The 67431-nt window shown below is 37.9% G+C and overlaps 9 protein-coding genes and 3 long non-coding RNA genes across 28 annotated transcripts in view; 7 read left to right on the top strand and 5 right to left on the bottom strand.

Annotated features, from left to right (window-relative positions):
• The window catches only part of LOC112295645 (histone H3.3), a 1838-nt gene extending 517 nt beyond the window's left edge, over positions 1-1321 (top strand). For all 3 annotated transcript variants that reach the window (XM_024547492.3, XM_090244164.1, XM_024547491.3), the window contains exons 2-5: positions 326-404; positions 560-636; positions 779-869; positions 1051-1321. In XM_024547492.3, the coding sequence (XP_024403260.1) occupies positions 333-404; positions 560-636; positions 779-869; positions 1051-1221 (411 nt within the window). In that variant the 5' untranslated portion in view covers positions 326-332 and the 3' untranslated portion in view covers positions 1222-1321. The remainder of the gene's footprint in view (positions 1-325; positions 405-559; positions 637-778; positions 870-1050) is intronic.
• Positions 1322-2595: 1274 nt separating this feature from the next.
• Positions 2596-5303, bottom strand: LOC141046473 (uncharacterized). Of its 2 annotated transcripts, none has more exons than XR_012219486.2 (3): positions 5115-5303; positions 3484-4737; positions 2596-3341 (listed from the first exon to the last, which is right to left on the bottom strand). It is a non-coding gene; the product is annotated as an uncharacterized LOC141046473 (long non-coding RNA). The 2 variants fall into 2 exon arrangements; XR_012219489.2 differs by lacking the exon at positions 5115-5303 and adding an exon at positions 4889-5066.
• On the top strand, positions 2631-3219 carry LOC141046472 (uncharacterized). Its single transcript, XM_073540533.1, has 2 exons — positions 2631-2890; positions 3093-3219. The coding sequence occupies exons 1-2, from the start codon at positions 2631-2633 to the stop codon at positions 3217-3219; spliced, it is 387 nt and encodes a 128-aa protein (XP_073396634.1).
• Positions 4527-6024, top strand: LOC112295643 (F-box protein SKIP24). Of its 4 annotated transcripts, none has more exons than XM_073540529.2 (4): positions 4527-4795; positions 5298-5352; positions 5556-5626; positions 5809-6024. In XM_073540529.2, the coding sequence occupies exons 1-3, from the start codon at positions 4527-4529 to the stop codon at positions 5604-5606; spliced, it is 375 nt and encodes a 124-aa protein (XP_073396630.1). In that variant the 3' UTR covers positions 5607-5626; positions 5809-6024. The 4 variants fall into 4 exon arrangements, with proteins under 4 accessions (XP_073396630.1, XP_073396628.1, XP_073396629.1 ...); XM_073540527.1 differs by having other exon boundaries at positions 5472-5626; XM_073540528.2 differs by having other exon boundaries at positions 5556-5824.
• Positions 6025-8624: 2600 nt separating this feature from the next.
• Positions 8625-9728, bottom strand: LOC149987464 (uncharacterized). Its single transcript, XR_016498163.1, has 2 exons — positions 9071-9728; positions 8625-8864 (listed from the first exon to the last, which is right to left on the bottom strand). It is a non-coding gene; the product is annotated as an uncharacterized LOC149987464 (long non-coding RNA).
• Positions 9729-10268: 540 nt separating this feature from the next.
• On the top strand, positions 10269-13036 carry LOC112295641 (F-box protein SKIP24). 4 transcript variants are annotated; one of them, XM_024547486.3, is made up of 6 exons: positions 10269-10723; positions 11193-11366; positions 11555-11717; positions 11956-12075; positions 12432-12555; positions 12755-13036. In XM_024547486.3, the coding sequence occupies exons 1-5, from the start codon at positions 10431-10433 to the stop codon at positions 12513-12515; spliced, it is 834 nt and encodes a 277-aa protein (XP_024403254.1). In that variant the 5' UTR covers positions 10269-10430; the 3' UTR covers positions 12516-12555; positions 12755-13036. The 4 variants fall into 4 exon arrangements, with proteins under 4 accessions (XP_024403254.1, XP_024403251.1, XP_024403253.1 ...); XM_024547483.3 differs by having other exon boundaries at positions 10270-10723; positions 11956-12106; XM_024547485.3 differs by having other exon boundaries at positions 10270-10723; positions 12432-13036.
• Positions 13037-13803: 767 nt separating this feature from the next.
• Positions 13804-15188, top strand: LOC112295642 (large ribosomal subunit protein eL19y). The gene is made up of 2 exons (XM_024547487.3): positions 13804-14135; positions 14756-15188. Exons 1-2 carry the CDS (start codon positions 13860-13862, stop codon positions 15104-15106), a joined length of 627 nt encoding a protein of 208 aa, XP_024403255.1. The 5' UTR covers positions 13804-13859; the 3' UTR covers positions 15107-15188.
• A 3763-nt stretch (positions 15189-18951) lies between these two features.
• Positions 18952-23734, top strand: LOC112295426 (putative inactive receptor kinase At2g26730). 2 transcript variants are annotated; one of them, XM_024547002.3, is made up of 5 exons: positions 18952-19820; positions 20829-21489; positions 21677-22518; positions 22641-22939; positions 23050-23734. In XM_024547002.3, the coding sequence occupies exons 2-5, from the start codon at positions 20957-20959 to the stop codon at positions 23482-23484; spliced, it is 2109 nt and encodes a 702-aa protein (XP_024402770.1). In that variant the 5' UTR covers positions 18952-19820; positions 20829-20956; the 3' UTR covers positions 23485-23734. The 2 variants fall into 2 exon arrangements, with proteins under 2 accessions (XP_024402770.1, XP_073396892.1); XM_073540791.2 differs by having other exon boundaries at positions 18953-19631.
• An 8070-nt stretch (positions 23735-31804) lies between these two features.
• LOC112295427 (putative inactive receptor kinase At2g26730) lies at positions 31805-36023 on the top strand. 6 transcript variants are annotated; one of them, XM_024547007.3, is made up of 6 exons: positions 31805-31958; positions 32164-32341; positions 32789-33470; positions 33656-34488; positions 34624-34922; positions 35038-36023. In XM_024547007.3, the coding sequence occupies exons 3-6, from the start codon at positions 32998-33000 to the stop codon at positions 35416-35418; spliced, it is 1986 nt and encodes a 661-aa protein (XP_024402775.1). In that variant the 5' UTR covers positions 31805-31958; positions 32164-32341; positions 32789-32997; the 3' UTR covers positions 35419-36023. The 6 variants fall into 6 exon arrangements, 5 of the variants coding, with proteins under 5 accessions (XP_024402775.1, XP_024402771.1, XP_024402772.1 ...); XR_002973643.3 differs by having other exon boundaries at positions 31915-32341; positions 35038-35483; positions 35605-36023; XM_024547004.3 differs by adding an exon at positions 32477-32544 and having other exon boundaries at positions 31916-32341.
• A 1860-nt stretch (positions 36024-37883) lies between these two features.
• On the bottom strand, positions 37884-39356 carry LOC112295010 (uncharacterized). Its single transcript, XM_024546092.3, has one exon. It carries the CDS (start codon positions 39354-39356, stop codon positions 37884-37886), a length of 1473 nt encoding a protein of 490 aa, XP_024401860.1.
• A 3608-nt stretch (positions 39357-42964) lies between these two features.
• On the bottom strand, positions 42965-45525 carry LOC149987463 (uncharacterized). Its single transcript, XR_016498359.1, has 3 exons — positions 45168-45525; positions 44818-44884; positions 42965-44594 (listed from the first exon to the last, which is right to left on the bottom strand). It is a non-coding gene; the product is annotated as an uncharacterized LOC149987463 (long non-coding RNA).
• A 9748-nt stretch (positions 45526-55273) lies between these two features.
• Positions 55274-61423, bottom strand: LOC112295247 (U-box domain-containing protein 44). 2 transcript variants are annotated; one of them, XM_090244162.1, is made up of 7 exons: positions 60626-61423; positions 59616-60134; positions 58312-59379; positions 57890-58187; positions 57484-57707; positions 55911-57290; positions 55274-55711 (listed from the first exon to the last, which is right to left on the bottom strand). In XM_090244162.1, the coding sequence occupies exons 2-6, from the start codon at positions 59784-59786 to the stop codon at positions 56016-56018; spliced, it is 3036 nt and encodes a 1011-aa protein (XP_090100288.1). In that variant the 5' UTR covers positions 59787-60134; positions 60626-61423; the 3' UTR covers positions 55274-55711; positions 55911-56015. The 2 variants fall into 2 exon arrangements, with proteins under 2 accessions (XP_090100288.1, XP_090100289.1); XM_090244163.1 differs by having other exon boundaries at positions 60548-61421.
• Between the last annotated feature and the right edge of the window lie 6008 nt (positions 61424-67431).

The following is a 67431-nucleotide window of genomic DNA, read 5'->3' as shown; positions in this document are numbered from 1 at the left end:
CTGGCGATTGTGCGTGTGTGACTTTTTAGTTCCTATTTTCACGTTTTGGTTTTAAGACATTGTTTTCCCTCCGGTGACTCGAGCCACATGTTAATCGACTCATCAGCTCAAGCTTCCTATGGCTAAGGCAACAGTATGGCTACAGTATTTTGCCTCTTTCATATTATTTTCGGGCTTGCCGTCAGTCCAACTTTTGGTGACGTGGCTTGGAGATCTTGTTAGTATTTCTTGAGAGTAAATGTCTCAGGAACCGGGGCTGGAATCATTTGTAGAGTTTGAATCTTTTCGCTAATTCGCAAACTGAACCGCGCTGTATTGGTTGCAGTTTCACAATGGCACGTACCAAGCAGACAGCCCGTAAATCTACCGGAGGTAAAGCTCCCAGGAAGCAGCTGGCCACCAAGGTAACAAGGCGTACGCTATTTTTGCTGTGTCGCTGCCATCACGTAACTTTGTACAGCATAAATGCTAAATGATAGCTTTGAGAGATGGCCAAGGTATGCTGTGATTGCGAACGTGCACAGATGACATATGTTTGAATTGGGTTCACATAATTCAGGCTGCGAGGAAATCCGCCCCGACCACCGGAGGTGTGAAGAAGCCGCACCGTTATCGTCCAGGAACAGTCGCTCTTCGGTAAGCAGTCTGGTTTGGCATTCATTAGTTGCAATGCATGCATGTGTCCGAACATTTTTCATGGCTCTTGTTTGATGTTATGAGTATGAATTTGAACAGTTTTTACGGTTCTTGCTTACTAACTTCACTTGTGGATGTACAGAGAAATCCGTAAGTACCAAAAGAGCACGGAGCTATTGATCCGTAAGTTGCCGTTTCAGAGATTGGTTCGCGAGATCGCTCAAGACTTTAAGGTACGGTCCTGCTTCATGGGCGACAAGTTTGACTTTCTGAGCGAAATCCTGTTTGTTGCTGGACATTGTGCACACCTTTTATTTAACAGGGGAAGGCATTCAGTTTTAACCAGATCGTTGCACCGGGAATAGGTATTAGAGTGATTGTTGACTGAGAAGCTTGCGTTTGTGTGTTTTGCAGACCGATCTGCGTTTCCAGAGCCACGCTGTCCTAGCCCTTCAGGAGGCAGCAGAGGCCTACCTGGTTGGTTTGTTTGAGGATACCAACTTGTGTGCCATCCATGCAAAGCGGGTGACAATTATGCCCAAAGACATCCAACTGGCCAGGAGAATCAGGGGAGAGAGGGCGTAGGCTGTGAAATCCCTGTGTAGATTTTATGCAAATATGAAACCAAAAAAGTACCAAAAAAAATAAAATAAAATCAATTTGGGGTTCTTTTGAACCCACCAAAGTGCGCTTGTTCGGTTGTTGGGTGTGGTGTTGGTTTGTCAAGGTTTAGGTCGCGTGTGTCAGTGCCGCACTTATTGCTTAGATGTGTAGGAACACATTGTTTGTAGGTTGCGATAGGTCAATGTCCTGTTCCTGTGATGACGTCGACAGGGAATGAACTGGGGAGAAAGTGTGGTCTGTGGTACCTCGCAACCGATTTTGAGAGGAATAGGTGGTGGTCTTCAAGGTCTTTAGGTTTCTACTTTATCTTCGAGTTTTATCTCCATTGTCGCTCTGTTGATTTTGCCATTGTAGGTTAACACCGCAACGATTTCATTCTACCTCAGGCTATTCTACTTTAGGCCATGTTAAAGGAAGTTTCTATTGGGTGTGGAGAAGCTGGAATGGATCGTGTATATATATATATATATATATATATATCCGATATATATACAGATATGTATATGATTATATATATATGTATATATATATATATATATATATATATGGTCAGGATGTTTTTTCTCTGCTGATTCGGACTAGGGAGTTGTGGGAATCGCATGTGATCGTGGCATTCACGGCGTACGATGTATTGATAAGGTCATTTCCTTGGATTATTAGATGCCGTGTTGGCCGGTGGCAGCTAGGTGTACACTGGCTCACACAAACTGGTTGCTACAGGAATTGTCACGAGTATAGTTTGCAGTTAGGTGTGCACTTGAAGCCTCTCTATTTCCGTTAGCATTTCAATGCATTCCAGCCCCAACTCCCAACTCCCAACTCCCACGATCTCTGCTTGTTTGTGCACATTGGTACTGAATTATGAACGGACTTTTGCTTGCTACCAAGTCCTGAAATGACCACAATTATTTCATTCCATGTTTCTCTACTACGAGTCGATGAAGGGGATTGAATATTTCCTCATTATATATTATATGCGATTTTAGGATATCTCTCACGTTTGATGACTCTAGTGGTTGGTAATTATTGTAAATACGTACTATCATGCTCTTACTTGCTCAACATTTAATGAGCGTTATTCACATTTACCCTTTTCCAGCCGAAGCGTTTGGTCTCGCCAACAATAGATCCCTTCATTTGCTCCAAGTGACCAAATTGATGGAGTAGAAGCTCAGCCGTTAGAAATTTGAGCTCTGAGACTACTCGGTATTTGTATACTTCTCGGCTCTTCAATCTGTCCCACTCGAAGGGCGTAAAGATCAATCAAGCGCTGTAACGTCTTCAAATAATTTAAAGTAACAGGTAATCAGCGTTCCGTAACAAAAGACAAAAATTCTCTTCATGCAGTTTAAATTTAAATTTACTTGACGATGTACTATTCATATCTTAGAATGTTGCAGTGTCGTATCACACCTAAGTATAATACTTCTGCTGTACTCCAATTTGCCCTTCGACCAGTCAGCATGGGAACATTACCGTCACACATTGCCGCTATCCAATCCAGGGGTAAACTGCAAGGAATGGCAAGGAAGACTCGCAGGATGGTAATCTCAGGCGAAAGATTCATGCTCAGATGCGTCAACGCATCCTATTTGCAATCGCCAACGATGAATCACGTTGATCCGGACAGGTTCGATGGATGTAAGATAGGCGTCTTCAACGCACTGCATATATCAGTACAGATTGTCGTCGCGTGCGACAATATCGTTTTCCTTCAATCAATCGCTCTTTATACTTCAACTTATCGATTTCTGTCTATGAGATCCGCGACACATCTCGCTGAATTGCAATGCTGTCTTGTCTCTCTTTTTTCTGTTATGTGTTGTTTGCAGTCGCGAGTGGTTGTGGTTTTCCTCGTTTCCTGTGGCGTTGAGGCGAGTTGATCAGTTGAGGGGTTTGAGTTCAGACACAGACATCCTTGTGGGGCAATTGGTGGCGTTCTCGCCGAGCAAGAGCTGATTTCTGTAAGTAAGAAATGTTGGACGGAGTTTGAATTAGTTGTCCGTTGTTGGACTTCTTGACATGGCTTGATTTGAGTATTTAATCTTGTGTTTGTATTTGCGCCTTCATGAATTCATAGCCTGCTCATATCAATATTTTAATTCCTTAGTCGAAGCTCCCTCTCTGAGTTAGATCAATAGTTTATTATTTATTTATTTATTTATTTATTTATTTATTTCAGTTATGGATGAGAGGTCTTTGAAACTAATGCAAGATGTTTGCCTTCAACGTAGTGAGATATCTGTATTCCTGTAATCAATTTGTCTCGCCGCTCGCGTCACAGTGAAGCTCTTGAATCGAGCTCCTCAAGTGAACACACTGACCTTGCAGGTTTGACGGATAGCCTAAATTGAGCTTTCCAGTCCTCAACATGGTGCACCAGGGGAAAGCGCTTCGGCGTATTACCAGCATGAAAGAGCGAGTCTAGAACTCTTTGCAGGATAATCGTAATCAACTTCTCAACCTACTGCAGGGCAATGTTGACGACATAAAGAGCAGCGCCTTTGGGAAACTTATCAATAATTGCCATTTAAAGTTTCCAAGAGCTGCCTTTGGGTTCAACGTCCCTATTTAGCGCTTGAAGCACGGGGTTTACCTCTCATGTAACGTGAGATCAAAATACTTCACGACAGCTCTGTTCCTAATGTTGGAAGAAGAGTTCGCATGTACAGGAAGCCATAGTTTCGGCCCCTTGGGTTGGATTGGCTGTCCGTCCGAGGCCTGGAATCTGGGAGTGTGTGCGCGTCAAATGGGCACGGCGTGGAGTTTCTGAATCGTCATTTGTCACCCGAGCTTTTTCATTCTCCGGAGAGCATGGAGCCTTCGTTTCAGTTCCTTCGAGTTCATACCTACCGAGGAAAGGTACTGAGTGAGTATAATCAATTGTTCTGCGTGAAATGTTTCAGTTTAAGCAGCCGTTCATAATTACTATTGTTTGACAAGGTGAGTGTGAAGAGGTTATTGTATCTGGTTGTCAGCACAGATTTTGATGCTGAACAATCGGATTGCAAGCTTTTCAAGGTTTCGTCCACAACTGATGAAAGCTGAAGAGTTTCTGTTGAGAATTCCAGACACATTAGAAAAGTTTTAGGCGGGAATTCCCATGGTGTTAATTCCCGCATTGAGTCATACGTTTGGGACATGCAAATCAAGCTTTGAAATTTTTGCTTTCTTTACTCCGAGTCACGATGGTTTTTGTTGTTTAAAAGGAGGGAGTGGCTGGATTTTAATGCTCTTCGGAACTTCCCAGGTGTTGCAAGTTCAGTATGGGGTGTTTACCGGATGAGCTTTGGACGAAGATTTTAGGTCTAGGAATAGAGAAAGAAGTTCTGGATTACAGGGATTTGTGTTCTTTGGCGTTTGTGTGTCGTCGCATCAAACAAATTTCTTATTTTGACCGCATGTGGCGCTCTTTGTGGGAGCGAGATCAAGTAAAGCTCAGTGTCGGGTCTTCGTCGCGGAACTTGGTTGTGGAACCTGGCATGGCACGGAAGGAAAATGATGCAAAAGCTTTTAGAGATTTGTATAGAATTCGGTAAGTTTCTCCACCCAATTGCTTTGATGGTCGGGTGTTTCAGAAGAAATTGAGGTCGGAATGAACGACGTTTCAGCGGCTGGAGTTACTTACCCCAGAACTAAATCAATCCCTTTCTTATATTTTGTTTATTTTTCTATATTTTTGTTGTTTTATTTGTATTTGGCACTAGTGATGTGTTGAGAGCATTCTTATCAAGTGAGGTAGCAACAGAATTTGTACAAAACGCAGGGAGTCATACACGATATTTCTATCCCAACTGCAAGTTCTGTTGTTGTTTCAACATGGTAGTATGATTTTGTTTAGAGAACCTACGTACCTAATTGTCATCTCGATGTTAGAAAAACGTGTATCGTCAAAAAGATGGTTGGTGCAGTTTCTTTGGCCAAAGCATGATAGTATAGTACATGCAATGTTCAAAGAATGAAGAAATGTTCGAGGCCTACACTACGTGGCATCTGTTATGTTTTACTCATCTAGTGAACACACACTGTCTTTTCAGGTTCGAGGAAGTGAGGGCTGCCAAAAGGACTGCCAAAAGGCGCAACGTGCTAAGGGTAAAATACTGGTTGAAAAACGCATACACTCCACATGTGATGAAAACTCGTAGAATTCTCATCGAAGATGATATTTGAATCAGGGTCTGTTAGATCTGTGTAGGTGTGTCTCTTTGCAGGTATACGTGGAAACTATATGCCGAACGTGTAATGAGACTCTCCGGGGTTTACGAGTTATGAAAGATTGTTTCCAAATTGCACAGGCAGGAAGCCGGAAGATATTTGGAGATGTTTTACATTCTCATGTTCCGTAAACTGGTCTGACCTACACGTGGTACGTCTTCAGATTTTAGAGATGTAGAAGTTCCCAGTACAAGGGTTCGATCCAATTTTTGAAAAGATGCTTGCATAAGTATTTGTTCATCAATTTCAGACAGATTGGTTCTGTCGCTTGAATTGGGAAGTATGCCTCTCCAAGTTTAAAAATAACATGCTAAAAATTAAAATCACCACTAGGTGTATTCCGAGTGAAGGATGTAAGACTTCTGAAGCTTTGATAGATCTTTATCAATATCAGTTTTAGTTATTGGTAACCATTTCGGTGGGCATACTCCAATCCAAGATTTATCAGACACAGATCTCAAATGGTGATGAAGAACACTCAAAGCTTGAAGTTATATCAATAAAGTCTTCATGGCTTATGGTCTGAATGATAACATTTCGAATCCAAAACTGGTGGCCATTTTTACAACAGTTTCTCAATAACAACTCTGCTCTTCTTAGTAAAATTGGCAATTTACCAAAGATTCTCAGGCACACACATTCAAATTCTTGGTTATGCTTCACGTAGTCGTATTTAGATTGAATTCGTCTAAATTTACATACATCCTTCTCGAGATCTTTCTTGACTTTAATGAGAACGATTTTTAAAGCGACACATTGATACATGAAATGTAATTCTTAAGATTTTCTAGGAGGCTTTCTAGAAGATTCTTCAATGAGTGAGCTTACAACAACATTTTTAATAATCTTTTCTATTATAATTGGAACACTGAGTATGTGATTAGGATCTGAAATTCGTGGTTAATAAAAGAACAAATATACACTTTCTTTTTTATTAAATGTCAAAATTATAAGAATTACTATAAAACGAAGCATTACCGTTGTGACAGAATGTTTCATTTAAGATTTTTCATAAAAGCCAACTGGTGTTGAACAAGACTCACAATATGTCTTGAGCTGGGAAAAATCATGTGCAAGTCTTTTCAAGAAAAGATGAATCCACTTGTTTCGAAAAGGGATGGAAATTCATATCCTATATCAAGGCAACAAAAACATCACAAACGTTTTAAAAACAAGTTTTTGAAAATATTCTATTCCAGCAATTATAAATGATCCTAAACCAAAAACTTTAAAAATAAACATTTCAGATATTTCAACTATATAATTAAACATTGTTCTTTCAACTATGCACAAAAATACATCACCTGATTATAAGATCTTTGAATATAAATATACTAAATAAAATTGAAACAAAAGAGTTACCATTAAAGTTTAATTTTAACCAAGTTAAATTTTCAGAGGAAGTTGGTTACCAATCAATATGATTCGCTAAGAAGTACTTACCTTGGGGTTGTAAGGCGAATGAAGTTTTGAAGACAGTTGAGAGCATTCATCGTATATCTTTTCTTTGAAATGTTCATCATTTGCACTTGCATGGCATTTGCATTGCATATGTTACTAATTCTACGTGGTGTACAACATCATCTCTGGGAATATGTCATGACGCCACAAGTACGAACTTCAACAGTTTCCGAGACAGTTCCTCGGTATGAAAATCTCCAAAACTTAGCTTCGGAAAGTATCGTGCCAACTTCTTACCTGAGGGTGTAGCAACTGCTGGGATTACATCTCCCGAAATGCCAACGAATGCATCCTCGTGTACTTTTCAGGAGTTGACGCGAACCTTGTGTCCTCAAGAAATGAGAAATATCTTTGTAACCAGTACAAAGGGCTCATTGTGGATGCTATATCCAAGACTTCGAAGTGGCTATTGCTATCGAAAATAACTGATTTAAGAGCTAAAAACTCACGATGATCAGAGTCGAAATTGTCAGGTAACATGTAGAACATAAATCTGATTTGAGAATCAGCCAACAAATTTGGCTCAAGACGAAAAGGTTCAATATCTACATCGCTGAGTACCAGGATAACCTTCAACGATAATGTGTTAAGTTGGAATGTTGGTATAATATCATGAATAGCTGCATATAAATTCGATCCCCCAACGTCTGCAGGATTGTCGGCGATTATGATGTTTGACCACGAAGAAAGACGCTTATGTAACCTGAACGCAATATTTCGAAGCAATACTTCACTTGTTCATAAGTACAATATGCTAAGTCTCAAATCACAAGAACAAACCATCTCATCCCAAAGTATCCAGTTAACTTTAGGATCTGTTACGTTGACTAAGATGAAACTATGATATTGTGCATGTTGCCTGTTTATTAACGAATTTGGCTCCATTGGAATTGAAAGAGAGGATGTCCACAAGATCTCCAGAGACAAGAGCCTCCAGGAACCCACATAATATTTCTTGTCTCACATTCAAGTTGGTGGTGCCCTCAGATTTCACAAAGTTAGACATAGAGCTCCCACAATCTATCAAAATCTTGTTGTTTTATTGGCGGAGCAACCCTGTACCTGCCAACAGGAGGTAAAGATCATTATGTACGAATGACGATATATAATAAATTCATGTGAATATATAACGGCCCGGTCACGTTGGAGTTGCGCGAAGTTCAAAATCACCAGTGAGGCCAAACATAAGAATGAACCAAATTCATGAGTTTGAAGGTAATAAGGACCATACCAAGGCCGAACTCCAAGGTCGAAAACTGGGTATGTGACATGAACATGTGTTGTCTTGGCTAAATTGGCGTGGATGGCGTCGGGAGATTTGGACAAACAATCTCCGCTATCCATCATCATGCTGGTTTGCTTCAAGGCTGGAAATTCAGCCCTTTTCCTGTTAACAAAAGGTAAAGAATCCATGAAAATCAACAGCAATCTTTGATACATTCTGGTGTACCTTTAAGAGCCAAGCACAACAGAATTTCTCAAGGTTAAGATCTTTGTGTGTAGAATCAAAACTCGAGAATTCTAGCTAGTTTCAAATTCGAAATCCTGAACAACCCATTCTCCTACGAAAAGATCTTTAAAACGTAAAAGTATCACAAAACCACAAAGAGGTCATTTCAGACGAATCAACAAAGTGCCGCCGTAACCAACATCATAACGAATTTCTTTCACATGATTCCAGAACCATTTTAATCTGTATGAAGGTGATGAAGAGCAGAAGACGGCGGTGAGTCAGGTAGTGTTCGAGTAAACGTACATGTAACTCTGTTGGCAGTCGAGAATTTTAAATACTGGGTTAGAGCCATTGTTACCCCGTGAACCAAAATGGACTCGTGTAGTGTTACTAGCCGCCAGGAGATTCGATGAATTAAGTGCTCGTTTACTGCACTCAACCCAAGTACACGTCGAGGCGCGAGTTGTATGAAATTCTGCACAAAGTACATTATCCTCATCAGAAAATTGCAAGAGGGATTACGAGATTTTGGTAAAACATTACTACTTCTGTGAAGATAAAGAATTGTTTTTTTCTTTCCACATCTTCCCTTCTTGTGCAGAACCTCTGAAACTACCCATTGGAATAACACTTGTTCAGTACAACCTAAACCAAATAGTATAGGTAACGTAGGGAACGTACCACAGTTGAATATGCCAAGTACATCACGCTCAATGAAGTCCAATTAGTATGCTCCAGGAGGCACGGGATGACTAACCCAGTTCCATAATCACAACTCGAATGTTCAATTACAATTGCGTCACTCTCCGTCTGGTCCACTAGATACGACCCAGAATCGACATGTTCAACTGTGTCACCGTAATCCGCTGGCTGTAGTGCGGATGCATACAACAGCAGTAAAACCCAACTGACCTCCAACCCAGATAAATCACTTGAATTTGAACGCCATCAAAACGGCCCGTTCCACATCTGCATTTCCCCTATTCCATGGCAATTGCCGTCACTACACCCACAGCTTGACACAAATGTGCTCGATCTTGGTTTCTTCCGAGACACACAAGGCAACGGCCTGGGAACTGCGGCATCCACCAACTCCCCGTACTAAGTAAGCCTACAGTGCTTCCTGACCATGGTTTCACCGATTAAACAGCGCAATGTAGACAGCAAGGGCAGCACTTGGGGGGGAAGGGACTGGTAAGACGACCGAGAGTGAGAGAAAGTGAGTAAGATTTATTGATGGGTCGTGATTCACGGGGTAACAAAAGTCTATTCCGATTCTAATTCCACGCATTCCTTCCTTGCTTGCATCGTTGCGAGCTGCGCAGCTCGCCTCGAGAATCCGACACCACATTCCGCGCGTCTATGGTGAGGCTCTTCCCTGCTTCACTGCGATCTGAAAGTAAACGGAAGCCGAAACGCAAAAGTAAAAAGTATCGTATCTTATTCATCCATCCATCTTCCGTGGATGAATTTCCATGGAGCCCGTGATGAATCTAAGGGATCTTCTTATAACTATTAGATGTCAAGATTAGTGTGTCTTGCGATTTTTGTTCATTTTCTTTGCAAACCCGAAAACCTGTAGTGCTTTTTTCTTTTTCTTTTCATCAGATGTATAGCAGTGTTTTAAAAGGAAGTGAAACTTGAATTAGGTGTGAGTTTATAATAGGTATAGATAGAAATGTGTTCCAGCGTCAAAAAACTTCAATGTAACAACTAAATAAAAATAAAACTAACAGGAAAAAAATCTGTCAAATACATATATAAATAAAAACACCAAACTGTACAGGATATGGCCTCGCCCTTCTACGTGTCATGGCCCTTGAAACCGTCATCAAAACACGACAGTTCTGCATGAAACTGTCGTCGTCTACCTCCAGCTGCCACCAACAGGGTTCTCGCAGCAACACATGTGCAAGAGCGTGGACTCAAGCTTTTGGGATATGCAAATGAAGCTTTGAAAATTTTGCATTCTTCTACTCCAAATTACAATTTTTTCGTTGTTTGGAAGGAGGGAGTGGCTGAATTTCAATGGTCTTTGGACATGCCCAGGTGTTGCAAGTTCAGTATGGGGTGTTTACCGGATGAGCTTTGGACGAAGATTTTAGGTCTAGGAATAGAGAAAGAAGTTCTGGATTACAGGGATTTGTGTTCTTTGGCGTTTGTGTGTCGTCGCATCAAAAAAATTTCTTATTTTGACTGCATATGGCGCCCTTTGTGGGAGCGAGATCAAGCAAAGCTCAGTGTCGGGTCTTCGTCGCGGAACTTGGTTGTGGAACCTGGCATGGCACGGAAGGAAAATGATGCAAAAGCTTTTAGAGATTTGTATAGAATTCGGTAAGTTTCTCCACCCAATTGCTTTAATGATCGGGTGTTTCAGCGGCTGGAGTTACTTACCCCAGAACTAAATCAATCCCTTTCTTATATTTTGTTTATTTTTCTATATTTTTGTTGTTTTATTTGTATTTGGCACTAGTGATGTGTTGAGAGCATTCTTATCAAGTGAGGTAGCAACAGAATTTGTACAAAACGCAGGGAGTCATACACGATATTTCTATCCCAACTGCAAGTTCTGTTGTTGTTTCAACATGGTAGTATGATTTTGTTTAGAGAACCTACGTACCTAATTGTCATCTCGATGTTAGAAAAACGTGTATCGTCAAAAAGATGGTTGGTGCAGTTTCTTTGGCCAAAGCATGGTAGTATAGTACATGCAATGTTCAAAGAATGAAGAAATGTTCGAGGCCTACACTACGTGGCATCTGTTATGTTTTACTCATCTAGTGAACACACACTGTCTTTTCAGGTTCGAGAAAGTAAGGGCTGCCATAATGGCTGCACACAGGCGGCGCGTGCTAAGGGTAGAAAGTCAGGTGGCAGTGCTGCAAAAGGAAGCTCAACAATATCAATTGGATATTCAGGTAGAACGCAGGAAGCTTGTCGCGACCGTAGCGGAGCTGAAAAGTTTTGAAGTAGCGAGGTGTGTTGTCATCTTTTCAATTCTTTGGAAGAACACTGATTCTCACTTCGTATGATTCACCTTTGTCCTTGCGGAATGCTGCCTTTTCAGTCACACAGTCTGAGATAGTTGTGTGTATGTTAATCCCAGATACTCTTTGAGCACTGTAGACTGATTGTTTGAACATTTTTCTTCACGATGTAATTCAGACGATCAGCAATAGCCATACAGGTCTGGCAACCACAAGCAGTCCGTGCCCGACAGCAAGAGGTGTTGGAACAGCAAAGTGTTAATGTGGGTGCTAGACAACAATCCTTGCAGATGGAAATCAATGTTTGTCGCGAGCGGGTTCAACAATTTGAAAAAAGCCTGGTAAATACAATTGATAAGACTATTCTACGCTGGTTTATAATTCTTCTCTGGCATGTGTCAACTAGCAAATGTCTAGAAGTTGAGTGCCCTTACGTATGCAAGCACCTTGAGTTAGATTATTCTTGGCCCTTCTGCGTCAACTTTTTTCCAGTACCTTGTCTGGTCTGTAATACACGGAAAGTAAGTTCACCCTGCTCATACACGCTCGCTTCACTCACAAAAGACCTTATCTTGACAGCAAGCGAAGAAATCTGCGATTGAAAAGTGTAAAAAGGAGCTGGATTCTTTGACCTTCAATCCTTCTCGCAAGCTCCATGATAGTTCAAACACTGATGAAAGACCAGGTCGAAAAGCTGCGGTAAAAAGGAAACTTGATGCGTCGTCGTCAAGTACGCTAACTTCACAGTCTGTGTAAAGTTTGTCATTTTCACTGTTGCTACAAATCAATTGGAATGATGAAACAGCACTCCGGAGCCTGATTTATTTTTTTAATTGTAGATACCAACGCGAGGAGCAATGTTGTACTTAGTTCTCAGTATTCATTCAATCGAGCTGTTAATCATTCATTGAATTCGTTGTCAGCACTGGGTCCTCTCACCTGAGAACTTACGCTCCTTACTTGCTTCATGGCATCTGATTGTTTACCTTGATTGCCCTGCTTGACTCCTGTCTGTGTAGTAGTGACAGACCTCTGTGGGTGTCTATAATTTGCAGCCTGTATTGGTGAAGAGAGGACCGGAAAAGGATCGGCGTTACTATTCTACATCCCAACCGCCGGAAGGCCATTTTGCCAGTTAATAATCTAAATTTCTCATTCCGAAACATCCTTTGAAAAGTGGTACGGTTCCGACGTTGATTCAATTAATGTCTGATCTCTCTTTTCTCCTCAAGTTTGGGACGGTGCCAACTACTTTATACTTTTCCCCTCTAAACCTCGACATCCCAACTTCTTAATCGTCTGAACTTGTATTGGATTCACACTACCATTTGTAAATGATGAAGCCTTGTTGCGCTTGTTCGTGGACAAATTGGTGAAGTCTACATGTACATGGGACATCGATGATGCCAAGAACTTTGTTCTTTACCGAGACATTATCAGTGGAGCACCTGGGCAGTTGATGCTTCTTCGCAGTATCAGCGAGATCACTGAAATAAGGTATGCTGCCTTACGAAACTAAGGCTACGCAGGAGGGATGTGTCGCTCGTCACGACATTAACACTGGGCAGTCTGGTTATCTTTATAAAGCCGATTTATTTGTTACAACAGATGTCCACAATCACGATATCTTCATAATTGATGATCATGTGTAAGATCGTCAGCAAGACTTTGCTATGATTTGTATGTTCGCTGGATATGTTGTAGAGTTTTGCCAACACCTTCAGATTGTGTATCTCTCAAATTCGTCACAATTTCGGAGCATGTTTTTGAGCCAACACAGTAATATGCAGAGTATATCTATCACGTATTTGCTCGAACTTAAGAATGGCGACATACCGAAATGTGGTCGCGGATTCCAATAATTAGCGTATGACGGATTTACGCAAGGTCAGCTCGCTAAGTGGATGCTCCTATGTTGGTGCAGCTAAACTTAAACTCGTCTAAGGAAGCATTCAGTGAGCGGTTGCAGTCATTTTTGTGATCCTCATACAAAAGCCCTAATCGCATACCCCAGACCGTTCTCCCACTCGCAGTCGGCCATTAGTTTTTACTAAAGCGACTTTGGGAACAAGGTGATGGTTGCGAACAGAAGAACGGCTTGGAATGGTTGGGTGGCTTTATACTTTCCGTATATTTATATTTATTAACGAAATAATGGTTTAGTATCCACACACTCCCAAGGGCGCACAATAAATTACAAGGCTGTCACACTTTTACAACCCTCCATGGAAATGGCATGGCAATATGGATGAATGAATAAACGGGTGAAAGTCGGATGTGGATTGCGTACAATGGAGGCCAGGACGGGCTGGGCCGGTCCATATCTGACCCGGGGGAAATACCAGGACAGGGAGGGGGACCCGTGATACGAGGGCAGGGAGGCATGAAGACGGGCGCCAGGGCCCCGCAATCGTTCTTTTCTGGAGTTGTAGGGTTTGCTCCCTCGCGAATCTCCGCCACTGCCCTACTTCGATTTCGCAGTCATGGTTTCCCTGAAGCTGCAGAAGCGCTTGGCCGCCAGCGTGCTCAAGTGCGGCGAGCGGAAGGTCTGGCTCGACCCCAATGAGGTCAACGAAATTTCCATGGCCAACAGTCGGCAGAACATCCGCAAGCTGGTGAAGGACGGTTTCGTCATCCGCAAGCCCCAGAAGATTCACTCGCGCGCTCGTGCTCGCCGTGCTCTTGAGGCTAAGCGAAAGGGCCGTCATTCCGGTTACGGAAAGCGCCGGGGTACTAGAGAGGCTCGACTTCCCACTAAGGTACTGTAATGCCGCCGACTATTTTTTATCACAGATTCAGGGTTTAGTGTAGCCAGATTCGTGTAGAATGCGGGTGTACAATGGCGATTACTGTCCCAGCATGCTACGTTTCCTTGCTTGTCGTTTGCTGTGTTTTTGGGTTTTGTAATTTTAGGATCTGAGGTTTTATTAGGGTTTTTCACTTTGGTAATTTAGCTGCCGTGTTTTGACTTTCATCTATTATTGATGAGGACACTAGGTTTTTGGAGGGTGAATCTGAGTTATGGCAGCTAGTAAGCGTTTCAAGGGTTGAAGTAATGTATCTCAAAGTTTGTATTGAACTGAGGTTGAACTTCATGTGTAGCTTGTAGACTTCCTCCCCACCCCTGCTTAGCGACGCATCCAGCGTAACATATTGAAGGGTTTTATGTTCTATTGTGTTCTTTACATCCACAATTTTTTGTGACGTCTCGAACTCTTCGGTCTTATCATTTTAAGATGTCACAACTCTCTCCAGATCTTTTTCAATTGCGATGACGTTGGGTGTATGGATTATTTTCTCCGAATGTCAATTGACTGTTGGTCTGATAGTGCGAAAGGATATAGAATTACAAATGACTGATCGATTGGTGGACTTGTAGGTTTTGTGGTTGCGACGCATGCGGGTGTTGAGGCGTCTCTTGCGCAAGTACCGTGATGCTAAGAAAATTGACAAGCACATGTACCACGACATGTACATGAAAGTCAAGGGCAATGTCTTCAAGAACAAGCGTGTATTGATGGAGAGTATCCACAAATCGAAGGCTGAAAAGGCACGTGAGAAGACTCTCTCTGACCAATTCGAGGCTAGGCGTGCCAAGAACAAGGCTACACGTGAGCGCAAGATCGCTAGGAGGGAGGAGCGACAAGCTCAGGGTATCCCTGCAGCTGCTCCCGCACAAGCTGCTGAGGCTCCAGCGACTGATGCTCCAGTCAAGAAGTCGAAGAAGTAGGTAGTGACTGTTATTTTTGTGTCAATGAAATCCTGTGGTTTGAATCAACATGAAGAGAAGTCACCTTGCTTTAAAGACCGTACTTTCTGCTCCATCTCGGCTGTCATTTGAATTGCTTTTTGCTTAATGTCTGGAACCCTTGGTGCCTCTTGTGTTTCGTCATCTATTTGACAGTAGTGCTGGAACTGTTCTGCGATGTTTCTGGGTTTAATCGCGGGCGGTATTATTTCCGGCTTTTTTTCATGTTTGCACTGTGGTCCATTAAGTTTCTCGTCACATGCGTGCACTGTTATCATTCAGCCCAAAGGACAAGTTTAGTCTCCACTTGTGGCACTTCGGTTTCATAACGTTTTTCTTTTTCTGTTTCTGTTTCTGTGACTTCTGCTTGGAGGGAAATAACTAAACCCTTCTCACACTTCTATGTATGCAGTCTATCGCATGGTCGTTGTTGTATTCAAGAGTTATATTTTTGTGTATTCCTAGAGGGACTTCTATATTCAGTCTCAAGCTTAAGAGCTATAACTATTGAGTAGGCCGAGACACATTTGTAGTGCACAATGCAATGTACAGGCCACAGAGACAGAAGAAAACCTTACATCGGATTGACTTACTCCTATGGGAGTGGGCGGTGCACATCCTAAATTCCAGAGCTGAAGACACCTTTAATGCCAATCATTTTGTAATTCATTCATGTGAAACAATTTGTATTGAATACTACAGGAAGATTTTGAGATAACTGGAATACATTTGTGCATAGTAGTTACAGCATGGGATTGAAATATCTATTAAAATCTGAACGTCTTTCTGTTAGTGATTTTACTTCTCTGACAATTTTACATGCAAGAACTTTGTACTTGTTTGTATTGCTATAGTTAATATTTCTGTCTATCTTCATTTGATACTATTTTCTTACGATATTTCAAATGTATTGAAGTTACTGCAAAGACGACAATAATGCATAATACCGTATACAAAATCATAACATAAACCAATGAAATATTCATGTTTCAGTTCACTTTGGACAACAGTGTAAACCAAAATCAGAGAATATCCATTACATGCTGTGCGTATATTGTAAATAAAAACTCACACTATTATATTGAAAACAAATGTCCGGAACGAGAATGCATTTATTTCCAAATATTTATAATTTCTTCATACTGCAATGGTTTGGCTTTAAACAGTGTATGTCAATCAATTCTTCATGTTCTCCACTTTTATCTGTCCTTTAGTTTCGAATAATATATAGCATTTGCATTCATTTAATTTAACATTTTTTATTCATTCAATGGTCGTTGTCAAAACCAGATTTATAAGTAATGATTTCATTGTCTTTTTAGATTTAGTGAATACATGTTCTTTTAAGGTCATTTTATATTGCATGAAATGAAGGAAAACAATATGTACAAAATTTGTGAGATGAGTGCACTTGAAATGTATTGCACTTTTGCACAGTAGATCACATCAATTTGTGCTTCATACTCTGTAAATAAGGAGCTAAAAAAAACTTAACGTCAGGTCTCTCTATGGAATACGCCTAATCTTTCAGATAATTGTAGAATCTTATGTTTCTCGTTTAATTTATAATTTATAGTTTTTTGTGAGAATATTTTTTCAAAGCTGTTCATTATAAAACAAAATCAATGAAGTCGCTGTAGGTTAGCATTTTGATCACTCATGTATCCAACAAAAATCAATCTGTCTCACCCCACACACATCTTTATTTTATCAAAAAGTGTGCTTATTTATTTAATTAAAATTGTGAGCTGAATTTGGAAATTTGGGTAGAAGTGTGAAAGGAGTGCAACTACACCGTATCTTTGCTGTCCAACACAGTCAATAAATGAAGCCCTAATGCAAACAAGCTCTAAACCCTAAACCACTTGCCAGCCAACTTATGGAGTACAAGAGCAACATTTGTGGCCAAGAAGTAAATGCCACTTGTGGGAACACAGCCAAAACCAAGGCTGAGGAGTAGTTCTCAACCCTTTGAGAACCCTGTTCCCTTCAGCACAGCTGGGTCACAGTGGGAGGTCCTGCCTCTTATTGTTGGAATTGTGAGGAGTGATGCTTTGATTTGTGTAAGCTGGGGCCACTTGTAAACACACTGTTGAAGCCCAACGCATGCATCTACCTCTTTATCATCTTGTTTGACAGCTTTTCTCACTACAAAAAAATCATTATATTAATCATTCTCATGCCATTTAAATGTTTATATATATATATATATATATATAAAGCTTTTCATCACCAACATTACATGATTCCGTAAACAAAAGAAAAGACTTTTTTCAGAATCCCATGTACAACAATTCTTGTAGAGTGAAGGAGCCCTGAATTGCTCTGCTATTGAAGCATTGATTGGGATCTGGTGGTGACCAAGGGTACTGTTCTACAATGCTGATTAAAAGTGAATGTACCCAATTTCATGTACTTGGCCTGATTCAATATTATTAGCAATGAGGTGGATTTATTAGCCCACCAAACCCCGAAATGCCATTCCTTTGTAGACCATTCCTAAACTTCCCTGATTAATAAGTAAACGAGTACGTTAGTAGTAAATGCTTTGGAATACTTGTTTTAAAATGATTGAGTTGATAGAGAGATTTTGCGAGTCACATGATACACACCATAAGCTCTGCTGCTTACACAAGAGAAGTGATTTGGCACTAGTGTAACGATGATGCATATCTATGTGGTAGCTATAATGAATGGGCCTGAACAGTGTTTGATTTGAAACTTTGGTTTCGAGTGCCACAGGTTGAAGTCATGCGAGTATTAAAGAAAGTTTTTGGGGGAAAGTACAAGCATTTTTTTGGGGGGGTAGAAGGACAAAAGTGGGGAATGAAATTTGCAAAAACAAAATAAAAGACTTCACAACCTTAAGGTGTGAAACATTGCCATTAAAATTAGCTTTGTTGCAAAAATAATCTACCATCAAATTTCCAACTATTTCAACTTTTCTACATTAAGAGTGAGACTTCTTGTTTATGCTCCATAAATTTTTATTATTAATGTTCTCTCCCCCCTCCTCCCTCCCCCCCTTCTCCCCCCTTGTTCTTTTGAAGAATGTGAGAACACAAGGTGGGTAAGGAAGTTTAAGAAATTCAAAGCCGTCATGGGTTTCACAAGCCAGAAGGGGGTGGGGATGCTGCAGAGCCAGAGCTGCAGGCAGTACCACCACACTGCTGCTAGGCCTTTTTCAAAGCACAACAAATACTCAGAACATCCCCAAAAAGCAATGAAAGCATCTGTAGTCCTAATCTGTCAGCACAGCTTGGCAGGGCTGCCAGAGCTGGCTACTCCTGCCCCTTCCTCTCTCCCTCCAGTACTGAGCTTTAATTCTTATCATACACACAGCACATCACTGCCCAAAGGGAGCATTATTTACTACATTTCAAGAGCACTTGATTTACCCATGTGGACTCTAACAAAGAAAGTAAAACAAATAACATTAAAAAAAGAAGAAAGAAACCCACACAAGCCTAGTGTAATCAATCTCACATTCTCACTCTTTTCTGAAGCATGTGGTGGTGGATGTGAAGCTTTGATACTCTGGATCCTCACCACTTCCAGCTCCCAAGTAATCCATGGAATTTGCTGCTGCTGAAGTGTGGCTTTGGGGGGTCTAATGCTACAAGTCTTTGGGTCCAGGAGCAAAGAGCATTCAACTGGGGCCAGCTGGAGGAGATCTTCCATAGCTCTCCCACAGCGCCAGCTTCAAAAAGGAGGCAAAAGAAGAAGAAAAAAAGCACACTCTCCGAGTGCGAGGCGCGGAGCCCACAGTTATGCGGCATTGATGACGATGGCGTTGTGGGATGCAGGTAGAAGTTGAAAGCCCAGAGTAGTAAAGTTAGCGAGTGAATGTCCAGCTGCCCAGTGACGAACTCATGGGGGCGATGGGTGGTGATAGTGGTGATGGTTATGAACGAGAGCCGCAGCGATGCTTCTCGTCCGAGTGAGATTTGTTTAGGCCTCGTCGTGTCAGAACGTCTCTACGACGCTGGCTTCATCCTTCCGCTTGGTGACATCCCCTCCTCCTCGCAAGCACGATGGAGCATCGTTTCGCTGGTGGCTTGACTTCTAAGATGGGTCAACTGGAGCTGCTGCTGCCGCTGCTGCAACGGGGGACGCGCTGGACAATGGAGGGGACGACGACGAAGGGGACGAGTCATCGTCTTCCCGCCAGCTACACATGCCTAACCTTACAGTAATTGACGGGCTTGCCAGCTTCATTATTACGACAATCTTCACGGGGGAAGGGGGGGGGGGGGGTACATGCCACTGTTTGGAGCAGCTGGTTTTTGCCGTAAGAGAGGTTGTTTTTTCTGGCTTGCGATTGAGGCTCGTCGCATGTTCCTCTCAAGTTGTCGTCGTCGTCGTCGCGGCTATCTGCGTCGTGGTGAGCCTGCTTCAGCTGGGTTCGCTCGGGGCAGCATGTGCTCCGAGAGAGAGCTGCGGCGTAACTGCTAGTTGGGTGCTCTCCTTTGGTTGTGGTTGGTGTCGCGAGCTATGTTAGTGCCAGGTAAGTGGGGTACAGCTGTGGATCGATAGTTTGCTTCACGGGGTTCAGGGGGGTGTAAGTGCTTGGCTTCGAAGTAGAAGCGTGAGCTGCAGCGGCTGTGGTAAAGCGGTAGTGGTGACTTAAAAAGGAGGAAGTTGCTAGGAGTGACCCACGCATAGAAGTTGAAGCTTCTGCAGCTTCACGCCACAGGTTAGCAATACTTGTGCTTGATCCTTCTTCATGTTCATTTCATACATATTATTGTCAGTGTCTCCTGGGTTTATCCGTTAAGTGCTGCACTTTACTGGCCACACCAGGACATGACATTCTTTTCCGTGTTTACTTGGATCATTGTCTTAATACTACTTGTTGCCCAGTGAAAACGTCGATCACAGTATAGCAGGTTGATTAATAACATTACTGCATTCCTATTAACAGTACAGCCTTTTAACTCCGAGGAGACGCTGAAGCACCCATAGCCCTGGTGTGATAAAGGTCCCCCGGGCCACACATTTGTGTTGTCTTGTGTCTAAGCGAGCGAGTAGTTTCCCTTCTACAGTACAAGTGGTTTTTATTCAAATATCATCGGCATGTTGTACCTTTGTAGTCTATTGCCATGAAAAGTAGGTGCATTACCGGAGCCAGTGTCCTTGTTCAACTGCAGCCGCTTCGTGTCGGAAAAGAGCCTGCTCACTTTTGTAGTCCATGCGGGCTCCACAGTAGAGATGATGTAAGACGGAGTAACTTCAATGTAGATGCGCTCAAGTAAATCCTCAGCGTCATTGTGAGCTTGGTCTCAGTCCTTCCAAGCGTCTGAAATCAATCTCTGTTAAATAGCGGTTAGAAAATGGATTCTTTTTGTGACCTTGTTCAAGGTCAGAGTCGCTGAGGTGGGATGCCATTCCTAAGCTTACGAGGTTTGAAATATAGAGTAGGCTGCGGAAAAAGTTTTCGGCTCACGCTGGGGAGACATGGTGGGGTATGGCACCTGTGTATTTAGGGCGGCGTGTATCTCCACTTGCTAGGGATGGACTGTCGCTCTCCTACCGCTTGGGAAATCGCATTTCCCTTCTAAGGCTTGGGAATTGCGAGGATGCCCTAATGATGTTACTCAGTTCTAAGAATGGCTGTCTCACAGTCAGTGTAATGGAATAGCCAATGTCAGTTTGACACGAAGGGTTTCTGTTTGTTAACGTGAGTGTTTTTATTTTTGCGTAGGGTTCTGTTGAAGCGCAGAAGTGTGATTTGAAGCCTACATTAATCTTCAGGATTATGAAGGATCGAGGCATGGCAGTTCAAATGTGTCGTAATTGCAAGAAGTTGGATTCCTGTAGGTCAAGCATTTCATGACAATCTTGCAGCTCCAACCCTACTCAGCTATCTTGTTAGACCGCTGCCGATCTTTAGAAATGGGGAATAAGAACCATGACGGGAAGTCGAGCATGGCCAAGGTCGCAACCTGTGTCGTGGTGGTCCTATTTTTCGTGTCCGCGGCAGGCCAGGACTTAGCAGCTGACACAAGAGCTCTCATCACCTTCAGAAACGTGTTCGACCCCAGAGGCACCAAATTGAACTGGACTAACACGACCTCAACCTGCCGCTGGAATGGCGTAGTCTGCTCCCGTGACCGAGTTACGCAGATCCGTTTGCCGGGTGATGGGCTCACGGGCATCATACCGCCTGAGAGTTTGAGCTTGCTCTCGGAGCTTCGGGTTGTAAGCCTGCGCAACAATCACCTGACGGGCCCGTTTCCAGGCGAGCTAGGAAATTGCAACCATGTGCACGCACTCTATCTCGGGGGCAACGACTTCTACGGGCCTGTACCAAATCTCACCGGATTCTGGCCGCGACTCACTCATTTGAGCTTGGAATACAATAGGTCTGGTCATGTTAGTTTTTTCTTTTGCATATCTGTTTTTAATTCTGGATTCTCTCGGAACTACAAAATTAGATACCTTATTGCTAATGCAGTGTATGATATCAACTGTTACCTCTCCCCTTCCGCTTCAAGTTTAGAGTATCCACGGAAATAGACTGATCCTGGGATTACTCTTTTGCATTGGCAGGTTCAACGGGACGATACCGGATTCAATTGGCCTCTTCTCGCATCTGTACTTGCTGAACCTCCGTAATAACTCGTTCTCCGGAACCATTCCACCCCTCAACCTAGTGAATTTGACGTTATTCGATGTTGCCTACAACAATCTGTCTGGACCGGTGCCCTCAAGTTTGTCCAGATTCGGAGCGGCTCCTCTGCTAGGCAATCCAGGCTTGTGCGGTTTCCCTCTCGCATCTGCGTGCCCGGTAGTGGTTTCGCCAAGCCCGAGCCCCATCACTGGACCAGAGGCAGGAACAACTGGGAAGCGGAAGCTTTTGTCGTCAGCTGCCATAACAGCCATTATTGTCGGTGGCGTTGCATTGCTGGTGCTCTTCATCATAGGACTCTTCGTGTGTTTTTGGAAGCGACTCACGGGATGGCGGAGTTCGACGAGAACTGAAGGACGAGAAAAAGCCCGTGAGAAGGCACGCGACAAGGGGGCGGAGGAGCGTGGAGAAGAGTACTCCAGCTCGGTTGCAGGGGATTTGGAACGCAACAAGTTAGTTTTCTTCGAAGGGAAAAGGTACTCGTTTGATCTAGAGGACTTGCTGCGTGCGTCTGCAGAGGTGCTCGGCAAGGGCAGCGTGGGGACCGCTTACAAGGCGGTCTTGGAAGACGGGACTATCCTGGCGGTGAAGAGGTTGAAAGATGTGACCACCGGCAGGAAGGACTTTGAAGCACAAGTTGACGTGGTAGGAAAGCTGCAGCACCGAAATCTGGTGCCCCTCCGCGCTTACTACTTCTCCAAGGATGAAAAGCTGCTAGTGTATGACTACATGCCGATGGGCAGCCTTTCTGCTCTTCTACATGGTACACCCTTTGCTACATTGTAACGATTGGACTTTTCTTTTGTCAGTCGTAGGAAGAACGTTATGCATGTCTAAGCACGTTATGCACTGTCTGATATGGCTGCTCTACGACTTGGGTCGCAGGCAACCGAGGTAGCAGTCGTACACCTTTGGATTGGGTGACCAGAGTAAGAATTGCGCTTGGAGCTGCAAGAGGACTTGAGTATCTACACTCTCAAGGAGGATCCAGATTCGTGCATGGGAATATTAAGTCGTCCAACATTCTTCTCAACAGAGAATTGGAAGCTTGCATTTCAGACTTCGGACTGGCGCAATTGTTAAGCTCTGCAGCCGCTGCCTCCAGGATTGTCGGTTACCGAGCGCCTGAGATATCCGAGACTCGCAAAGTGACACAAAAGTCGGACGTCTATAGTTTTGGAGTGGTATGTTTCTGTCGTGTACTCTAATTCCCTTTCATGTTCATGAACCTGGTGTTAGTGGCATGTGAGACTCTGGATTGTGCACTATGCATTCTGATTCTCCGATTTCGCAGCTACTGCTTGAGCTTCTAACTGGGAAGGCACCGACTCAAGTGTCGTTGAACGACGAAGGCATCGACTTACCCAGGTGGGTGCAATCCGTGGTTCGGGAAGAATGGACCGCGGAAGTTTTCGACCTGGAGCTCATGCGCTACCAGAATATCGAAGAAGAAATGGTGGCCATGTTGCAAGTTGCAATGCAATGTGTTGACGCTGTTCCCGATCGACGTCCAAAGATGACCGACGTGCTCTCACTTCTGGAGGATGTGCATCCATTTTCCTCCGACACTGGCGACGAGGCGTCTCGTCAATCTGAGAGCATTTCTGAGGAGAAGTCCAAGAGCAGCGAGAAAGACAAGGACTCGGTGGAAAACACTCCGTCCTACAATCAGACGCCGTCAGCTCCGTCCTCTGACTCCCACAATCCGTCTGAGCACACTGTTTCGTAGAATTGTTTACTAACAATCAATGATTTTCTGCGTTTTCCTTTGGTCATGCCTGTGTCATCGAGACTCTTTGCTGAATTGCTTCTAGTATCCATTCATATGTTGATCAGATAGACATAATGTGGACTTCTGTAGCGATTATGTGATCTGATCAACAAGATTTGAGCCATTTTTCCCCGAGTGTTTGGTATCTTGGGACAATGTGACAAGTTGGTTGAATTAAATCTAAGGTTGTGTTAAATCTCCTATATAATGGTTTGGTTCTCTTTATTGTGTCCATGGATTACCTCATATCTGAACAATTTTTATGTTAATACATCGTGGATGTGCAATAGTCTGCACAACAGAGCAAGTGTGCTAAAATAAATGGCCGTCTCAAATCCCTGGGTAACATCAGGGAACCATCGCTAGATTATGAAAATCATACTCTCCTGCAGTGGCGAACATCATATCAGTAGTAACCCTAAACCATACATCAAAGAATGTGAATAGATGACATCATGGCCGAGCACGCGTCGATGCAGCTAAGGAGTAGATTAGATTATTTTTGTAATGCTGCATGAATTGAGTATTTACAATGACCAAGTGAGTCAATGAGTGATCTCAGTTTCTTTGCAGTTTCAAGGCATGGATTCCATTAATGCTCACACAGTGCTCTCACATATGCTGCATGAAACTTAATGACTACGTCTAAACAATCAACATATGCAAGGGAACGAGTTGCATGTGTGTTTCGCCACACATGTGATAACTAACTCGCAGTAAGTTCAAAACCATCTAGATCGGAAACCCTGTTTGTTTCTTGGCAAATCCAACTCCAACAAATTTCACCCGTTCAGATTCGGAGGTCCAGTCAAGGCAGCCAACCATCTTGTGCGCAAATGAACCGATGGCTGCATCTGTTCAAACCGACAAGTCCTTGATTTTTGAAGAATTGAAGTTCGGAATTTGCAAAGATTGCCATGTGAAGGCATTTTTCGTCCAACAGCTCATGAGTTTAGATGTTTTCGAGCGTCAAGATATGAGGCCAGAGCTATAAACCTGAGCTTTTATAGATTTCGAATCTGTTCATATCAAGCCTGCGAGAAGCTCAATTTCTGTTTCCAAATTAGGGAGGCTTCTAGCCACTGTAATTTGCCGTAAAGCTCTCGCAAAGATTCATGGAACAGGAACGAACCCCACGCTTCGAAGATGTGTCCTGCAGTTTGATTGATTTCTTTTCTCAGTGCATTATTTGAGTTGCTAGCAATGTTACATTGATGACCAATGGTTGGTTTGATCTGCATCAATTTCTGCGTCCATCACTACAATAGACGTTACAAAATTTGGGTCGATGTTAAGATCACCCATTGAGTGTGAAAGTAAGTAGAAGAGAGGCAGTGGATAGGCTGCGATTGCGATGTTGGTTATACATTTCACAGCAAAGTGGTCGAGCTATGGTGCTGTAATTTATTTCTGGAGCAAACTCAACAGAGTCGATCGTGAGCGTTAAAGCCCTTGACAGACAGCTTTGTGCTTTCAGCATGCGTGGCAAAGGGCCTGGCTATTGAGAAAAATCAAACTTCCATGAGTAGTATGAATGTGTATCGTCGGTTATGGAATGAGCTCCTAATGTTCTCAAACCGATTTTCAAGCCTACAACCTGACTTGGTAATCATCTCAAGGTCGTTGAAGTTTGTCCCGGAAAAGTTTTCACAAAGTTGATAGCCCCATGGAAGATAAGGGGAAATATTGCGGAACGTGGTGTTCACATCTGCTGTTCATCTGCTGTTGGTAGCTGCAACATTGGCCATCGAAAAGACACACTCCTGAGAAGTATGAGTAGCTGATCAACATGCTGATGAGTTCGACAGAGATTCCACTGACAATGAAATTAGCTGCAGCGAGTTGTCATTGACTCTGGGTACTCAAGTTGGCACAGTTGGTGCAAGTGAAGACTCAGATTCAGTGAACAAATAGGCAGATATGAACGCAATTGTAGGCTTCAAGGTTGACGTCTCTTTTTGGCTGCCTTTGTGAGGCATAGATTGAAGAACCTCCTGGGAAACAGCAACTTGTTTTCTGCACATGTAGAGTCTCCGGATGATGGACCATTTTGACGCAATCTTGTGAACAAACTTGGCCTTGTCTAGAAATGAATAAGGCATGGGCGGGAGTCGAGCATGGCCGAAATGGCAACTGGCTTGATCGTAATCCTTAGGAATCGTTCTAAGGTTTAAAGTTGTCGATCCCACCGAGAGGGTTGCGTATATTCTTCTTCATTGTCGAATAATTTAGATTTCGACGCAGATGACACAGCATGTCACGTACTAATCGCCATGACCACCTTTTAAAGTTATATCTATGTATTTTAATATAATCTATTGTTTTTTATATAAAGACTACTGGTCCATCATAATACTAATTCTACATATCTATGATTTATACTTATAGTATTTTGCATCAATACCAAATATATTAATTTTAGTAGTATCAATATATGTTTTGCTAATTTTTAGAGAAAATATTTAAATATGTGATCTATTTATAACTTCTACTATCTAAAATATTTAATGCAAAGCTTTAAATCTACTTGTTAAGTTAAAAAAGTTTATCTTATCAAATAATTGTACAAAATCTTTTATAATTGTATCATTAATACTTTACAAAATTTCTTAATAATCACCAATGACTTATTTTTTAAATTCCAAATGGTTATAGTTATAGTTTTAATTTTTTTCATACAATCTATTTCTTATACCAAACTAAAAAAATAATATTAAAACTTTTTTTATATAGAAATATAATTTAATATAATTTAATAATTTTTTTATTAATAAATTATATTTTTCACAAATATGTGTTGAAATGTAATATAAAATATAAGTTATTCTTCTTAAATTTCTTTTTTTGTTTAATTATAAAACAAATGTAATTTTTTATATCCAAATTGTAAAAAAAACTTGTAATATTTCTTAATTTTTTCTATTTTTATTGATATTTGATGTTGATATTATGTTATATTGCAATACACAAAGACTAATGCATAACTATTACAACAACAAGCTTTTGTTTGATGTTTTACACGGACTTTTAAAAAAACTGATGAGAAATGAAAAAAAAAAAAAAAAACAAAACAAAACAAAACAAAACAAAAACAAAAACAAAACAAAAACAAAACAAAAGAAAAGAACAAACAAATAAACTTGATAAATAAATAAATAAGATAAAAGAATTAAAAAATAGTAATATAAAAATAATGAAAACTAGATTTAAGTGAGTTAAAGAAAGTAAAATAGAGAAATAAAATTTAAGATTATATGGACACATTTATAATTATCATAATGAATAATTTGGTCTATTCTATACCTTTTTTTAAACTTTATATTATTTCCAATAATCTATGTTTCTAAAAGATTCTATTTTTATTTTTATTTTTATTTTATTTATTATCAAGAAAAAGACCTCATAGGACTTGTAGGCTATAGCCTTTTAAAAATTAATTTTAGATATAAAGTTTGTTAAAGACAACATTATATTGTGGATGTTGCTAATAGTACTACAATTTGCCATGTATTAAATGCTATCACAAGTTTTGCTATTGCCACCATAATATTCTTTTATTAATTTATTAATTTATTAAATTAGAACTAAAATTACTATCTATATAATTTTTAGCAATATCCTATATTGTTGCAATATCCTATGTTATTGTTGTATGTATTAGTAGCCTTAAACAAGCTACTATCTATAAGTTTTTCAAGGACTATAAAGTTTTTGAAAAAAGAATGTCTAAATTGTAGAATTTTTTAATGATAAGTTCTTAAATTTTAGCATTAAAAAATAAAAAATAAAAATCATTCTATGACCAAATGGCATATTCTATGATATTTTTAGATAATACCTATATTAACTAAGTTTTTAGATTATTTTATATGAAAAAATTAATATCCTATTTTATTCAATTTGATTATATTTAACTATATTTATTTAAATTATAAGTATATATGCATATAACATACATTCTTATTTATCATATAAATTTTTTAATAGAAATATCTAAATTCTCCATTTATTAGTTATTAGAATTAAATTACTTAATTAAATTTCGAATTTTTATATAAATTAATATAAAATATGCAATTTAAATATTCTTTTAAAAAATGGTAATTAAAGTTATATTTATAATTTAATAAATTTAAAACCTTAAACCTACAATGATTCAAATAATTATTTCAATGTTGACATATTTTGGAAAGAATGGTATATTATAGATGAATTGTAGTGAATAATGATATGTGGTTTGTATAGTAAATAAAATACTCTTTTATAGCTACAAAATAAGCCTAGGTTGAAAAGAATCTATAAAGTAATTGTGGAGCTATGACCAATCCAATTTAGATTAATATTAAAACATTTTTTTGAGTGTGGTATCCAATTACATATCAATACTTTATAGGACCTCTTTTGGCCTTGATAATTGCTTTCAACCTCCTAGGCATACTTTCTATTAACTTTTGATACAAAATTGCTTCAATATTATTCCATTTTGTAGCTATTCTTTCCCATCATTTCCAAACTTCATTTGGTTTTAACTTCCAGGTATTGAGCTAGCATTTGAGGTGCTTCCAAAGATGTTCAATGGAATTAAGATCAAGAAAGTGAGCATGCCAATCCATTACTTTAATCACATGATGATGAAACTACCATGCTAGTTTTGAATTCTGTTTGGAGTTGTTATCTTACTAAAAAATCACCTCTTCCTTAAAAATGTTAGATTCTTCAATACTATGAAGCAAGTTTTTTTCAAGAATTTCTACAAATTTCTTAGCATCCATCCTTCCTTCAATCTTTGCTATCCTTTCAACTCCGTTCTATTCCATACCATTATATTTCTACCTCCATGTATAATTGTTTTTTGGATCTTCTTGTCAAGCAAGAATTGACATTTTTGTTTCCACACCCACTTTCTACCATCTTATCCAAATCTCTTGATTTTTGTCTCATTTGATCAAATAACCTTCTTCCAATCCTCCATAGTTCATTTCTTGTATTTCAAAGTAAAATCTAAGTGTTGTTTTTGATAGCAGGTAAATAATAGTTGTTTTTTTTTTTTCTTCACCATGGCTTTTATATTCCATTTCTTGAGAATATTTCAAATGGTTTGAGTTGATACAAGATTATTGATAATATTGTTAAGGTTTTTAGCAACCTCAATAGCATTTTAAACCTTCCTAGTGTTGATTTGACAAATGATTGCCCTTTTGTCTATTACAATTTTGTCTTCTTTGGTCTGCCTAATTTTAGGTTCTTCCTATTAAAAGTGATTCTTTTTTGCTAACCTAGAGATAGTAGCTTTATTATAGCCAAGTTTAAAATCAATTTAGCTATAAGATTTTTGAGAATGAAGAAGAGCAAAGGTGATATTGTTTTAAGGAGAGCGGGAAAAGGTCTCATAGTTGTTTAAGGAATTATGAAGGATACAAGAATTGGATACAAAGAAATATATCAAGATTAAAGACAAAGAATGAAATTGATAGCAAAAGCAGTTCCAAAGACTCCTATTTATATTATAATGAAAGTTACAGAAGTCTATGGTATTTTCTATGGAAGTTTCTAAAAGTCTAAAGAAGCTTCTAGAAGTCTAAAGAGACTTCTAGAAGCCTATGGAACGTTCTAAAAGATTGTATAAGATTCTACAAGTATGTAGAAGGTTTTAGAAATTTGTAGAAGTTTCTAAAAGGTCCTAAAATGCAGTAATTTGGAATATGTCTGTACTAGGAATTGTGATTAAGAATGGTGCTTTTATAGCTGCTAATAAGTATTAATGATATCATTAGATTAGTAATAATATTGTCATAGTAAATCTAATGATGATAGAATGCTACAATATTGAGTAATTGATAGAATCCAAAAATTAGACACCACACTTAAAAAATTATTTCAATACTACTCCAAATTAGATTGGTCATAGCTTTGCAATTACCTAATAGATTCTTTTCAACCTAAGCTCATTTGGTAGTTGTAAATGAGTACTCTATTTGCTATACAAATCACGTGTCATTATTAACTACAATTCATCTATAATACACCATTCTTTTCAAAATATGTCAACATTGAAACAATTTTCTAAGTCACTGTATTTTAAGATTAAAAAATAAATATTATATAAAAATCTACTTCAAAAATAGATTTTTTTCTTACATTCTAAGTTTTGTATTAAACTAAATCAATCTTTAAATCATTATTGGCATATTGATAATAATTTTAATTTCCAATTAAGATCAATAATTTTAAAAAATAAAAAATTATCAATTAAATATTTTTTGTACATGTGTTTATGTAAGTTTGTCTATTACATCTTTTTTATGGTTTATTACTTTTTATGCTATTATATTTTTTATGATTTTTTTTGGATTTTTTAAATTTTATTTAAGTTTTTATTTATTTATTTATTTATTATTTTTATCAAATCTATAATTTACAGTAAGTCCTTTTGGAATTGAATTAATTTATTAGACAAGCTTTTTTCATTATTTACTTGAATAAATTGTTTTAACATCTAACTTTTTGTCTTTGTAAAATCAATTGCAGATGCAAATAATTAAATTAGTTAAGAAAGATAATAATATTTTCTATATATATATATATATATATATATATATATATAAAATATTTTTTATAATTATATATATTTTATAATTATTATTCTTGTAAAGTAAGAATGAAGATAAAAACTTTGAGTTTTAAAACAAATTTTGATTTTAGTCTTTTATTTTTTATTTATTTTTAATAATATTTATTACCTTTTTTTTAAAAAAAATATCATAAGTAAACACATTTGGTATACTAAATCTGTTTGTATAATTACCATCAACTCAAATATGAATTTGTCTCCTATTCATAATGACTCATATGGAATTGCCTATAGTTAATTAATATTTAATTAAAAAAATCATCTCTTCATGCAAGTTAACATTTAATTTTAAAACTATCTTCAAATTATGTGGTTAGTCTAAAATACTTATTCAAATTTATTTTTTTATTATATTTAAATGATAAAACTAAAAAATTAAAATATAAGAAATATTATAATTTATTAATATGATTAAAAGAAAAGAATAGTAAAAAATTTTTTACAAAAAATATGCTGATATTTCATAATTTATTCTGATTTCTTAGAGTTAAAATATAAAATTTTGTGGTTATTGCAATGATAATTTATTTTTTAATTATTTTTTAAATTATAAAATAAGTTATAATTTTTTAATTTCTTGTTGATAGAATTTGTAGAAGAATATTAGTATCTTCAAATACATAATTTTTATCAATTTTTGAATGCTTGCAAATAAAAAATTACTAATTTACTAAAAACTTAAAATCTTACTTTGATTGGACTCTATAAGGATTAGTGCATACTATTTTTAGAATATACAATACAATCTCTTAATCAAGAAAATACATGTATTTGTATGGTATATATGTATATATATATATATATATATATATATATTTATGATTCAAAGCAATTGGTACTCCTTCCCACTTATCCATCTACTTTCCTAAAGCTTAGAGAAAATGAATAAGTAGAGAGGTGAAACTAGGATCATATTTCCAAACAAATAATGTTATATTTCAACCAAGGGACATAACTAAGAAGACCTCTCCACATGGTTAAGATGGTCACATGTATCCACAAGATTGTGTAAAGTTAACTAACAATATTTCCCTTTAGATTGCTCTTTTCTTATGTTTGTCAATCTTGTCAATCTAAGCTTCTCCGTTCTAAAACATTACATCTTTCCAAAGGCTTCTCTCACCCTTAAGTCACCTTCCCTTATAATTCTCTCACGATCCTTAAAACCATAATCTACCAAATTAAATAAACATGCTACAAATTTTCAACTCTACTCAAAATCTCTGTTTACACAAAACTTAAAATTTGTATTTTTCATCCTCACAAGCGTCAAATATTTGCTCAAGCGAGTGGATTCTGGGTGGCCCACTACCGTCCAATACGGCAAACAATAACCAGAATTATCATTCGTGAGGAACGAACGAAATATGGCCAAAGACGAACGAAATTCGGCCCACGACGAACGAAAGTCAAACTGCGTTCACACTGACGCCAGAAGGGCAGCTCGTTGGGAGGAGTAAGTGACAGTGGGCTCGTCGTCGTCACGACTCAGATCGCCGAGAATTTGCAAAAGTCCGAAGTGGGGCACTCGCGGACGCGATCGATATCATCGACGATCGATCGATCCCCTCACCATTCCGTTACCGAATACGAGATGAGATGGATCACACACGCTTCTCTCCCGCTCGCACTATTTCGGGAGGTCTAGAGATTGTCTGGTAAGCTGGCAATGGGCGCCACGCTTTTCCGCTCCAGGGACCCGGGTTTGGAAACCGCGGTTCGAATTCACAAATGGATGTTGAATTGCGTTCGCCTCTCCTAACTTCCAATCGGGGTCGCTGACTCCAGCGATTCAGAGCAGGTGAAACAATCTGCTTGAGGTCGGACACCGTAGGTTCCATGAGGGCATTGTAGTAGTACTGGTTTCGTTGTGTTGATGAGTCCTAGTGGAGTTGCAGTTGCAGATTGTGAGTGCAGATGGACGAGGAGGTCAATCGATCACCTGCTGTTTATTGATCCAATTTGAATCTAATCAAATAGGAAGCTTGTGTTGGGAAAAAAACCAGGAAGTTAGTGGCGATGGTCTGTGTCTGGACGTGAGCTTAATGTGCGCTGAAGGAAAGCGTGCATGGTTATCAGAATCCCGACGGTATCACCCCCCTATGTCATGGAACTACCAATCCTGTGTGCCGAAGGAATTTGGAACTGTGTTGTTGTCGACTTAGTGTCGGCGGAATCCACGAGGTATGAGATGGAGTATATGTGTCGTTTTAAGCGGAGGGAAGGGCGTTGTGGACACTGTCGTCCGTGTGCTACTGTAGTGCCGGTTTAATTTTTTTAATTTTAATTTAATTTAATTTATTTTTTTCTGTTTTTTAGGTCAGACTGCGATTGCTGTTATTTCCAGGTGCATGCGTTCGAAATGGACCGTTATCCAGCTCCCGCAAGTACATTGTCGTCCTTGCATTTAGTGTGTAGCTTAGCCCACTACGCATGTACATTCATATCACACTCTTTTCAAACCTACGGCTGCATCTGGCTAATTTTCTTTCTCCGTTACAGTAGCGTGGATGTGATGCATTGCCAGCAAGGAGGGTTGATTGATGGTTGATGCAAAAGAGCATTGTGCTCTCCTCCCGAAGGCGGCCTAATCATCTTTGTCTCTGAAATTAGTGAGAATCGCTGATACAGGTAAAGCGATCTCCTGGTGATTGTGACCCCAAGCTGCAATTGAAGGATATGTTTTTGATAGAGAAGCCAGACAAAGAAGGCGGATGTTAAATTTAGCCCCAAGAATCTCCTCCTTCGAAGCAGCAACTTGTCTTCTGCACGTGTAGACTTTCCAGGATGATATACCATTCTGACGCAGCGTTGTGAAGGAGCTTTGCTCCTGTTAAGAAATGTGTAAGAGGAGGCATGAGCGGGAGTCGAGGATGGCCAGGATGGCAACCGCCTTGATGGTGGTGCTGAGTGTTGTTTCAGTGGCAGGGCAAAACTTAGAAGCTGACAGAAGAGCGCTACTCACGTTCAGCGAATATCATGATCCAAGATGGACGAAATTAAAGTGGATCAACACGACCTCACCTTGCAACTGGTTTGGCATAACCTGCACTGGGGATAGGGTCACAGGATTTCGATTGCCGGGCAAAGGGCTCAAAGGGATCATACCACCGGGGAGTTTGAGCATGCTACCTAAACTTGAGGTTGTGAGCTTGCGGGGCAACAGATTGTCGGAGTTGTTTCCTGGAGCGGAGCTAGGAAATTGCAAGAATTTGAGGGAATTGTACCTTGCGGGGAACGACTTCTATGGATCTCTTCCAAATGTGGCGGAGTTGTGGCCACGACTAACTCATTTGAGCTTGGAGTTTAACAGGTGAGAGATATTGCGATCTTTCGTGTTGGATCTAGGGTTTAAGATTTCCAGTCCCACAATCATGAATTGCGTATGTTCTTGTTCGTTGTCAAACTGTTACACTTCTCTGCAGATGGCGCAGCATGTCACGCAGAAATCGCCATGTCCAGGAACCATGATATGAAAGACTTCTTGTGTTTCTTCAGGTTGAATGGAAGCATTCCAGAGTCTGTAGGGCTGCTTTCCGATCTCTACTTGCTGAGTCTCCGCGGCAACTCGTTCTCTGGTAGAATTCCAGTCTTGAAGCTGGCGAACCTGACCGTGTTTGATGTTGCAAATAACAATTTGTCTGGAGCTGTACCACCAACCCTGTCAAGATTCCCAGCAGATTCCTACGTTGGCAATGCCGGCTTATGCGGTCCACCTCTTGCATCCCCATGTCTAGTAGCTCCTGAAGGAACTGCAAAGTCGTCGAGTGAAAAGAAGCTGTCGGCAGGTGCAATCTCGGGTATTGTTTTAGGAGGAGTCGCATTTCTGATCCTTAGCCTCATAGGACTCGTCTTCTGTCTCTGCATTAGAAGTAATGTGCATGATTCTTCTTCAGAACCCGAAGTATGTGAGATTTCGCATGCTACAATCCCTGACATTTCCCGTGACAAGCCGCGCGAGAAGGGAGGTGCGGACTGTGGTGTAGAATTTGCTGTTTCAACGACAGTGGAGCAAGGGGTGAATAAATTAGTATCCTTCTCCTTGCTTTCATTTGATCTGGAGGATTTGTTGAGGGCCTCGGCCGAGGTGCTGGGGAAGGGGAGTGCTGGAACAGCTTACAAGGCCGTTTTGGAGGATGGGACGGTTGTGACGGTCAAAAGGTTAAGGGATGTGATCACGAACAAGAAAGATTTTGAGTCTCTGATCCAGGTTGTAGGAAAGCTTCAGCACCGAAATTTGGTGCCCCTTCGCGCTTATTACTTCTCCAAGGATGAGAAGCTCCTGGTTTCTGACTACCTGCCGATGGGCAGCCTCTCTTCCCTTCTTCACAGTAAACATCTTGCCAGATCCTCCGTCCTGATACAAATCCTCGCTTTCGTTGAACTTCATCTTTTATGTTCATGGTGTGATGTAATCACTTTGATTAGACATTGAATGGCACTCCATTCTGTTTCTTGCTTGTCAGACGACCGAGGCAAGAATCGCACACCAGTGGATTGGCTCACCAGGGTAAGGATCGCAATAGGAGCTGCGAAAGGATTAGCGTATCTGCACGCACAAGGAGGACCCAGGTTTGTGCACGGGAACATCAAGTCCTCCAACATTCTACTCAACAGAGACCTAGAGGCTTGCATCGCTGATTTTGGACTAGCGCAATTGCTGAGCTCTTCCCCCGCTGCTTCAAAACTTGATGGGTACCGAGCACCTGAGGTCGGCACAACTCGCAAAGTGACACAGAATTCTGATATCTACAGCTTTGGAGTGGTATGCTTCCGTTCTGCACCACAATATCCTATTATATTTCTGAAGTTGGTGTTTTATGGCTTGTGAGACTCTGTTGATTGTGCATTAATATTTCAATTCTGGGTGTGGTTTGCAGCTACTCCTGGAACTTCTGACAGGAAAAGCACCCGCACAAACGATTTCCAACAATGAAATCATCGACCTGCCAAAGTGGGTGCAGTCCATCGTCCGTGTAGAATGGACAGCCGAAGTGTTTGACGTAGAGCTCATGCGTTATCAGAACATTGAGGGTGAACTGGTGGCCATGCTTCAGATTGCAATGAAATGCGCGGACCCAGTACCTGAAAATCGACCAAAGATGCAGAGCGTGCTACCCCTGCTTGAGGATGTGCACCCATTCTTCATAGAGAACGGTGCCGAGCCGTCTCGACAATCTGAAACCATGTCGGGGGAGATCATCAGGGGCAGTGATGACGACTCGAAGAAGAGTTCTCCATCCCACCCTAGCACTCCTTGAGCTCCTAAGAGTTCTTTGACTCAGCCCGTGCTTTGATCCTGTTCCACATATTCATGGATTTTTAGGTGAGATTTGTGTTGCCGTCATCACCTTTTCTTGGTTCTCACTGTAAGATTGATTGATTGATTTTAGCATCCATTCATACGTTGATCTATCGCGCCATGGTGATTTGATCTGATGAACTAGGTTTGAACCAATTATCTGAATTGAGTAGCCTCCGAAGACAAGTCCCTGTTGGCGTGACTGGATTTCTTTCCTCTGATGGAACTGCAGCATTTCTGATTGCAGTTGTTAGCTACATGAAATTTACTTTATTTTATGCAGTAATTAAAGTAAGATAGTAGCAACCTTATGTCATGTGCTAGTTAATCCCCTAGGTGTAGAATCCGAATAAAGTTATGCTCAAATGTATGTTGCTTGTGAAGATAGCGCTACATGAAGCTCTTACTTTTTTTGTGCCATCGCTCTGCCCTGGGATGGTTTTGGGGCTTTGCTCTGCTGTTACACTAACAGCTGTTGCAAGGTGGTCTCGATTGCAGCTGGTTGACCCAATAATTTTACAGTACACATTTCCTTGTCTTCATTAGAGGCACGGATTGCCACAATTGTAGCGATTCTCTGACGTGAGTAGTGTCTGGTAGGGAGTAGCATTATTTGAGTAATTTATTGCTGCTGCTTGATGGACCAGTCAAAAGCACACTACAGTTGTCCAACAATCTTCATGGTTTCCTGTGAGTGGGTTTGCACACTATGGTTTTGCTGTTATCGCATGAACATGGTCTCCACGTCACCTCTGCTCTACTCAAATGCACGAGGGTGGACTGCAAAACTGTGAGAAGTTGGTCTTATATCTCAAGCGCAGCCGCCAGCCTGAAATTTGGACTACAATAAGCGAATCAAAGCTGAAACATTCTCGTCAAATCGTGATTTCCATCCATGTGAATTGGCATGAATGGTCACCTGGGTTTGAAGTATGAGGTACGGCCATTTCACGTAATTGCAGTATCAGCTTCATACACATTGAACCAATTTTTTGTACCTCGAGATGTCAATCTCATCTTCATTTAATGGCATGTCCTGCATTGCTCATGTCATCTGTATGAGGAACATGATCCTTAAAAGAATGAATTTTACGTTTAAAAATCATTGCTCACCAACTTGATTGCCTTGTTAGAATCAAGGGAACACTCGACATACTTCCAACTTCATGAGGTGGTGTTCTCTCTACTCTCAAGAATACCGTTTCATGAGATTGGAAATGTTGTTAAGAGCCTATTTATTTTATTTACCTGGAAGAGTAAAATGAGCATTTTATAGACCCTGATTTGTTTACGAACAGGCTATAGATTCCTTCGCGCAGCAAACCAATTTCCCCTACTTTCATTAAGCAACTCAAGCAGATGGGAGCTTTAAGAAGTGTAGTATATCCTTGCTTGAAAAGAAAGAAACCGAGAACGCTGTCACAAAAAGTTTTTGTGCAGGTGACTAATAAAAACCGCATTTTGGAAACTACATGTACGCGCTGGATTAATCCAAATACGTCAAGTTGTGCATGTGGATATATGAAAATAAAAAGAAAAAGAAAACAAAATTGCGGAAAAATTTGGTATCAACTTCTATATATTTGGACAAAAGATGTACATGGTTTGCCCCCCAAGACATCAAACATTCATCTGAATATACGATGTCCCAGAGTACCAGCTTTGGACTGATTCTCCTGTCCAATTGTATCGTTGGAACTATATATTGATGGAACTCGGGTTATAAATGTGTCCTATTTGTGTGTGAGCCATAAATAGTCTTATAATCAATGTTCTTTGTACAAAAGCGAAGGTTTATATTCATCACCATATAACAGTTAAAAGAACTACATTTACACAGGAAAGTTAAACTGTGTACACTTCTCCTTTCTACTTTTTAATCCTAAGGATGAATCTGAGAATGGAAAACAGGTGAATGTGCAAGTGGACGCAAGACACACATGTTTGATTTTTTGATTTTTTGATTTATTATTATTATTATTTTATGTACACAGTTGGAATGTATATCTGAAAAAAAAAAAAAAAACGAAAAAAAAATCTTCGGTTCAATTTCAATTGCGTAAACTTCTTCTGAATTGTATGTCTCTGTAATCGTTACACTTCCTGTTATGGACACTGACAAGTGGGGAGGGAGGTCACACTGTACTAGGATATTGTGACCAACTCTGGATTTGCCTCATCCACAGTGTTTGGGATCTCAAAAACTGGGTGTAAACACAGGAATGCTCTTGGACGAGCGATTTTCATGTTATTTACAAAATGTTCTGAGCTAAGAGTACTATCTACGCAAAAGATAATTTGTATACAAATGTGGGAATTTCAGAGTAATACTAATCCAGTCTAATGAAAAGAATCTACACAATGTTCAATGGCATAGTAACCCCAAATAATTAAATAATGTGTGTCAAATCTACATCATGAGACCTACAGTATTTGCTGCACAATATCGAGGTTTAAGGTGTCACGCACCATTAGGACGACACCGAGAGCCAAGAGTAGCACAATACCAGACGACACGATCCCCTGCTCCACACCGTCCGGGAGCTTCTTTCCTCGCAGGGCCTCCAGTGCGATGAGGAACAAGTAGCCACCATCCAAAGACGGCAAAGGGAGCAAATTTACCACTGCCAGGTTAATGTTCACAATGGCAGCGAATTGGAACAATCCTGTGTCATCATTTCGTGCGACCTCCGCACCTACCGCCACAATCGCTACCGGACCTGCAAGTTTCTCAGCAGTTTGGGTGAAATTGTAGAATAGTTGTTTGAGACCATCTGTAACAATTGTGAGCAATTTACTGAATTCCTCAGCTGCTTTGACGATTGCCTCTGCAGCATTACCAGCCTTCACTCGATGAGATATTGAGTTTGTAGATAGCTGCAGCCCTTCAATTTCACCGGCATCGTCTGGAGTGACATCCAAGTACCAAAGCTCCGCGCCTCGGATCATCAACAAATTGAGCTTCTTCTGTGCACTCTCTCTGATGGTGTCCTCAAGATCGAAGACAGAGGTCTCAGTCGAGTCGAGAAGATGGCCATTCACCCCAGTAATCACATCGCCAGGATGGATTCCCGCGAGGGCCGCGGCAGAATTCGGGACGACTTCAGGGATGACGACTCCAGGTAGAAACTCCTGCTCTACCAATCCCACTGTAAGGCTTTGCCCGACGAGCACCGAGTACGCAAATATAAGGTTGGCTATGACACCCGCAGAGATTACCAAGGCACGCTCGGGAATGGAGCGGTTCTTGAGCAGGTTAGGATCGTCAGGCTGGTACAAAGCCTCTGGGTCGTCGTCTGGAAATGCCACATATCCTCCCAACGGTATAGCCCTCAAAGAATACTCCACATTCTGGCCACTAAACCTCAAAATCACTGGCCCAAACCCTATTGCAAACTGCGTGACGTGGATCCCTTGCACCCTCGCAGCTAAAAAATGGCCAGTTTCATGAACGATTACAATTGTACCCAACACCACAAGTGCCTCTACAACGGATTGCGCGCCCTCCAATTCTAAAGGCAGGAAAAACCCTGGGAGAGCAAGGGCGACCTTGTACATAAGCAGCCCCTCACTTCGCAAACCCCCCTTAACCCACTCCAGTACCTGCACTCCTACATACTCGCTGTGCACACTCGCCCCACTTGTCGAAACTCCTGCTTCTTCTTTCAATTCCTCCGCAGCGATAGAATCCTCAGAAAAGCCACTGCTAACCCTACCTCCCCTAATTCCCCCAAATCTCCTCCCGCCACTATTCAAAGACCTGGACCTCATTCTGCAACCAACACGTGAAGGGTAATCCTTGGGAGTTGGACAAACGAGGGAGGAACATTCTCCCACGACCCTCACTCCATATCTCACGAGCTTCAGAGCTGGCGACGCATGTAATAAGCCACCCATCACGGAGACGCCACCGCCGGGGAGAATTAATTGCGTGAGGGGGGTGGTGAATGGCAGAGGACGACGACGCTGTTCTACGCAAGTGACGGGAGGAAGTAGGGCGGGGAATTGCTACAGCGGTGCAGACCCTGGGAGAGAAAGAGGAGGAGGAGGAACCACCATGGCCACCGAAATTCCTCAACAACGGGCTCCAAATCCCAATTCGGCTCTGCACTAATCTGCTTGATCAATGCGCCGCAATCAAGGCTTCGACGTGCCTGGCGCACCTTCAGTGCCGGTGTCGGTGGTAGCCCAGTGCCCTGCATCGCGTACCTATCGCCGTGGGCCCCGAGACGGTGAAAGGGGGAGTGATGTTTGTTGGACGGACGGCGTTCGTTCCCTTCCTGTTTCCACGTAGCTTTTTCATCGTTTGGATGATGTATTTGGATGATTCGTTTGGCTTGCCATTCGCGGCATAATGGGAGAATGACTTGTAGGAATGAAAATTAGAGCGCTTTTGTGGTTGAGTGAAGTCGTGGTGGATTACATTTATTTTTATTTCTAAGTTTTTGAGGAAATAAAAGAACTTCTAGGTCTAAAGGATGGATAATTATAATTTTGATGGCCACGGAGTAGGTGGAGTATATTGTAATAGCTCTTCATATGGAAACGTATAAAATTCAAAAAGTTGGAAACAATGATGGTGGAGTTGGGTTAGAAAACTTAATGTTGACTTATGAGAGAAGAAAAAGATTGATATTGAATATAAAAGTATAAAAAGTTGGTGTGAGGTACTAAGTAGATAAATTAATTATAAAATTTGTTGGATAATTTATTAATGGATGTTTTAAGAATAGAGAAAATTTAAAAAATTAAAAATAAAGTGAAATGACTAATTAAAAAAATACCACAAAAAGGTGGAGTCAATTTTGACATATTATCATAACACCTAAATGCACAAGTGATGAAATTCTCAATTAATGATATGGAAGTATAGATAATACACAAAAGTTGTATTACTAGAAGGAAGAAGCTTCAAAATCTTAAGTATGAAGGGATATCATTGAATTGTAATCTAATTAATAAATAAGTAGTAAGAATGCTAAAAATTATTTACTAAATTAGAGTATACATATGTATAAATTAAAAATTCATCATGCTGATAATAAAAAAAAATATTATTTATACTTAATTATTTTTTATACAAGAAAATCGAATTATTTTTAAACTTTTATATGTATTCAAATTAAATGTAGCATGATGCACTTAAACTATAAATTACTAATAATTCACAAGTTTTAGTTGTAAAAACTAATTGCATTTTATAAAATGTTTTGAGATATTTCGAACAACAAAATCAAAATTATACATAATGCAAACTATCATTGATTTTTTTAATAATTTTTAAAATTTTAAAATATATCTAAATAAACATATTTAGATTATTATTAATATATTATTATGATTTTTCATTTTTTATAAACATCAAATTTTATCAAAAAACTAAAAAAGTAGTAGTATACATTTAAGATCTTGAAATTCCATTAAATAATCTTCCTTTTTGATGTACCAAAGCTATAGAAATAAAACCAACGAGCCTTGGCTTGAAAAAGATTTTATATACACTGATATATATACACACACACACACATATATATATATATATATATAATTTTAAATTAACCTACTTATTTTATGTAAATCTTCTTAAAACAACCTACTATTCTTTGTAAATCTTCATTAATTTTTTTTGCATGATATAATCTTTAATTTTCTATAAGAGCATTAATTTTAAATTATTGTGACACTATTTGTAAATCTTGTATAATTATTAGATGATAATTTTTTAAAAAGTTTTTTTTATTATTTTTGAATATTATATATTTAAGTCATAAATAAAATAATTTATCAACTTCATATTTGATTTTATTTTCAATCGGAAATAAATCCAATGATATATTAATAATATCTAAATAAATTTATTTACAAATATAATATATATTTAGATTCACTAATTTTCAATTAATGACTTTAATATAAGATTTTTCAAAATTTTATCATACATTTTTTTGAACTATCAAAAGCTACTAAAATTAAATATAATTATCAAAACCATTTTTTAATCAAATGATAAAATTAATTTATTATAATTTAAAAAATAAATCATTTTTTTAATAAATAGACTTAATGCTTTTCAGATGTAAGAGAAAAGATGTTTAGAATTATCAGTAGAAGTTTTAAACAAAAAAGGAAGTAGTGTCACCAGTATACAACAAATAACTCCAATAAGCGTATATATATATATATATATATATATATATCAAAACTCTTCAAACTTCTATGATGTTTTAGATATATGATTCTTATTTTTTATGATTTTTTATAATCTTGTAGATTCTTTTGGAATTTGTTTTAAGATTTTTAAATATACTATATTCTCTTAGAAGCATTTTTAGTCAATTGCAATATTTGAATTTTCTTATTTTTCCTTTATATTAATCCAAGATTATTCTTAATTTTTTGAAATTTTTTATAGACAATTATTGAAAGTTCTAAAAAAAAAATCACACTTGGAATCTCTCTTACAAATTTTTATAGGACCAACTTTTTACAACATAGATAAGAAGACAAGATAAGGAATGTGTCCATCTTTTCAATACTAGTTTCAAAAACATCTAAGTAATTATGCACATGAACTTGTCTCTAATTGTATATATAATTTATAATATAATAAAGATATATTCAAAATATAAAGACGAATTGATTTTGTAGTAAGTTGGAGTTTATAAACTTAGACCATTTTCATCTATAAATTTAATATATTTTAAAATATTTAAGTAAAAAAGCTGCTATATTATGTAATCAAAATAAAAAAATAGAATAAAGAATAATGTAAAATTTATAAATAATTTAAACTTATAAATCAACTCTAAAATTTAATTACTATTTTATGAAATTATTCTTTAAAATAAAGAATAATGTAAAATTATCTATCATATTTAAGTAAAAAACATTGGCATAAATATGCTAGATCTATAATATTTGTTATATAAAACATTGCAAAAAATATCTATATGATATTCTTGTAAGTTGATCTATGTATGTATGTATATTTATTTATGTACACATATACACACAAGACCAAAGCCATTCTTAATTCCAATAATGATTGTTTTGTGCTTAATTCTAAATTCTAATTTCTTTAGGGTCTTTGTATTTAAAAATAGTAATATTAATTTTTAAATAGTATATAGTTTTTTATTCATTCTTTTATTTTAAAATATTTATGTGTTTATTCATTTTTATTTCATTTTATTATTTATTTTAAAAAAATTAAAGTTTTACTTGTAGTAGATTTAGATTTTTTTTTTCAATTTTTTAGGTCTAAAATTTAATTCAAACTTATCACTCTAATTTTAATATATTTTAAAACCTTCTGTTTTAATCTGTTTATATTTATCACCATATTATTAAATTTTAATTTATTTTTTCTATGGAGAAGTTTATATATTGATGTTCTAACTTGTGAAAAAAAATTATTTGTATATTTGTTTCTGAGCTTTCTACATTTAATTTTTATTTTTCTTATTTAAGAAAAATTCATATAGTATATTTCATTTTTGAAACTTAAATGTTATTGTATCTACAACTTTCAATCTAAAATTTAATTTGTTATGTACATTTTTATATAATATAGATTATATGTCTTAATTATCTATATCATTTATGTGTTATAAGCATGACTAAAACATTTTGTAAGATTGTAACAATAAAAAAATCACTACTTTAATTTTCTTAACTCATGAATTACTTTTACTTCAAATGTTTTGATTTTTAGACTTTACTTTTCATCAAATAACATATTTTATGTATAAAATCAAAACTCTCTACCCACACATATCTTATATTTTAGACCAATATAATATCCAAAATATAAATGATGTACCATGACATATGATTTTATTCTTTTTATCAATTTCACATTTCAAATTAGAAGATTAAAACAACTCTACTACTACTATGACTACTAATAAAATATGAAACTCAAAGCAATTCAACATTATTGTAGCCTTAAAATACCTCTTTCCAACTGAAATCAACTCCAATACATACAAAACAGACACAAGTTCCAATACACAACTCTCAATTCCTGAATCTTGCGTACACAACTTGCAAAGATTCTAGGCAGAAATCACCACAAATAACAATTAGTAATAAAATAATAATAATAATAATAAAAGGAAAAAAAACATTTGATCAAGTTAAAATCCTCCCACATTCAATCCATCAAGCAATAAGTAATTACAATCAACAAACAATCATCACTCCTCCAAGTGGCTGCGCAGAGGGTGACCACAAGACGATGGACAAACGAGGCACAAGCGAGTGAGTGATTAGTGAGTGAGTCAGCGAGAGATCGACGCCGGTGCCATGAATCCAGTGCTTTTGCACACACACACACGCAGTCTCGTTGCTCTTGTTCACCATAGCCACGATGCCAGTTTTGCACAGCATCGTTTATCCTGGACACAGTTCTACGTTACCGGGGAAGGTGCAAATGTCGGCGAACTGGAGGAGGAGGGTGTTTGACAGAGTAGGCTCAGTGGATGCTGGCGAATGTGCACAGCTATGTTGTGACGGTGAGGAAATGTAAGATTGTGAGTTGTGATGGTTATGAGTGCAACGCAGTTCCGGTCCGAGCGATAGGGTAGCTGCCTGCCAACATAATCATGCCATCGCGATCAATTCCGTTTCTTTTCTTCGACGCAAGCTCTGCTACATGGAAGGTTTCTTTTCCAGGGTTATGGTCTTGTGAGGCCTCTAGGAAGTCATGTGTATGATCGAGCTTCTTTGCCGTTCCTTTTCAATTGTAAATAATTGAAATAATTGTAAACATATATATATATATATAAATAAGATTTTTCTTCCTGATGAATCTTTGGCTGAGAAGCATTCACTTCGGTACTTTATTTTCCACAAGACGATGCATCCAACAACCACAAAAACTACCAATTGACTTCGTAACACTCCTGTAAATTCCTTCAACGGAACACATTCCTATCGACTTGCCGAAATACATGATTCTTGTAAGACGCCAAACTCTGGTCAAGCGCCCACCAATTGCCCCTCTAAGATCACTTGAGATGCAAAGTATCATTCAAGATTGTAGAAAGAGTAATTACCAAAGCTCAATTTGTTGCTAGCTGGCGTGGCTTTGTACCTCGTCCTAACGTCCAACATTGCAAGACTCAGGTTCCTCTGAAATACAAGTTTCTTTCAGTAGCATGCAGAGGATGTAACGACGGGATATCGTGCAAAGAGAAAGCACCTCCCAAGCTATTCGTCACAGTGTGGATGTTTGTATTCCTAACAGATCAATTTTCAAGGCATAGCTAGCGACTAATTATCCACGTCATCGAGGACCTAACGACGACGAACTGACGAATTTGTTAAGACTTTTCCAAGCCAGGATAATACGCACGCTTTGTGGGTGAAACCTTATGCAGCTTTTCGCCTTAAGCATGCTACTGAAAGAAAGACTTTCCACTCTGCAAGCCAAACGTTCACAATGTCAAATGTCAACACTAGGTCCCCGACCCACATCACCGACTAATTATCCAAACGATCACCTACATAATCTAGGCTTGGTGTATTAGTTGTCTTCGCCGACGACATCGGATCGATGGACGTCGGAACAGAGATCATACGCAGAGTATTGTGGTCAACGTTGGAAACAGTGAGCTTAATTATACACGGCTGTCTCAGCACTAACTGTTGCAGGAGCTCGCTACTGCTACGTCCGTGCCTGTATAGAGCCTTGATACCACTCACCTGACGAGGAGATTCATGTGTTTTGCAACAAGCGTGAGTCATCGAAGTCGCCCCAGACTTACTTTAACAATCCATCCATTCACAAAACTTTTTCGGGGAGTTACCGGCACACGGTCATGATAGTCAGAATATGAACCCGGACTAAACGGGGAACCTGCAACGACTTGACGACCCTATTCACGCTTTCTGCTGCCAATCCGAAGGGTTCTCAAGCTCATTTGTGCTCTGAACTTCATGAAAAACCCACCCTAGTGTGGAAACAAAGATTACTGAAACATATCCATGATGTTTGGGATTACTCAAAACTAGTTCCACCTCGCGATGCGCCGGAACCCGCCGACCACGATGATGAAGTTTAACGAATATCAGCGCTTCGATCCAAGAATCGGACGGTGCTTTCGAGTTACTGTTAGTAACGCAATATAATAAATTTTCTCAGCATCCAGGAATTCAGCCGCCCCAGGTGAAAAGCTCGTTCAAATCATGGGTTGCCAGTCTGTCCTAGTCAACAACTTGGTGCAGCTTTCCGAGGTGTAAAGTGGGGTCGATCGAAAGAACAGCAGTTAGATCAGCAGTCCTCACTGGAGTGTCGGTGCATCAGAAGCGATGTTGCACGACTTGGGGCTTCTGCAAATCTATCCGAATGCAGATGAATTGAATGAACTAAGGGCTGAAGTGGCTGTAACAGCGGATGTTGAAGTGCGTGTGAAGTGGGTCATGGAGCTCAGAACTTGTGCTTTTTTTGGTGCTAGCCAATACTTACCTGAACCAGTTCTTCCGTAAGTCCGATATGTGGTTTGACGCTTAGTGTGTGGATGTTTCGTTGTTAAAGAGGCGATGGTAATAATAACTAATTTGATCACAACTTGTTTGCATTTGTCATGTGATTCGTGCTGACTGATGAGATCACCCGGCGATCTTCGTCAATTCCAATGTCTACAACAGTTCCCCTATCATTTGTATGGCAAGCAGTGCACCATTGACCATGGAATCATAAAATGCTCTTTGTCTTCCCTTCATTCCTTCCCGCATATATATATGTACATACATATATATATATATATATATATGTATTTGAAAGGCTTTTTTGTCTTCCTATATATGTTACTTTAAATGGGAATTAAGAAAAATAGAATACTTAACATGATTCTGTCCAAAACCAGAATTTCAACAAGTTGGAAACTGCCAGTATATTATTGGTATAATCAACTTTCTGATTGTACTGCAAAACTTTATTAAGACACAGAATTTGTCCTTGGATCAATTTAAAAGGTATTCAAACTGGGCATTGCACGTCAGAAATTTGTTGAGGGTTTTGAAAAAAAATAATTAGTTTAGAAGTTGTTTAAAGACAAATATATATATATATATATATATATATATGTGTGTGTGTGTGTGTGTGTGTAAATATAGATTTATAAAGCTTAATAAATTTTAATTTATAGAACAAAATTGAATTAAAAAATGTAATATATATATATATATATATTTTTTTTAAATGAAAATATAATGAAGTTGCTAAAAAGATTAAATCATTCTCAAGAAACATACTTATTTTTAGTATTGAGCTTATAAATAAGCATATTTTTTAATCCCGAGTAGGATAAGAATTCTCCTTCAAGTCCATGTATTTATATTCTGAAATAACCTATTAATGTGGCTTAATTATGCACAAAATAGACTCTTTCAAACCTAAAATACTCAAAAAAGCTAAACTCAATCAATATATGGTAAGATATTGTTGAAGTAATAATGCACAAACACCTATTCTACCACTACTTTGACTTTGACAAAATTTAGCCACTCCTTAATCAAATAGTTACTTTTTATTATTGTTTCCAATCCTAGCAATCTTGATTCTATATTAATTTAAAAAATATATGTATGTATACTTGTAAAAGATTTGAAGATGTTATATCAAAATCTATACAACTTAAATCTATATTATAAAGTTTGTAATGATAAAATAATTTTATTAAAATTAAAAAATTCATAATTTTCTATATTTATTTGTAAAAATAAAATATTTAAATAATAATGTCTGCATAAAATTTTGATTAAATAATTTTTTAAAAATAAGAGTATTTTATTTATATGTATATATATATTTTAATTATAAAAAAATTATTCCAAATTATAGTCTAATCCCTCTAATGCTCATTCTTATCTTAGTGTAATCACAGTAGGAATTGAACTTCTAAATAATTTTTTACAAATCAAATTTTAAACTTAAATTTATAAAAATAAAGATGCACTCTTGTTTTTAAAATCTAATAAATATCTTAAAATATATATAAAAAATTGAAGTTATTTTAAGCTAACATATTAATATTCATTGGTAAGTATTTATAGAATAACATTGTATACTTAAAAAGGTATACTACTACTTATAGACATATGTTGTTTTATTAGTATAGCATTTTAAATTATATTATTAGACTGCCATAAAGACTCAATAAAGTCAAAATCTTGCACAACTAGCTTTTTGGGATTGAAAAACTTTGCAAGTCTAGGAAGATTTAAAATAAGATTATAAATGATTGTAGCATACAACTTTAATCATCTTAAGCTATATTAGACAACATCATTACAGTACAAATGCAAAGGCGAAAAATTATCTTTTCTATATATTCTCTATTAGTTTTGGCATCTTTCAAATATATATTATTAATATATATATATATATATATATATATTTTTTTTAACTATCTTTTATATCTTAGAATGCTTTTTAAAAATTTCATAACCTTTCTATCTTTTTAGTATTGATACGATTTTAGTTTTATTTAATCTATTCATTACATCTTGCAATTTTTAATTATCAATAATATTTTTTTGGCAAAAATTTTCTAATTCAAAATTTTCAAGATGTATTTATCTCAAGGATATTTTTTAAATAATCAATTTTAAAACGTACTACTTTGAAGAACATTAAATTAATTTAAAAAAAAAAAAAAAAAAAAAAAACTCCATGAGAAACCTCTACAAATGTTATTTACACCACATCACTTGGAATTCTTCGAAGTAATTAATCATTAACCTTAAAAGTTACATCTTCATGTTATTAAATAAAAGAAAAGTCAATAATGTAACCAATAATGTATCCTAAGAGAACTCATTCTCAATGGCCATTACTCATCATAACAAGGTAGCAAGTTTCAATACCACAACACAGAATACATCCTACAAGAGCAATCTCAAACCCACAAAAACCAGCCTCAAAATGTGCAAATAAAGAAAAAGCGAAGGTGCACTAGAGCAAAACAGAGCACATCACAAGCTTAGTTAACAGGCATAGTTAAACGAAGGGTGGTGCGAAGTAGACCATGCTTTTTGAGAAAGAGAGTGGAGACAAGAATACTGCAAGTGTGTTTAAAAAAAAAAAAAAAAAAAAAAAAACAGCATCACTGGCTACAAGTTTGTACCACATTGTTATCACTTTGTATTACTGTGTTGTGGGTAGAGAGGACAGTGTGTGAAGCGGAGCGTGAATGACGGTGAATTGCTGACTGTTGTTGAGGAGCATGGAGTTGTTGGGCCACCTTGTACAAGTTGGTTTTTGCAGGGACTCGGGCATGGAAATAGTGGTGCAGTACAACCATTTATCTAGTGGAGTTTTGTTTAGAGCTGAGCTGAGTTGAGCTTAGCTGCGTTGGTAGGATAGCTCATGCTCATCGGCAAAGCAGCGTCGAGGGGTCAACAACTGCTTTTGAAGGGAGGACCAGGTCAAGACTCTTACCAATATCTGGAGCTTCGCCACTAGTAACGGCAACACGTGCTGCCATGGAACTAGACCCCCTGCATGGGAAAAAGCCTAGCACAATGGCGCGACCCATTCAAGAGCTACGACATAGGGATGTGCAGCTTTGCGGAGCACAAGCTTCGAGCTGGAAGAAGCTCACTTGGCCGGCACTGCTGCTGGGAGATGTTGAGTGGAATGGGGAGTGGATTGGGGAGTAGAATGAAGCGTATATTATGCATGGAAGGCTGTGGCAGAGTGATCTTACTCGTCAACAGCTCCGGGTCGAAGTTCTGTTACCCAACTGCTGCATTGTGTTGGAGAAACTTTCGTTTCATTGATTCTCTTATCGGGCATAATCAGTGCCACGATTCCTTGAACATTCCAAGACAGATTAGGTAGCCCCTTGGTTTCTCGAACACAGCTCATGGGTTTACAAATCATGGGGGATGGACCTGAAATGGCAGGAAAGTGACACTGCCTGCGGTGATGAATCCAATTTTTGCTGTCTAGGTAGGTCTCGCCTGCCCCGCCCACGACCTGATCTCCCCCTGGCCCAGTGTGGTTGAATTTTCATGCGGCGGAGATCTACTCCCTGCTGTGATTCTAGTTCAGTTCCATGGTTTTGGTTGATAACGCGAGCCGCCTCATCTTTTAGCAACCCCCAACGAGACGTACCATGGTTTGCTTGGATTGATTAGCAAAAACCTTTAGCCATCGCATTGGCCTCCCACAGATTAACCTACGCTACGAAGAAATATTATCATGTAAACTTTACTTTCTGTTGTCGTTCTCTGTGTCGGCATTGGCGGCACTCTCGGCACAAACTCACAGGCAGAATGGCTCTGGGTTGCTTCACCCTCAAGCTTAGTAGGCCTTCTTCGAAGTATAAGACGTACCGTGGATGCACTGCTTGTCTGTGGATTCAGTTGTGTGTCATGGCTTACTGAGAAGTGTCAGTCTACTCATTTTGTATTCTATCGTCTCTCTCTATTGCTCTCTGTCTCACTCTCGCCACAAGCTCGCTCTTTCTCTCACACACACACACACTCGACTCTCTCGTTTGTCCAAGCTTTTCCAGAATTAATCACTTGCAAGCACGCAGTCGTCGACAACTCGCCTCAACCGTCGACATTCTCCGACTCGCTCGCTGATCTTCACACCAAGCGCCGTCAAAAGACGAAGGCAGTTTCAAGATGCAAGCTTTCACGGACACGCAAGGCTATAGCAGCTTCAATGGCCCGGCCACAACAGCGGCAACCACGCCACCGGAGGTGGTGGGAGAGTTCGGGGGCAAGGGCTGGCGTCCATCCTCCTGAACGCGCTCCCACAAGCACACCATGGAGCCATCACAGCACAACAATCTGTGGCGCTCTCCTGACAGCGGCCGCAGGGACTGCACCCAAAAACCACCGGGACGCATGCTTCTGTTTCCAGAGCTAATAGATACACATCTAAGTGTACAGTTTGTTCAGTTTTTTGCTAACTAACGGCAGATGAGGTGATCGCAGGAGCAAGGCTGACCCAACAGGACCTGTGGCTTGTGGATTTGCAGTCCTACTGGATCTGCATTTTAACAGCTGAGGATCTATGTGATCCCCACCTTGCTGTTCTGTGTGTAAGTCTGCAACAGGTAACGTTAATCCACCCGCCTAGTAACGGCGGCAGCGGTGAACATCTTGAGCGCTACAGATGTGCTACTGTTTTAGTAGCTATAAAGATGGGTAAAAAGATACTCTTTATTAGTGCAGAATAGCCACATTCTCTCTATGTTTGTGAATTCCAACGGTGACAGTCTTCTTGTTAGAAGTGTGTGCAAAATGTGACATATATATATATATTGTAAAAAAGGGGAAAATAATGGAATAAGAATGAGGGGTTTTGTATGTAAGAGAATGGGTTTTGTATGTGCTGGTGACACTGTGAGGAGGTTCACAGTGGATGTGAATATTGGTCTCTCTTAGACTCAGATCCTGTTTTTCTTTTTCTTTTCTTTTTCTTTTCTTTATTTTGTGCTTTGTCAACTTGAGTTTGTACACGAGTGCTTACATGAGGTGTTTCTGAAGTGGAGGAATTGACTCAACTCCACAGGAACTGTTTCTGTGCTTGATGATGATGCTGATTTCCACTGCTCAAATATAATAACTTTCTAATTTGGATTTATATACTTTTTATTCATGTGTTCTGTATGTGGTGCTTTTTCTATTTAGATGCATCAATTTATTTATATATGTGTGAATATATATATATATATATATATATATATATAAGGATTTTGGTGATTAAATTTTGTATTTTTTAGGGCGTTGTTTCAAAAGTAGTTAGATGATATCAAATGTTGTGTGAAAAATATTCTATTTGAATTTGATACTGAATTGTAAATAAAGTGTATTGGTGGTTTATTTTTTATTGTTAAGAAGCATTATTGAATTATTGCTTATATGTGTATAGATAATTTTTTTGATACACAACGATTTAATTTTGCATGCCTATGCTTTTTACAATATTGAAAACCATATTTTTTATAGTTTTTATTCAAAAAAAAATTCAGGGTGTAATTTAAATTTTATTTTAAACTCCAAGTAACAAAATATGCATAGAAATGTTTCTCAACATTAATATACTTAAATTCTTTGAAATTTTACAATTTAAGTGTTTTAACCAAATCATAAATTTAATACAAATTTAAGTGTTTTAACTAAAGAATTTTGGTATTTTATGGTTCATTTTTATATCTAAAAAAAAAATTATTTTTTTTTAATTTTTAAAGAATTTATACAAAAAAACTGCATACATACAATCATATAAGATATTTAGAGTCAAATTACAAAATTACCACAAAAAATTAATCTATATACAATAATTATATATATATACATATTATTCTATAGTTTTATGTAAAAACACTACTAATATGTACACCAAAGGTACTAAATATCTTTAAAACTTTAGCCTCAAAGACAAAAATGAAATTAAGAAATGACCTTTTTATATTACATTTGAATTCCTTAGATTTTTTTTGTTGCACCTAGTTGTTTTAAAATAAATTTATAATAAATTTTAGACTAAGCTTTTTAATAATTTAAATAATCATTTAAAATGATTGAAAAATCTTTCTTGAATTATGCTAAAATTCTTTTACAAATTTTACTAAAATAAAAATAATTCTATTAAAGACATAAAATGAGATTGGAAAATTCTATGGTACATTTGAAAAGCATTAGTTAGACTACCTTATGGCACGTGTATAGTAACTAAATTTATAAGCTCATTATTGCATTATTTCTTTGTATGAATTTTAATATTATAAATTAATAAAAAAATTCAAAATAAAAAAATAATTATTTTAGTACGAAATTTTTACAAAAAATAAATAAACTTGAATTATTAATATTTTTAATCATCTCCTTTTTTTATTCTTTCTTTCCATGTAAGTTTTCAACCTCTTAGACATAAAATATTACTAATATTTATTTGATATTTTGAAAATAAAATCTACAAAAAAAATTAATTTTAGCAAGTATCTACAAAAATTTATATTTTTTATAAAGATCATTAGATTCTTTGATTTCCTCATTTTAACAATTTCTTGCAAAATAATGTATTTCAAAAAAAATCTAAAAATAACTAATGTTATGTTTTATTTATTTCTGATCACTTTGAGAATTACTAATGTTTTACTTATAATTAAAAATTGGATAGTTTAAGTCATTTTTAAAATCAAAAATAAAAGATATTTATTTTTTATTTTCAATTATTATTACAAATAAGAATTTTATTTTTTGGCACAAATTTTATCTTCTTCTTATTTAAAAGTATTAATAATACCATAAAGATGCTTTGGAAATTTAAGAATAATGTATAGACTATTGGATCTTATTGCCAATAACTTAAAAATAAATAAAATAGCATAAAATAGTTTAACTTTTATGGAAGTATCTTGATTATTTTTAGAAATAAGTCATATTGATAATATTTTTTATCTAAAATAATATTATAAATTAATTTTTAAAAGTTAAATTTTAATTTTGATTTCTAAAATTTTAATATTTCGTTTCAAAATAAAAATCTTTCAACATTATTAACTAATTTTTTATCATCTAATTTTTTAAATTGAGAGTCAAAATAACATAATTTTTTATTAATTATTTTACTAAGTTAAGAATTTTATAATAAAATATAAAGTTTCTTGAAGTCTATTCCTTATTTCTTTATATTTATTTAAAATAATTTAAAAAAACATTATTAATTATTTCAGATAGATAATAAATCAATCTATATAAATCTTAAATTAATCCATTATTGGTATAATATAATTTTTACTTTTATTGGAACTAAAATTTGATTCCAATCCATACAACAACCTCTTTAGTAAGGATACTCATAACAAGTTGTTAAATTCTAATCCATATAAAAATTTAATTTTAGTCTACATAACATGTTCAATTACAATCTACACAATAAGCTATTTACTTTTGATCCACACAATAAGTTTTTCAATTTTAATTCACATAAGTCATTTAGTTTTGATTCAAACAACAATTTGTTTAGTTCTACTTTATACAACTAGTTATTTACTTTTGATCTACACAAGAGTATTTCAATTCTAATCTATACAATAAGTTGTTTAATTTTATCAATATTAAAACTTTGTTTTAATCCACAAAATAATTTATTCAATTCTAATCCATGTAATAGTTTAGTTCAAATCTATATAATAAATGTAGGCAATTTAAATCTTTATGTTCTATTTCAAATTTTGTAAGTTTTGAAATAGATATAGGTATGAATAAGCCTAAATTTATGCCACACATGTAGGACAATAACATTCACAAACCAAAAAATTCATATCTTCATGTGTTATAAAACTCAAAAAAATTCTAAATTTTGAACTCTATTTTATTTCTCTAAAAAATAGAGCGACCAAAATCCAAATATGATTGCATAGCTCTTACAAATTCATTAAAAATTCAAATTTCTAAAAACTAATATTCATAGAATCCTTCTTATGTTTGTTTTCTAAGTTTTTTATTTTTAATCAATCAAAGAAATTTACAAATATTATAGATAGATGGTTTTGCATCTTAAGATTTTATTTAACTTAGATATCAACTTAAGCTTTTCTTTGGTAAATTTTACAAGAAATTATCCTTTGCTTTCACCTAAATATGTCTATAATTTCTTAATATCTAATCTATCTTATCATGCCTTATTTATGGTCCTACAAAGTAAACAGAATTCATTTTAACAAAAATGCACTATTAGTAAAATTTCAACTATGATTTCTAAAGTAATTTTCTACTATATTTTTAACAAAGCCCTTTTAGATTATTAGTCTTTCTATATCCTTTCACATAGAAATTGTTTTACAACTTAATAACAATCACTCAAATAGTTGCTTGTTGTCCTTGATGGTTGTGCAAATAGTTGCTTGTTTTTCTTGACATCTATAAGTGGTACATTGACAATTGTATAGATAGTTGTCATTGATGGCACACATGGTACCAAATCTCTTGTTAATGTGAGAGCAAAGTATTAAAATAACCCACTCATTTACTGAATTGACCCATCCTATTGTGAAGAACAAGAAGAAACGAGGCAGATTGAGATGAAAGCTAGGAATAGGGGAAGGGGATAGGGAAAAGAAGAAGGGGTCAAGATGAAGAAGGCTGGGAATGAAGAAGGTGGAAATAAGGGCCATGATAATAATGATAGTTTTTGGAGATGATCTATTTTTCTGATAATGGTTACAATAGGATAAGTCAATTTAGTAAATAGATGGGTCATTTTAATATTTTCTTATATATACATATAATATATAGAAATACTGTAAATGAATGTGATACCTACTCTTCACTTTTTATACATCCATTCTTTTAATACTAATTCTTATGAATTAAAGCATTAATGTTTTATTTACAAAAAGTATTCTTATTAAGTATGAATATTAATTAGAGTTTATGTAGGATTTAGAGGACTGAATAAGATCCTACATATTATAACTATTATATTTTTGTATATGCTTCTAACAAAAATTCTTGCCATATAGTATAAAAACTGATTGCTACAGTCATTTTTTACTTTAAATAAATATTACTTTAAATAATGTCTAGTCAATACTCTAGTTGATAAATGATTAAGAAAATACTCTAGTTAGGATTTTAAAAATAGATATATCATAAATAAATAAAAAATGAAATGCAGTAAAATTGTTTTACTTTGGAAAGATCTTTCACTCCAAAAAAAATTATTATTTATAGGAGCATGTACAATTGCATCCATCAAGGCAGGAAATATATACACATATATGTATGTATATTGAAGCCACCATGAAATCGTAGGGACGTCAGAAGTTGATCTTCAGATATCATGACCAATTGAGAATGTAACCTCGTTCATATTCCATCAACTGATTTGAACATCGTTTTTTTCTTTTTTCCCTTTTTTTCGTATATATATATATATATATATGTACATCTTTTATTCTTTTTCAATCTGTTGCGTCACTGCAGATCCATCATCGTAGTTTGGGATATTCCATCCCTGGACTTGCCATCTCTTCGGGATCGCTATTCATTAGTTGCAATGCTCGCTGGCAATGGATGTCTGTACACTTATTCCAATTCACAAGCCAGTCTCTTGAAATCTGATTGATGGCGTAGGTACTCGAGCACACCTATCCTATAAATTAGCCATGCCTTTCCTGTTTCATAATTAAAAGATGAACTACCCACCATGCAGGATCCTCCCATTTTCCAGTCTGTCTTGTCTTCTCTTGTGTTGCTGCTTTGTAAGAGCACCATGCCTACAGCAAACAGATGTGGCCAGAGTCAACCCCAAGGATGCCAAGGTATTCTTCTTTCGCACTATTTAATCTAAGCCTAAGTGTAGTCTACATAAAAACTTTAAGCAGTAACACAAAGATAACACTGTCTAGAGTGTTACAATATTAAGAAGCTGCATCAGCCTATGGTAAGCAGAAATGATACGACGCGTGTGAATACCTTAATTCTGTCTCCTCAGAGAGACGCTTAGTATGATACATTAAAAGAGCTTTGGTGAAGACTAATTCATCTACTCCCAACAAGTTCAGAAAGCTCCTTGTGGAACTATTTGGAGGTGCTGCTGATCCAGTAATGTGATTGGGTCTGTAGGAGGTCAAGTTGCCGGAGAATTCTGCCAGCAACATCTCTCGTACTAGGAGATGCCTGCTGCGCAATGGTGATGATGTGCATCTGAGAAGGCGGCCCAAAAGATGCTTGATACGCGGGTATTCGAAAAAACTTCTCGCACATATTAATAGAGATCTCTTGTGCCCGTGCTGTACACTTGGGCATATTCTGAAGAATAATCGAGATCCCGTTCGCTTCATTAATCGTATGGCATCCTCGCTCCCAGTGTTCGTTATCCAGCAAAGTATACAATGCTTCTAAGGCCACCTCTGTAATCTTCCCATCGTCTTCGCGAACAATACTGAGAAGCGGATGGATGGCCTCTGCCACAATTAAACAGTACGTGGTTTCAATGGTGCACACGCCCGCATGTAATTTACAGGACTCCTGCGGCGGAGTGAAGCATTGCCACCACTTCTTGGATGCAATTGGCTTCACCAAACGTGGAGTACTTTTGGAGAAGTTGGCTAGTGCATGGGCAGCACTGATCTTCACCCGTGGTCGTCGGGAGTCGAGGAGCGTCACCAAAACTGGGATCACCCCCATCTCTGCTAATTGTTTCTGGAGGTCTGGAAACTCAGGGAAGGTGAAACGAACAAGAGCAACTAGAGACGCCTCTTGCATGGACTGGTTTGGGGAGGACAAAAAATTGACGAAGACAGGAACAATATTTAGAGTCTGCAATGTCCGTGTCAGTGAATGATCTTCTGCCGGAAAATGAGAAATTATTCTTGCAGCGGCCAACTTTTCAGGCTCTGAGATGTCTTCTGTCTTCAACACTCCTACTAGGAGCTGCAGAGTTCCGGAGTGGATTCGCACCGCCGACCACGCCTCCGCCCCATGCTTCCTCGATAAAGATGCGAACAGCTTCAACGAATCTCGCCTTGCTTCTAGCTCTTTTTTCCTAAAATGGGAAAGCAAACCCGACAGAGCGTTTCTTCTTATCATTATATCTTTGACAACTTGACCTGTGTGTTTCCCTTCTACGAGACCCAGAAGACCTTGGAGCAAGTGAGATTGTGCTGCCAGTGGTGTGGAGACACTTGATATTAAAAGAAAGAAAGTTTCAACGAAGTTGTCGAGGTCGGCAACCATATCTTCACTTCGTACCCACTGGTTACCAATGGCGACCAGTACATTAGCTATAATATGAGAGGCGCCGACTTTCGTCACCACTGATATCTTTTTGGAGCTAAGCAACCTAATCAAAACCTGTGACACGAGAATTCCCACAAATTACTCAATTAATCAGCTGAAGGGTAACAAAACTCAATTTTTAAAACTGTACATGATGTAGATTTCTCTCGAGGATTCGTTCATTTTTTTCGAGTGTGCGCAACTCTTTCCCTCCCTTTACCAATGAAAAGCAGATAAGATTCTCAAATTTATGCATTGTGAATGGTACCTCCAGTCCTATGCAGTCAGCAATCACGACACCAGCAGTGGGAGCAGTAGAAAGATTCTTAAGGGCAAGAATTGCAGCATCGACTTCTTCCTCGTCCTCAGAGTTTGCCATGTTGATCAATGTCTTGATAGCGTCACGAGAGCTAGCCAAGCTCCTGCTACTATCAGGCATGTGCTCTAACCGAGCCAGAGTCCTTGCCATCAGAATCTTTGATTCTCTTTCTCCTGCATACAAAGGCCCATGATCATCTTCATACCATACAAAACGACATAATCACTTGTAGTGTACACGACCACAAAAACTAGGTGATCTTAGCAGTTCTTGAAGAAGTTTAATCCAAATCGTTACACACGAGAATCAGACGATCAAGAGGTGGTCAAATATGGGATTTCTGTGGAGTAATTACCTTCAACTAGCCGCACGACCAAGGGTTTCATGAGGTTTGCTTCCGCCATGATCACAACATTCTCATCAGTGGTCGGTAGGTTCACCAGAATCCCCTTCGTGGAGATGACTAGGTTCTCATTCTTGTGCCCCAGGAAAGTAACAAGCAGTAGAACTGCATTGGGCGTCCGGCTGATCATTTCTGCTGCTTTGGGATTACCTGACAACACTTTTAACAAGTTGATAGCCGGTTCCGCTTCATTGTAATTTCGAAGACTACGTACCAACAAGTCAATTAACCCCTCAAACACTAGAGTCTCCTGCACATTCACAAGATGTACATCCACGAGTTAGACACTAAGTTGCACAATAGGATTCATCTCTTTAAAAAACCATGAAAGAGGATTCTACAATCTTTTAGGGATTCGTTAGCATAACGTACACCTGATTTTCTTGGTGATCCAGAGCAAGAGCAGTCAATGCATCGAAGCAGAGCTCTCGCAGGTTCGTGGGACTATCGGTAGTCTCAATCAACTGAATCAAAAGAGGGATCATCTTTCTGGACGCAATACCATATTTGTTGATTCCATCCTCCTCACAAAGCAACTTGATGTCTCGTGCACCGCGCATTTGCTCCATGGGCTGAAACGACCTTAGCCGAAATTCAGCATTGTCCAGACGAATATTATAGTTTCTCTCTCGCCACTCGGCAATTGACTGCTTTAGCGCGAAATTCGACATCATCTTAGTGTTTTTCAGCTTCTTCCCGAGTGGGCACGTGGTCTTGCCATCTTTGAACCATTGTTCAATAGCAGCCCGCTCGTAAGTCTGGCCGGAGGCAATCTGTACGGGGTCATTCATGATCTGCTTAGTGATTGGACAAATGAAAGAAGAGAGCGGCGACGAGGGAGCAACAACTTCTCTCATAGTGCGATGACTGCTTGGGGGCGATAATAAATTTAAAAGAGCACCGTTGTTGCCTTCAGCTGGCTCCTGCTGAAAATTTAAACCCTTCTCCAACACCTTGATGCAGTTCTCCAAGTACGTTGAAAATGTACCGCTGTCGCACACATCAACCTTCGAAATGTCCTTCTTTGTGTTTTCAAGTAGATCAGCAAATGTGGAATCCCCAGGGACAACATCCAAATAATCTGCAACACTTTCCACGAGCTCCTTACACTTTAGAGGCGTAGAAGTCTCAGTGATCTGGCCTAATAAGTCTATCACAGCTTGTTCTTTCAGCCCTAGCTTGGGAGGGCCGTCTTTCAGCTGTTGCTGCGTTCGAGATATCTGCAATTTGACCAATTCGCTGCAAGTATCTGGAAGAATGCATTCAAGGCCCCTACTCAAATTTCCTCTAAAATTTTGCAACTTCGTAAGGAGAAATGGACAGCTCAAGAGAGAGGACAGCTGGCTTTGTGCTTTATGAGCCATCACCAGCTGCTCCACAACCGTCATCTCAGCCTCTATGTCGTGCTGCTGAAACTGAATGGGTTCCGCTTGGAAGTGAATCTACAACCAATGACAGCAACAAATTCAGATTCGTGATGATCATGCGTAAAATCCTAGAGTACATTCATTTGTTCATTCATTCGTTTTCGGTCATGACTTATCGAAAATCACAAGCAAGGGTTCATAGATGCCACATACTCCACATCCATTTATTTGCTGACAAAGGGTTTAGATCTCACTTCAAAACAAGATTGATAAGAACACCTGAGTACTATACAATGAAACAAAGAGGTCACCTCTAGATCTTTCTGCAATTCCTTTAAAGAAATTGCAAGATCTCCCATTGTATTCGCAAAATCCACCAGAACAACGTGTGTAGGGAGGTCTTTCGTATTCATAACTCCTTGCGCTGCTACCGCCAGCATTGCAATTCTGTGACTAAGCTGTCCAACCGATTGCACAGCCATCGCACTACAAATTTCTCAAACCGTCAACCTTGACAAACGTGTCTCACAAGCAGATTATTTAAGAATTTTGCACGATGCGCGTCTAACACCAAACCCAAACTCTCGGCTTCTACAATTCTCAAACTAAATCTAATACCATACACGACTCGCATGCAACTGCATTAAGTTGGACCTGAATGCTGACGCATATACGATAACCCTATAGTAAAACGTCACTGAACGTGCTGTCATCCTCAGCTCGCATTAATGATCTCAAATTTAGGTGTCGGTAGGATTTGCTACAAGTATTGGCTTCCATAGCAGCTTCGTCTACATCGCCAAACATGCACGCAAGCGACACAGTCAATCCTGCACCACGCCGCGTCAAACCCTTTGTCGGTGCATGCATACAACAGGATCGCAAAAGGAAATTCAGCATAGATCGGACCGGGAACTTAGAAATGATGCTCAGATCAATTCCAGATTGTGACAAAATTATTTGAACGGAGCTTGACAAAATTCGTTGCATCATATTGCAGCTAACTTTTAATGACCCGAGAAACGCTTATAAATTACTTGACATTTTGAAAACACTAGTGTGAGCGGGACCGATGGCGGACAATGGCTCTCCGACACCCCAAGGTTAGCTAAAGCCATCCGCAAGGGTGACTGACCTGCCTGCCTGCCTGCTCACAAGCCCTACACTTGCTTTAAAACCAAGCATACTTCGACGAAAAGCACCTTACAGTCAAATTGGAAAAAATGTCATCATCTAGATCTACCTTTTGCGGGTCATTTCCAAGAAGCATTGCGATTCCGTTTGCAAGTGCAGATGAGTTTAACAAGGTTGGAAAACTCACTATCCAATTTCGAAAGCATGACTTGGGGTGCAAAATTGAAAGAGATCCCTTCACACCTCCCACAATTCCACACAAGAGGTGAATAGAGTCGCTTCGTGGCGACAATGCCACTCCACTTTCTGTTAAACTAAAAACTCCATATCCCGCCATGCACGAAATAATACCATGCCAAAATCATGCTCACGGATACGTCTCCATGGACAAGTATCGGGAGAAGGAGGACGAAGAAGAAGAAGCAGGGGTGCAGAAACTTAAATGCTCCAACAACACAAATTACGACGCGCGGACATGAGACCTCGCAAACTTGCATTCCAAGCACTTTTCGCAACCGTGCTCACTGCGATGAGCTCTTTACCAACTGCATCGACCACCGCGGTGTTGTAAAATCTCTCCAAGCGCGAGATAACTGCACTTCAAGCGACATTACACGCAGCATTTAGACGATTCCGAGCAAGACACAGCAGGCCACGAGGCGTGAAGTGGCGAGCTCCCAACCCATCGCTATCTACGGATAATTCCCAGCACAAATAAAGGAATTCTACAAGGAAACGAGTCGGTCTCAGTCCCGCCGGCTGCATGATAGCATTCCAACCCTCGGTGCACGAGCCTCAGATTCAAATCCCCGAAGCGCACATCTCCTTTTCAAATCCCCGCGTCTAATTCACAGGGGCACACGTCGCTCGTACGTTCGAAACAGCGTACTCGGACTCCAATCGAGAACTGCGCGAGAACTGAACGTCTTCTCACCCCACGGCCTGGTGAAGCCATAGCGCCCCAACGCAGAGGGTTGAGGAGCTGCACAAAAGCAGAGGCCCCGGACGCATGAGCCCACTTCTTGCAGTGGATGCGGAAAGCCGGAGGAGCCGGGACGGGGTTGGGGGGCCAAGCGACGACTTGGTGCAGCACGAGTACCGTTAGTCAAGGGGGACGTCGGAAAAGGATGGGAAACTGGAGCTCCCCTCCCCCCCCCCAAATAGCTCCGGACCCACGTTTCTGCCGCTGCCGCGCGGTTCTGGCGGAGCTGGGGGATCGAGCCTTCATGTCCCTCCCTCCACCACCGCCAGCTAACGAACTCACTACTCACGAGTCCTTGGATTAGAGATAGTCCAATTACAGTGTAGTGAAGGACCTACAACTCCATTCTGTCAATATCACCTTAAACAAACTCGTAGCAAAATGAGTCACTGTACTAAGACATCGCCGTGCATTAGGGTTTACACGTGGGAGCACTTTGATGAAATAACTGACCATGGTAATGTAAGTTCTATACAACCAATAATCGAAGATGGTATCATACGCTGAGGTACTCATGACTCGCATGGCCCACGCCCTAGATGGCGAGGTTTAACTCAAGTTGTCTTATTAGAATAAAAAAAATGACATGAATAATACTAAAGACCATTGTCATATATTGTGATTTGTTATTTGGGAATACACTAGGTATCTAGCTATAGAGAGTTTAGCTTAAACTTTTATATGAATTTTGTCTTAGCTTCCAAAACTCCTTTAATTTGCATAAAATTCAAAATATAACAAAATCCCTTCAAAACATATTTTTTCCGCGAAGCATTTTCTCTTCTTGAACTTTAGAAATTCATAACTCTTGATCTAACTATTTAGTTTGTCTCAAATTTATAGGGTAGGTAGAATTTACTCTTAATTTTTATCACAAAAAAATCAACTGCTGTCATACTATAAATGCTTACAATATGTAAAAATTAGTTGAACATATTATATGTTAATAAATCTAGATGTGTGTTAGAGTGGCTAATAGATTAAATTAAAAGGAGTTGGTATAAGAAACTTTACTTTGTTTCTTTACTTGTTTTGATTTTGACATTAAAAAAAAATAGAAGACCTAAATGTTTAATATGAAGCCTTGGGAGAAAGTGGAAGCCTAAGGATGAAAATCTAAACTATTAGGAGGCTAATTGGGAGGGATGAAAGCAAGGCATGGTTGGATGAAGGCAAGGAATGAAGAACTTCATCTGTGTTGGTCGAATACCATGCCCAATGGGCTTTGAGGAGGCTGCCCACGACCTTAACAAGGGTTTCAGCAACTTCAAAGAAGACATTTGGAGATTAGAAGCTAAGGTTGTAAAGTTTAGGATTTGGAGTACAATTTATGTATAAAAATTAGAGGATTGGGAGTTAGGATGAAGAAGTTATAGCCATTTGAAATTGACGTGTTAATTAAAAACATATTGTTACTCTTTTGAGGATACGAGGAGTTGTACGGCAGCTTTTGAATATCGGAAGGTGCAAATAGAACGGCGATTTTAAGGCCTACATCTTTAATGAAAGAATTATTGCTTTTGGAGTTCATGTAAAGGAGTTATAAGGAGTTGAAGGCAGCACTTCCAAATCAAAGGCAGTAAGTGAGTGGTTTTATTTATAGTAATGGTTGGAGCCATAACTTGAGTTTTCAAACAAATTTTTGGCTCAAACTTTTTTGGAAAATGTACCATTTTGTGTTAAAAAGCTATACATATAAATTTCGTGGCATTTTAGCTTATATTTTGTGAGATATAAAAAAAATTGCATCCGGGTATATAAAGACAAGGGTTTGAAGTGACTATTAGGATTTTCAAGTTATCTCAAGATCCGCCATGAATTTGCAATTGAAATTTGTTGTAAAAGTTAATAAGAATATATCAGTACCTCATGTAAAATTTGAGTTTGTTTGGACGGTCGGATTAGGAGATATAAGTTATTGAAGTTCAGGAAAATTTCTACATAAGGATATACAAGGTTTTAGAGGATTTTATCATATTTTGGGTGTTGTTGGTTACTTGAGGCTTGTGTATTTGGTGTAATTGCTCAAAAGGGAAAATTTATATATAAATTTAGGGCTTCCCTTATTTTGAAGCTTGATCGAATGATTAGTGACAGCCAGAAGTCCAACATTTTCTTGAGGCAAATTCTCTATACTCCGACATTGATCCTCAATTACCATTTGTGCACGTGCGTTATGTCAAAAACAATGATAGTAGCTTCCAAATCAACACCTTAACTTTGAACACCTATATCTCCTTCATATAAATTCCAAATCATACAAGATTTGTACCAAAACCATAGCCAAAAATCTAAATTTGCTGACCTCAGCCTTCAAAGCTCGAATGGCTCCGAAAAACTAATCTTAATCTCTAATATGACCTCGGATAGCCTCCTCAAAGCCCATTGGTCATGTTTTTTGACCAATAGGAATGGAGATTTTCATCATTCATCTCCATTCATCTATATGGATGCCCTAAATTCTCTTTTTACTACCAAAATTTTATTCCAACTATTTTCTTTATAAGATTTACTCAATATATGTCCTAAACATCAAATTAAAGAATCAAAATAAGACTTCAAGGGTCAACAATGTCTAATAAAAGTGACTCTAAATATTTAAAATTACTACCAATAAAATCAATCTCAAAAGCTACTATCAAAAGAAAATAAAGTTATATAAATTCTAATAGTAATCCTTTTAAACAACCTCCTTTTAAAGTAATAATTTAATGACATTCTACAACCAACTAAAATCCACTAACATGGCTCTCACCATACTGTTAAGTAAATTATACATTAAATACATAATTACATTATTTTCACATGGTAGCCGAACCACAATACGACACTATACCAAATAAATTACTGAGTAGTGTCCATGCTATTGCAAAGAGTTCTAAAATTGTATTAGGTAGTGACAAAAATAATTGATATGGCAAAAATCAAAAAAATTGCATTGCCTTGACAAATAGTAATCCTTATTATTGAATTATGGAAGCATTTAATTTCATGATGGCAAGTACCACTTTCATCCAAGTTGATTATAATAATCTCTTGATTAAGTTTAGATATTACTTATTTATATTACATTTAATTAGGGATTATTCATCAATACATAATACAAGAAGAAATGAGGGAGTAACAATCCATTGTAGGGCAAAAAAAAACCATAATCAATCTTGCTTAAAAAAAGGGCTAGATGTAGAAGAAAGTAAGTATGTATCAATGATGGAGCAAGGAGAGATCAACCTACCTTCTTCCATACAAGGGATAGCAAAATGTCTTTCCAAGCCACTAACTATCAAATCAACTACTAGCCTTAGCAAAGGTGTGAGGGACAATAGCCAAAGTAAAGATCAAAATAATGAAAAGAAGATAGTTATGGTAAACAACAAATATCAAATATAAAAAAACTTGGAATGGACAACATCGCAAAGTCTAAATAAATAAATAAATAAATAAATAAATAAAATTGAAAGTCATTGCCCAAAATCAATGAATTTTTGGATATAAATAAATTCAAAAAAGCTTGTAGCAAGTGTATCAATTAATGACAAATTACAAAAACGAGTAGCAACATCCAATTAGAGAAACCAAATTCAAGAAACAATAGACCAATGGACAAACCTTGACTCTTGAGGTGGTATCAAAGAATGAACTCCACTAAAGTAGAAAATGTTAGAATTAGTAGGTGAAGCTATTATCAAAGGCCTCTACAACACAATTATCAAATCATCAAGTAAGTATATCAAGATGAGAACCTCAAATCAACCACTTCCAAATAAAGAAACAAAAAAAGATTCTTAATCCATATTTATCTAGATGAATTGGGTAGATGAAGGCATTGAATTAGAAGAAGTTAGAGGAAGTAACCTCATAACACACTTGCTACTTGAAAGGTCGTGATAGATGTCAGATATATCATTTGGATTCAAGGCCACATAATTGGACTTAAATTTAAATAAGGAATAAGATTTTCTATCAATATCAGTTGAAAGAAGTTGATGCAATGCTTGAAGTGTAACAAGAATCTCTAAAAAGGGGACTAAAAAATACCAATGATACATAATTTGAAGGCATACTTCAATCACCTAATAACCCAAACAAAATCTCAAGACATACAAATTAAGAACATATTGCCTACTTCATATTATTATTTGTAGAATGGTTGAAGGTGCAAAGATTAACCTCCAAGTTAATAAACTCCTTAATTTAGCCTCAAATCTTCAATAAAATAATAGAACATCATAATCAAAGATTGAACTTGTTTTGTATATATCACTTCTTATGTGTCATACAAAAAAAAAGTATCAAAAAACCTCCATCAAAATAAGCTGAAATAGTATAGCTAAGTCAAACTTTATATCTTTTCTATCTTGAAATATAAAAGTCACTATTCTAACTTAAAACATGCAAGGTTTAAACAACCTAGCAAAAATGAAAAAGATCCAAAATTACTTTTGACGCTACATTTCAAAGATAGAAATATTATGTATTCAAGAATATGAATTAAGAAGAACAAAATTTATAACAATTAAGAATCAATTTTGGTTGGAGGTAGAACTCTTTAGATAAGAAGTGAATGTGGCCTATAATTATATTAAATAAAAAGAGAAAGCTGATAGTAGAGGCATCAAAATATAGATTTCATCTAAGATGAACCAAATCTTGAGATCATTGAGCCACTTGTCATCTAATCATGTATAATGGGTGAAATTTAAGAAATTAGGAAAAATTGATTTCACAATATAAAATGTATATATCTTGTATATGACTTAAATGTGAAGAAAATTAAAAAAAAAATTACTATATTTATTAAATACAAATTATCAATAGAAAACCATGAGGAATTAGAACTTTGTAGAGTGCAACTGTGACAAGTTCAATGTCCATGGTTGAATCAACTCCAATGCAAAGAAAAAGATGTTCAATACTTTCACCACATCTTTGCAATTAGAGTATAACTTCTCTTCTTTGAATGCGCTGAAATTTAGTTGCGATAGTCGGCAACAAGATAGTTCCTATTCCATGGCTCGTCTTGATCAAACCATTTTTTTTTTCACTAGGTGATCCACTCAAGAATTAAAATTATGTCCTCTTTAGAAACAATAAACATTTGGACTATCTTGTGATCTAACAGCAAATCTACTTATAATTAGAGTTGCCATGATAAATCATATATATAATAAGTGGCCAATATTTTATAGACAATGAGGTGCAAATGAACATCCAAAAACATTGGATGTCACACCCCTTTCTATCTTTATAATAAATTCTATTATTATATGCCATATTATTATAACAATTGTATCAACAAAGCAATAGAACAAAATAAAGTAGATAATTAACTAAGGATGTAACTTGTTCAGATTGTAGCCAATCTTTTAGAAGATTCAAAAGATAGCTTCTACCAATTGACTTCAATGGATAGAAAATAAGAAAATTGAAGAATAAAATGCCAAGTTACAACTAAAATCGCAAAAAGTTGTTGATAGGTATAGGCATAAATTTTTCTAGCCTCATAAGAAGAGGTTGTCTGAGGCCTACATTGTAGAGCTAATAGATAGCAACAAGTAGATCTATAGCCATCTAGATGTAATGATACACTTAGGCCAATAATTCTATAACTCTCTTTATACAACCAAGCCTATAACTTTGTCAAGGACAAGAACTCGATAAAAACACAGTTCAGACAAGTAAGCCTTCACTCAAAGAAAAGTAACAAAATATGAATAATAAGTATGTATATTGAAAAGAGAAACTAGAATGGCTATTGCCAAAAGACAAGAAAACTAGAGACCCTTGAAACTAGACTAGAAGCAAGAAGGGAGTTGACAAGAGAGAAGAAGCCTTCACTCTTGTCTCTATATATACTATCTAACTAGGGGCTACGTGGCGACGTTCTATAGGACCTTTAATATGTGTTGACTTTGTAGGACACATGCCTTGACTTACAAGGCAAGTTTTTTTACGTGTGGGCCACATAGTTAGCTTGATCTTCAAGCTAACAACATGTGTGGCACATGGCC

Source organism: Physcomitrium patens, chromosome 18, assembly GCF_059467195.1.
Source record: "Physcomitrium patens ecotype Gransden chromosome 18, ASM5946719v1, whole genome shotgun sequence".
Classification (NCBI taxonomy): Eukaryota; Viridiplantae; Streptophyta; class Bryopsida; order Funariales; family Funariaceae; genus Physcomitrium; species Physcomitrium patens.
This window is presented reverse-complemented; position numbering and strand designations above follow the sequence as displayed.

What these genes read in the sequence shown, in the direction of transcription:
- LOC112295247 (XM_090244162.1), bottom strand. Translation starts at nt 59,786, where the DNA reads ATGGCTGTGCAATCGGTTGGACAGCTTAGTCACAGAATTGCAATGCTG. An exon ending in AATTGCAGAAAGATCTAGAG is followed by an intron (nt 59,380 to 59,615) that starts GTGACCTCTTTG and finishes CATTGGTTGTAG; the next exon opens with ATTCACTTCCAAGCGGAACC. An exon ending in GGTCGTGCGGCTAGTTGAAG is followed by an intron (nt 57,708 to 57,889) that starts GTAATTACTCCA and finishes CTTTGTATGCAG; the next exon opens with GAGAAAGAGAATCAAAGATT.
- LOC112295642 (XM_024547487.3), top strand. Translation starts at nt 13,860, where the DNA reads ATGGTTTCCCTGAAGCTGCAGAAGCGCTTGGCCGCCAGCGTGCTCAAG. An exon ending in AGGCTCGACTTCCCACTAAG is followed by an intron (nt 14,136 to 14,755) that starts GTACTGTAATGC and finishes GTGGACTTGTAG; the next exon opens with GTTTTGTGGTTGCGACGCAT.
- LOC112295010 (XM_024546092.3), bottom strand. Translation starts at nt 39,356, where the DNA reads ATGGGTGGCTTATTACATGCGTCGCCAGCTCTGAAGCTCGTGAGATAT.
- LOC112295426 (XM_024547002.3), top strand. Translation starts at nt 20,957, where the DNA reads ATGACAATCTTGCAGCTCCAACCCTACTCAGCTATCTTGTTAGACCGC. An exon ending in TTGAGCTTGGAATACAATAG is followed by an intron (nt 21,490 to 21,676) that starts GTCTGGTCATGT and finishes TTGCATTGGCAG; the next exon opens with GTTCAACGGGACGATACCGG. An exon ending in CCTTTCTGCTCTTCTACATG is followed by an intron (nt 22,519 to 22,640) that starts GTACACCCTTTG and finishes CTTGGGTCGCAG; the next exon opens with GCAACCGAGGTAGCAGTCGT.
- LOC112295427 (XM_024547007.3), top strand. Translation starts at nt 32,998, where the DNA reads ATGTGTAAGAGGAGGCATGAGCGGGAGTCGAGGATGGCCAGGATGGCA. An exon ending in CCTCTCTTCCCTTCTTCACA is followed by an intron (nt 34,489 to 34,623) that starts GTAAACATCTTG and finishes CTTGCTTGTCAG; the next exon opens with ACGACCGAGGCAAGAATCGC. An exon ending in ATATCTACAGCTTTGGAGTG is followed by an intron (nt 34,923 to 35,037) that starts GTATGCTTCCGT and finishes TGTGGTTTGCAG; the next exon opens with CTACTCCTGGAACTTCTGAC.
- LOC141046472 (XM_073540533.1), top strand. Translation starts at nt 2,631, where the DNA reads ATGTACTATTCATATCTTAGAATGTTGCAGTGTCGTATCACACCTAAG. An exon ending in AATCACGTTGATCCGGACAG is followed by an intron (nt 2,891 to 3,092) that starts GTTCGATGGATG and finishes TGTTGTTTGCAG; the next exon opens with TCGCGAGTGGTTGTGGTTTT.
- LOC112295641 (XM_024547483.3), top strand. Translation starts at nt 10,431, where the DNA reads ATGCCCAGGTGTTGCAAGTTCAGTATGGGGTGTTTACCGGATGAGCTT. An exon ending in AAAAGTTTTGAAGTAGCGAG is followed by an intron (nt 11,367 to 11,554) that starts GTGTGTTGTCAT and finishes GATGTAATTCAG; the next exon opens with ACGATCAGCAATAGCCATAC. An exon ending in ACTTGATGCGTCGTCGTCAA is followed by an intron (nt 12,107 to 12,431) that starts GTACGCTAACTT and finishes TATAATTTGCAG; the next exon opens with CCTGTATTGGTGAAGAGAGG.
- LOC112295643 (XM_073540527.1), top strand. Translation starts at nt 4,527, where the DNA reads ATGGGGTGTTTACCGGATGAGCTTTGGACGAAGATTTTAGGTCTAGGA. An exon ending in AGAGATTTGTATAGAATTCG is followed by an intron (nt 4,796 to 5,297) that starts GTAAGTTTCTCC and finishes CTGTCTTTTCAG; the next exon opens with GTTCGAGGAAGTGAGGGCTG. An exon ending in AAAGGCGCAACGTGCTAAGG is followed by an intron (nt 5,353 to 5,471) that starts GTAAAATACTGG and finishes GTCTCTTTGCAG; the next exon opens with GTATACGTGGAAACTATATG.